Source organism: Pagrus major, chromosome 12, assembly GCF_040436345.1.
Source record: "Pagrus major chromosome 12, Pma_NU_1.0".
NCBI lineage: Eukaryota > Metazoa > Chordata > Actinopteri > Spariformes > Sparidae > Pagrus > Pagrus major.
The window spans coordinates 4,613,446-4,668,696 of record NC_133226.1 but is presented as its reverse complement, the minus strand read 5'-3'; the positions used below and the strand labels follow the sequence as shown (position 1 = coordinate 4,668,696).

At 37.1% G+C, this 55,251-nt stretch overlaps 2 protein-coding genes across 2 annotated transcripts; both read right to left on the bottom strand.

The window, feature by feature from the left end:
• Positions 1-20,991: 20,991 nt before the first annotated feature.
• Positions 20,992-41,630, bottom strand: st8sia3 (ST8 alpha-N-acetyl-neuraminide alpha-2,8-sialyltransferase 3). Its single transcript, XM_073478474.1, has 4 exons — positions 41,467-41,630; positions 28,641-28,760; positions 27,598-28,155; positions 20,992-21,274 (listed from the first exon to the last, which is right to left on the bottom strand). Exons 1-4 carry the CDS (start codon positions 41,628-41,630, stop codon positions 20,992-20,994), a joined length of 1,125 nt encoding a protein of 374 aa, XP_073334575.1.
• A 3,068-nt stretch (positions 41,631-44,698) lies between these two features.
• LOC141005549 (uncharacterized) lies at positions 44,699-50,201 on the bottom strand. Its single transcript, XM_073477413.1, has 3 exons — positions 50,087-50,201; positions 49,599-49,937; positions 44,699-47,672 (listed from the first exon to the last, which is right to left on the bottom strand). Exons 2-3 carry the CDS (start codon positions 49,900-49,902, stop codon positions 47,176-47,178), a joined length of 801 nt encoding a protein of 266 aa, XP_073333514.1. The 5' UTR covers positions 49,903-49,937; positions 50,087-50,201; the 3' UTR covers positions 44,699-47,175.
• Positions 50,202-55,251: the final 5,050 nt, after the last annotated feature.

Below are 55,251 nucleotides of genomic sequence, written 5' to 3'. Positions count from 1 at the left end.
TCATGACACAATGTGAAGGCTGCATAAACACATATAACATACTGTTATTTATCAAAAGAGACCATGCTGCTTAAAATGTAATGATTAAATTGATTAATTTATGGAATTTTTCCCATTTCACAGAGAATATATTGATGAGGTCAGAGGTGAACAAGGGGTTGAGAAGAGTACATCAATCTGATGTGATATGACAAGGTCACAGTGTGACTATAACATGACCTACACAACAGGATGTTAAACGACAAGAAAGAGCACAACTTCTGACCATCTCATAATCTATGTGAAGTGCAGTGGAATAACATGACAAGACATCAGGTGATGTGAAATTAAATGGCAAAAACATGATATGAGATGACAACAGAATACATGACATTTTATAACATGTGATGGAACAATCCAATAATGAGATGTGACATGGCACGAGACAACATACTATGACATGTCATGAGATTAGGTGAAACATCTAATAATGCTATGTGACATACTGTACCTGTAACATGACATTATATGATGTGATATGATATGACACAACACAGTATGATTTAGCATGATATCCTATGACAGCCTGAGGTTATCTGACATGAAACAACTTGTGACACTACATAAATAACATGACATGAAATACAATGTCATTGACCTAATATGATTATAGGTGAAACAAAATCTCATAATGTGATGTGACTTGATATGGTATAACATAAAACAGCATCATGTGACATGAAATTAAACATTTCATATGATATGAAACATGACATGACATTTTGTGAGATATAATACAATTTAAATAATTCTATTTGGCATGAAATAAAAGTAAAATAAAATAGTCTGAGCTGACATAACGTGATATGATATATGACATGACATAACATGCCACAGCATAAAATGACATAACATAACAAACCATGTCATAATACAACACAACACAATTTAAGATGACGACAACATGATATGACATTACATAACATGAAATATCACATGACATGACATATCAGATGAAACGACATAACATAACATGACATGACATAACATAATGACACATGACATATAACATAACATGAAATGACATATGGCATAAAATAACATGACAAATATAACATAACATGAAGGTATAACACATATGATATGACACGTAACATGGATGTCAAGATATGTTGTGTCATGGTGTCATGTAACATGCCACTACTCATGATATGACATGAAACGACACAGTATAAGGACATAACATGATGTAGCATAACGTCAGATAAGCAACAATACTATAAGTGAGAACAGTTTGGTGTGCAGTGTGGTGTTGGACAGATGTTTGCAGATGTGTGGCTCACAGTGTTGAGTGCAGACTGCTGCAGTGTAAATGATGTGTTGGTGTGTGTTGGGACATTATCGACAGTCTCTGGGTGGAGTGATGAGTGTGGGAGCTGCACTGAAAGAGCATTATGGCCTGTAGCCCGTTCACTTTACAATTCATTACACTTCCAAGGACAAATGACTGCTAAATAACTCTGTCTGCCTCTCTCTCCATCCCTCTCTCTTACTCTGGTCCATCATAATAACATAAAAAGAGTAAAGACAGAAACAAAAACAACAAGACTCTTGTTTTGTATTTAATTACTAATAATTCTACAGTGAAAGACCATTTTCCTCTTCCATATGACAATACAGCTAGATGCTGTTCAGCTGTTATTTAATCAATAATTACATTTTTTGTAATAAGCAGAATATGGTCTCGTTCGTCCATGTTGTATTTCGGTTTGGTCATTTTCTGGTTGCCTTTCTTTGTGGTTGGTGCCTATTTTTTCTAGTCTGAAAATCAGACATAACTGTGAATTTGTTTCATTAAGTCTGACATTGTGTTCATGTTGCCTGATTTCTAATTGGGAGCAGGGATTAGTTTGTATTGATTTGCCCCAGCCAATCAGAAGCAAGTGAAGTATCTGTCCTGCTGAGTTGAAAGAGAAACCTGGGATGGAGGTTGCTAGTAACGGTTAGCTTAACAATGTTCAAGACAATTGAAAAAAATAAATAAAGTTGTTTAAAGTTATTTCTGTGAGTTGACTTACAACGACCTGCACAGCTGCATATATCTCATCCACATCTGGCCATTTTTTTGTTGCAGTCTTTGGTGGATATAGCTAGGTAGCTAGCAAGCCAAGTAGGTAGATAATGTCCCAGCTGTTTGTCCCAGCTGTTGATCCCGCCTACAAGAGTCTAATTGGTCGATTGTTTTACCAACTGAGGAACCAGTCAGAATCAGAATCAGAATCAGAAATACTTTATTGATCCCTGAGGGGAAATTGCTTGCCTTACAGCTGCTCCCATTCAAAAGTCTTAGAAAATATGCGGAAAAATAAAAACTATATATAAGGAAGAATAATAAAAATCGAATAAAAATATAAGAAATGTATATTCTACTAGAAATATATCTATATATACAGTGTAATAAACAATACTACAGTTGAAATATGGGTTATTGCACGTTATTTGTACATTATTATTGTCATCAATAAGCAAAACACTGGAACTACTTAAATCACTAAAAGAAACTAGAGAGGCTTAAATGAAAAACATAACATGACATAAAATAAAATAACATGACATAATATTACAAGACATGACAAGGTATGACTTTGAATCTAAAAAAGAAAATAGAGAGGCTAAAAAGCATTTTGCATGGAAGCAACAGTCTGTCAGAATAAAATGATAGGACCTACATTTTGAAGGAAAGAAAGTATCTCTGTTTTTGTCATCAGTGACCTTCATCAAAAATATACCCAGAATGTTGAAGTACAGAAGTCTCAATACTCCGTCTCAGTTTAGTGATTCTGTAAAAGAAAATAATTTTTTCTGCAAAACATCCTCAGCATGTTTCACTGTTAACATGTAACATTACTGAATGTAAAAAAAGAAATTAGTTATCTTCTCCGGAATTTGTGAGAACGATTGTAAGATGTTAATGGAAAGGCCCCTTTCCTTATATAGCAATAAAACAAAAGAAAAATTTAAAACCCTTCACAGCCATGCTTTATTTTACTAGTCATTAATTCAAAATAATTTTCCAAGAAGTTTCCAGAAAAGAACTATGTATAGACACTTAATTTAAACCCAAGTTAATATTCATTAGTTATATGATTCTTCCTGAAAACTTTATTCTCCCCATATATTAAATTGTCTGTTATCCCTACAACTAGTACCACATTTTATAGTCCTTTCAAGGAAATGTCCAAGTTTACTGAGCTGAGGTGATGAGAAGGAGGATGAGGGGTTGTAAAAAGAAGAAAAGAAGGTGGAGGAGATGAAAAAGGAAGAGAGGAGGAGGAGGAGCATGATGGGTAGTTGGGCAGATGTTGCTTTGTTTAAAGACTGTTGTGTAATTAAGGACAGAAGAACAGAAGCCTGACCCATTTTCTTCTTTTGATCAGCTGTCAGAGAGACTGGCAGGGGGTCTGCTGAGGGTCGACCTGTCTTTCTGTCTGTCTGTCTGTCAGTCAGTCTGACTGTCTGTCTGACTGCCTGTCTGTCTATTTCTTCTCAGAACTTTTAGCCATCTTCATGATTCATGAGGCGGCTGGCATTTTTTATGTGGCACCTCCATAATACAGAGAGAGGAGGTAGGAGGTAAGAGAGGAACAGAGTTATGCAGAGGCACTAATAAAAAAGAAAAGACATAGAGAGGAGGAATGGGAGAGTGAGGAGGAGGAGACGAAGAAGCTTGAGGAAGTCGAGGAGGACATGGAGAGAGGGAGGGAAATCGAAGCGATAAAGAAAGATGAGGAACAGGAGGGGAAGGAGCAGGTGAAAAAAAGAGTTGGGAGTCGGAGGAGATGCTGAAAAAAGGAAGAGGTGGAGGTGGAGGTAGAGGAAAGGAAGGATGAAGTAATGAGCTACATGGGGAGGGTGGAGGGAGAGGTTCATGGGGTGGAGGAGGGAGACTGTAAAGGAGCAGCTGCGGGGGGCGGAGGAGGAAGTAAAGTTTGAAGTCAACATGGCGGTGTAGTTAAAACACTGACAAGGCAAAAGCCCCACCCCCCTCACAGAAGGTTTATTTCATAATAAAAAAAAACTGAAACACGTTCCTGAGTTTTTATTATATATTTATAATTTAATGTGTTTACAAAAAAACTGACATTTTGTCATTTCAGCTGGGATAAAACCAAGTTCATTTTCATTAGCTTCCAATAACTGCAGCTCCCATGAGTCTTAGCCACAAGGCTTGCTATCAAGGCGTCAGAGTTTGCCAACACTTTTCCCCATAAAGTCACAGGCTGACTGTCCAACGGCTGCAAATACTGAGAGCCTGAGAGACTGACAGCATCTAAACAAATCATCACACACACACACACGCACACGCACACACACACCATAGGAATTGCTTGTGGAAATATGAGTTATTGTTTTTAATGCTTTATCATATTGTTACCAAATGTGAATTTATTAGAAGATCACAGATAGAAGACACAGCTAGTTATTAGTGGATGGTTGTAGTAAGGATAAGAGTTACTGTTTTTCTTAATGTCAACAAATCCCATGAAAAGACCAAAGCCAACAGTGTGTTAGATTGTCTCTAAAAAACCTCTCTGTGGCTGTTGTCATGTTGACTGTCTACTGAGATAATCATTCGCCTGTTCATCTGCGTACAGACACGAGACAAAAATGGTAATAAATCTATGTTTTTCATTTACATTTCTCGGCTACATTGACTGTAATTCTGATTGTTTTTTTAATTTAAATTGCATGTTTTAGATACATTTGGAATCTGCATTCTAATACAGCTGTCAGGAACACTATATAGTTCTTATATGTTTTAATTGCATTTACTTTAAGATGCACTATTTTTATATATGACATTATTTTCATGCATTATACATTTTTTTTACAACAAAGTTAAAAGACTTAAGCATAAATAAGGAAGCACATTAATTAAAAAAGTATTTTTATTGTATTTTAAAGCTGCTAAAGTATCTCGCTATTTAAGTATCAGAAAAATAAGAAGACAGTTTTCAATAGTTAAGTTTAGAAATGTATTTAATATTATATGAATTAAAACTGTACCGCAATAACCGGCACTGTGGTAGAACTAATTCAAATTTGACATAATTTCGAATAATTTGCATAAACATTCAAAATGCAAGTTCAAAATGTCACAATTGTTAAAAAACATTTTTTTTCCGTCACTCATTTACAGTAATGTAAATGTCACTGAAATGTTTCAGTCACTGTCTTCATCAAGTCAGCTGATACATTATAAATACATTAATAATTATCAATGTTTATCCATGCTCCAACTTGTGAAACAGTTTTTAAAGGAAAGAAAAGCGAAGCAAAGAAAAGAGACAAGAGTCGGTGACAGAGAGCAGGTTCCTCTGCTGTGTTTCCTGGTGCCTGAAAGTGAGTGGCAGGTTGTAAAATGTGAATAAAGCTGCAGGTTGATCAGGACGTTTCCTCCTCCTGCTTCCTCCTCTCAGTGCTGTCCTCTCCCTCTCTCTCTCTCCCTCTCCGTCTCTCTGTCTCTCTCTCTCTCTCTTGCTCTGTCCCGGGCCATCTGCTGTGTACAGAGCAGCAGTATTGATCTGCAGCTTTGTGCTGGAGACCACATGCTAATCTATAGCGTTAGTGACAAACACTGCTCCGCTTTGCCTCGCATCTGTCCCACTGACTCTCTCTCTCTCTCTCTCTCTCTCTCTCTCTCTCTCTCTCTCAATATAACCAGTGTCATCCTCCCTCCCTCTCCCCCTCTCCCTCCCTCTCCCTCTCTCTTTAAATGACCCAGCAGTTTTTGGACGAGGGTCCATCTGTCCGGCTGTAAACTCTTCCTCCTCCTCCTCCTGCAGTGGTTGGTTGATGGTGAGTCCTGCTCAGTGTGTTTCATGTTTCATGGCAGCCATGTTTTGTGTTAAATATAAATGACATGTTGATGAGCTGAAAGGAAGAGAGAAGCAGAAATAGAGAGAATAAAGACATGTGTAAGTGTTCATGTGAATGATTGTGAATACAGACTTTTATGTTGAGTTTTATAGAGCTATATGCTGATAATAAACACAATTATAGATCTAGATTTACATAAAAAAGTAAATATATATAGAGAGAGATTGCAGAGTTTGATGGAGATACATAAAGATAATATGACAAGCTATGAAGAGATATGGAGATTTATGGCGAGCTATCTGTGGTAATGTAGAGTTATAACAATGACAAACAACTTATTGAGAGATTCAGATAACGTAATTTGAGAGATCATATACAGATTTATAAATATTTTTACAGATTATATATATCAAGAGAGATATTTAACTATTAACTATTAATTTGTATTTATCTATATATGTTTTAAGTTATAAGTAGCAGTAATACTCATATTGAAATGAATATGGATAGACATAGAATACAGACTTTTTTATACACACCTCCAGAAGACTTATCATTTATAAAGACATATTTTGAAATAATGCAGAGATACATAGCAGGTTTATATATATATATATATATATATACACACACACACTCTCTCTCACACACACATATATATATCGAGAAAGAGAGATTCTGGAGTTTATACATAGAGTTATACTGTAAATAGACATATTGAGCTAACCTATAAAGTTAAATAATAATATTTATAGACAATTAATGAAATATGCAACATTATTTAAATATATGGAAATAAAATGTAATACAAATTCATAAACGATACACAACAGAGTTATTGAGATTGAGAGATACCTACAAAGACCCAGAAATATATATATATATATATATATATATATATATAGGTTACTACATTTAAATTTAAAAAAAGAAAATAAGTTACTGTATTTAAATATATCAAAATTAAGTAAGGCTTTAAATAAGCAAATGCATACAGATAACACACAGTTAAGAGTCAGACAAGATGTAGAGACAACTAGAAATTTCATTTAATCTAAAGCAATAACAGACATTTATAAGTATTACATCTTTGTGTTCAAAGTCCATTGGTATTCTTCATTATTGTCATATTGTCATTGTTTATAATATACATATGATAATATTGTGTAAATAATACATCACCTCATAAGTCATTTTGTTCTATTCTCACCTTAACACTCTCCACCTCCCTACAATCATATAGTGAGTGTAACTGATTTGCCAAAAAAGAGAAAAAACACACAAAAAACAAAGTTAGAGATGAGTTTCACCATCAACGCTATATTTTTGGTCACACTTTCTATAGTTCTCACAATAAAATTGTTATTGTGAATCATTTAGGCCACGATTATTGTATAGTGAAAATTAGCCCCAGTAGTGATAAAGATATAAATTAACATATGGGGGTGACATAAAGATTCATAAAGAGATATAGAGAAAGTCTTGACATTATGGATAGAGTTCATATAAAGATTTATGTACACAGAAAGAGATTAAATACAAGGAGACAATATGTAATGATGATTATTAATGATGATTAAAATAAATATGGAGATGCATCATGGTAATATATGTTTGCAGGTTATTCTGGGTTTGACTTTCTAAAGTGGAACACACACACACACACACACACACACACACACACACACACACACACACACACAAAATGTAAATGTAATAATATAATAATAACACCGTAGCATCTTACAGTCTATTTACTTGGGAGGAACCTGAGAAAAGTGAGGCACACTTCCTTCATCTTTCTTCTTTCTTTCAGTCTTCCATCTTCTCCCCCTTCTCTTCGTATTCTTCCCTCCTCCTCCTCCACCTCCTCTCTCTCTTCCTCCTTTATTCTGTTCAAGTCTTTTCAAACTTTTTGGACCTGCTGCCTCTTTTGTTGCGGTTCTGTTGCCCGTGAAATCGGCTTTTAATGGGAACACAATGGCCGCGTGAGGAGCCGACCCGCTGTATTCAAATGTGACCACACGCCATTATCCCTGTGTTTCCAACTCTAAATAAACACTCGTTTAACAGCCTTTCATCTCACACCTTTATGAATATGAATATTATTCCCTGTACATTCTTGAACTGCTGTTTACCAACTGCAGCAAAACAGACATTTGTTTTGTGAATGAAATTAAATTGTTTAATCACTTATATGACAACCAAAATACATCACAATTTGATAGTTAAATTATGATGTATAACATTTTAAGAGATTCATTATCACTTTCAGCTATTACAACAACAACAATAACAAAAAAGAGAATAAAAGAAACAAGAAATTAATTGAACTGTTTAACAAATGCTGACATGCTTTTAAAATTGAACGATGTTAAACTCATGAACTTGCAATAATTTCCTTTCATCAACTTGTTTATTTACAAGGACAATGCACATTAATCAGCATTCCTGTAAATGTGCCATTGTTAGCCAGAAGGCTAATCTTCAGCAGCCGTCCGTTGGCAAGTGACAAGTCAAAGAATAGAACATTAGAAAGAAAACAGCAAAAACAGCCAAAACAGCAAAAACGACAAAATCAAGATACACATTGCACAAATCAGAGTTACAGGAAGAAGTAAAAGATTGATTCAACAATACAATGACCACAACCATTGTTCAATACAAGCAGTCATGCAAAGCACTGTGAAGCAACTGAGCACAAATGAGCAACACTATTAATAAACACATTATGCACAAATTAGCCAAGCAGAGCAGTAAATAGTAAATGATACTAAAGTGGGTAACACTTTATATTACCCATCATTAACAAATGGTAAATTTATAGTAAATTAAACTTTAGTTTATAGCTTTTTCACTGTTAACAAACAATAAAATCTTTTATAAACCATACTGAGCACATGTAAATGGTACGTTGTTAAACTATAAACATCATTTGTTGCAAAACCTTTACAATTGCATCATAGAAATTCATAGAAATAGCTTAATAATTGGTAAAATTATAATATCACTCACTACAACATGCAAGTCTTTCAGAACGAGTCATTATGGGAATATCCATACCACATTGTTAGAATAGAACATAGAATACTAGTGAATATGTCCATACATTTCTATACTTTTTTCAGCTAATAATCTCAATTAAGATTGCAATTTAGCATAATCTGACACTATAAAATGTGTTAATGTAAATAATGTGTTTTTTAAAATATATGTTTTTTGATTCATTTGGTCTGTGCAAGATTTTATTAATACTGAGGTAATGAGTCCTCTGTGTCTCCCACCTCACCCATCCTCCTCTGAAGTCTAAATGTTTTAATCATTTGGACTTTTCATTTTTCATTTATAAAGTCAACTGTTAATTTCTATTTTCTGTAAATTCAACACAAAGACTTCATTCCTGGCAAATCATTTTGCTGGGTTTAGATTAGTCAAAATTAAGTGTATTGAGAATAAAAATACTGGAATCAGACTGTAAAATACCCACAATTTGTTAGTTATTATTGTTGAATATAAACCTGTAATGTAACCCCCCGAGCTTGCTAAAATCCCCAAATTTCCCTAAAAATACACAGAACAGAACCTCAATGTAGGGCATTCAAAATAATTAATTTGTAATTTACAGTTTCATTACCTGAATAGGATAGCTTTAATCTAATGTTACATATTTAAATCTTACGGTGTTTGAAGTAAAATACATTTATATGAAAGTTAAAATAAACAGGGTTTACATTCATCAATGTTAAAAGAAAAATTGATAAATAAATGAATCCATCCAGATGAACAGCTTTTATTTTTGTAATGTCCAATGAAACTGGAAATCATGGAGATCAGAAGGCAAGAACATACAGTATATAGAGAAATAATGTTTTTAATCAGGATTTTTTTTTTTTTATAATTCACATCATTAACAGACTCCATAACCTTCCCTCATTAAACTCACTTCAGTCACACAGCTGCTGATAGTTTGAGTGCACACACACTCTATCTCGAACACACACACACACACACACACACACACACACACACACACACACACACACGTATATTTTTTAGCAAACATCAGAGAACATGGCCACAGGCAGAGGCAGCTCATGCTAATTCAGATCAATATTAGTGATGAATTTCCATGTGAGCTCAGTTTCCTCTCAGAGAAGCAGCTCAGTGATCTGAGGGCAGCTTTACTTCTTGTCTGTGCATATTAGTAAACACTACTGAACAGTGTGTGTGTGTGTGTGTGTGTGTGTGTGTACTGTATATATACAGTGTAATACAGTATATACGGACAGACAGCAGCTAAAAATGTACAATTTACCATTTGGTGAGCGCGGCGGAGACCAGAAGAGCTTACACTTCACCATTTAAAGATAAGATTTTTTGTTACACACAATTAAACAAACACATGGGAAAATATAAAACTGTATACAACTATATGTATACTGTATAAATGTGTATATATCACATATATAATATTATGTGTTCATATGTAAATTTTAATATGGTTTGTTCTTCTCTCAACATAAATGTACCAGGTTGTAAAGCTGACAGTGCACTGCCGGGCAGCTAGAAAATAAGCCATGAATATACTTTAAAGCTTTGTGCTCACAAAATTATAGGTTACATTAACAATTATCATCATTAATATTATTAATGATGGTTATCATAAAGTGTTGCTAAATTATATAAATCATCTATTAAACTGTTACTCTGAACATTGCTGTCATTTAGAAATCTGTAAATGTCACTTTTTTCCACCAGTGATCCACAATACATTATTTATATTATTAGCAGCTTTTATTTTTGATTGGGGATGTAGATACAGTTGAACTTTTTGGATGTTTTAAAGGCTGAACAAAAGTCAGCTGTCTTACGGTGAAATGACTTTTGCTCTTTACCCTTCTCCAGTCTGTGTGTGTTTGTGTGTCCCTGTGGTTTGCTAGTTTGATCAGGAAGCAAACACATTTTGACTTCTAAGAAACAATCATGGTTGAATGAAGACCTGAACTAATCTGAGCGCTTTATGCACTGCCAAAAACAACAACATTCAATCTAAAGCTATAGTAATTTATTGTTTATTCTATGTGTCTGTTCAACAACATCACTTCAACAATAGCACTAGAACATCAACGTCACCCAGGACTTTTATTATTTACAGCAAGTGTCACTGTTAGAGACTGAGCACATCGACACAAGGACAAAGTTTGAGATATTAAAAATGTCTTTTAATATCTAAAATAATAATCAAAATAATTTTAAAAAAGACATAGCAGTGAATTTGCAAGTGAATAGAAAATTCAACCTTAAAAGATACAAAATAAAGCGAACTGAACTGAAACTAAACTGAACTGACATAAGCAAACTGACCTCATTAAATGACAAACAGGGGTAAGCAAACAAAGAACAATGATTATCACCTCCTTGTTGACAGAGTAATTACCCAAATCACAGCACAGAGTCATCATTTATTAACTACAGGACTAAAACAGGGGGCTCCCCCCCACCATGATTATTTAATGTCCTCTGGCATGTTACTCTTTTAATCATAACTTTTGATTTATTGATTTGTTCTCCTCCCGAAGACAGCACCTACAATCAGGGTGACGGTTGCAGACTGAGGCTTTCTGAGTTTTCCCACTCCTGATTAAAGAGAAGAGGAAGGCGAGCTACATTAATATTTCACATATCCGCACAGTTGAATCGGAGACGACAGCAGATTAGCAGAGCTGTTTTATGTGTCGGACCAGATTCACAGACTAGTTAGAGATACGCCATGTTGATAATTTTCCAGTATATGATAAGAGTGATTATTTTTCATTTCATTTCATTTTCATATCACCGCAGATCATTTCATCTGACTCTGTGGGCTCATTCTGTGTATTTAGTCAGAGGACAATTGTAGCTGAGATTTATGACTTCTAATTTAGTTGGTTTTGATTTCATCTCCTCATCTCCTGAACGTGATACTGACCAGCATGTGTTCTTATTCTTTTTTTTATAGACATTTTTTTCTACCTATTCACATTTTTTCTTGCCCTGTGTGATATTGAAATTAACACAAACTGTTTTGCATTATTTCAAAAGAATCATTTTTTTCTGATAAGTTGTGCAACTTCTCACTTGGCCTTAAATATTGAATTGATGAATTAAACTTTTTCTCCATGCATATACATATATAAAAATACATATGTATGATCAAAAAATAGTGTAGCAATAAATTAAAGCCCATACCTTATATGTTAAGCTCAAATTAAAAAAAAGAAATTTGAATGTTACATTTATACGTCCTTCTATATTTTTTTTACTGTTTCTCTAGTTTGTTGTTGCATTTATTATACAGACATTGATATTTTCATTGATTTTATCATGTCAATTTTGTATCATGTAGATTTGCCCACTATCTAACCTATTTGCTTGCTTATATTTTTTCTAAATGTACTTACTATCTTATTTGATCATTGAATGTTTAAATTTTCCCTGTCTGCTCTTTGTGCTCTTCAATGTTGCATCGACCTCATTTCCTCCTGCAGAAATCAAAAATGTTTTTCTATTTATCTTCTTACTCAAAAAATCCCAACAATGTGATGCTGAAAATGTTCAATAAACATGCCATTTATTTGTTTTTATATTTGTTTTCAGTATTTTTTTCAGTCAAGCTTGTTGTTATTCTTCTTTACATTTACATACATCTTTTTAAATTCTCATATTTCAGCAGTGACTTTATGTCTCACACAGATCAGTAAAGTTTCATCCTTCCAAACATTATCCTGGCTGGTGGATCATAAAAAAATGTATTTCACATTGTTAATTAAAGGTTTGTAACTCAAATTATAAATTGGATTGCAAACGAGTAATTTTACAATGAGAAAAACAAAACTGTCTTTACTTTTCAGCATCATCTAATTATTTTTCCTGCTAACAAAATGTATATTGACATCTTCAAACATCAGACAGTAAAATATCAAATTTGTAAACGTTTTTGATTTCATTCAAATTCAAATTAATCCCAATATTTAAGATTACCCGGGCCTGTTTAAAATCCAGCTGTTGACTCCTGCAGGTTTTCCTTTGTTACCAGCTGCTGACATGAAGCGGTGGGGCTAAAAGGATCAGAGGTCAGAGGTCAGCCACCCCCGGCGCACGCCATCTGACCTCTCTCATTTACATACACGCTGACCTATATTCCTGTGACAGGTCTTTCTGTTTCCTAACCCTGTCCCGTCTAACAAAAATAAATATAAGATTTTATTTCAACATTGAATATTTCCTGCAATTTAACATAAAAATAAGATTAAAGCATAATAAAAGTATTTCTGTACATACTTGATTTATTTTATATTATATTAATTCAACAATTGCTTACCTTTTATATTGAACCTTATTTTGGTTTATTTATGGTTGATTATTTATTATAGGGTCTATTTTAGTTATTACACTGTAAGTGTTTTTTATTCTGTACACTGCCGGACCTGGATAACGGATTTCGTTCCATCATGTCTTTAACATGTTGAATGAAAATAAACTGAATCTAAATCTATGTTATATTATTATCGTCATTATTATTATTGATAAATTCAAATCTAGTGGTTAAGAAATAATGATATCATTCATCAGTAGGAGACAGTAGATTCATTATGCCTTTAGGGACAAGACACACACACACATTTTTATTAACAGAAGAAGAATATATTTTTTCAGTTTCAATTTAAAATGTGGTACTTGACTATGATTGCAGTGAATTGCTGTAGTGTTATATTACTGATTTGAGATATTTTTCTTTTCGAGTGCATTACCTTTAGTACAAATTATTGCAAACTTAGTACAAACTTTGTTTTTATTTTGTGAAAAAGCAAAAAAGAAGAAATTTGCACATGTAAAAATAAAAAAAAACTCTTTCACTGCAAACGATTTTTTTTGTTGACTGTGTGTTGCTGCAACTGCACGTTTGTTGCTGATGTTTTGACAACTTTTGAAGACAACAGTCAAAACTGTCCTTCACATTCACTGTAAAACTATAAACAATTCTAATAAAATACACAGTGTTTTCATCACTTCTGGTCAAATCCCCTTTGTCTCATCTTCCTCTCAGTGTCCTCCATGGTCCGAGGAGGTTCTCTGACCTCTGACCTCTGAGGTTGGTCAGTTCAACACACTCCCTAAAAACCAGCAGCACAGTATCGACCTGCAGGCTGCTGATGACTGACATCATCTCTGTTTGCATTTCAGAAGAGAGAGAGAGAGAGAGAGAGAGAGTGTGTGTGTGTGTGTGTGTGTGTGTGAGTGCATGTGCGCGTGCATGCTCTTGTTCTCTATCTTTGTGGGGACTTTAAGTTTTGAACCTGACGTAAAGTAAGGACATTTTAATAAAGTGAGAACATTTTAATAAAGTGAGAACATTTTGGTGAAATATCAACATTTTAGTGAAGTAAGGACATTTTGCAAAGTGAGGACAGGTTTTTTTTTCACTGATGACAATGTCTACCACTGACAATTGTATCTGTAATGTTGATGAAGAAAAAGAAAAAGACAGAGAGCTCTGTCTCTGCACACACACACACACACACACACACACACACACACACACACACTGGGTCCTCCAATAGCTGAATTGGCTTCTCAACAGACAAACAGAAGATGACATGTCCTTTAATAAAGTTTGTTGCCTATATCAGTGTGCTCCAGTACACTTTGGACGTCATTTTTTAAGTCTCTCCTGATAGAATATGGTCAAGGACATGGTTTGGCTGTTTGGTTTTGTTACATAACATAACATTTCAATAAACAATAAGATATTAATTAATCAATTAAATTTTTTTTAATAAAGATGAGGTTTTTAGAAGATTAATACAGAACAGATTAGACAATGATAGGTGACGTGAAATAAACAGATCAGTTGAAATCAAAAGACAAGAAGATTTGAGAATTTGTGAGATAAAGTGAAGATACACAAAGATGAGATGAACTAAATGATCAGAGATATGATGAGATAAAGTCAAGGAAAAATCAACAGAAATAGATTGAACTGAGACAAAATGAAGGCCAAGATCAATGGCTGTAGGACTTGAGCTACATCTGCCCTAATGGTGGGAAGAGGGACCAGGTCAGAAAGTGCAGCTTGAAATATAAGATACAGTTTCAATCAATCAATCAATCAATCAATCAATCTTTATTTGTATAGAGCCAATTCACAACAAAAGTCATCTCATGACACTTTCCAAATTTAGCAGGTCTAAACCATACTCATTGATTACTTATTTACAGAGACCCAACATTTCCCCCATGAGCAAGCAGTGTGAATGATTTCCTTTAGCTGACCTCACATTCTACTTTGTTCTATTCTATTTTCAACATGTTATGACACGTCTCCTCCTACACCCTCAAAGGTTAAAGGTCACATTGGGTCTGACCCTTGTGCAACGTGGACAAATCATTGTTTACTGTTGATAATATAAACACACACACACACACACACACACACACGCACACTCATTTTCTGATACAGGTTATCATGAGCACCCCTGTCATTAGCTTTAGGTGCCTTAACTTGGATACATTTGGTCCAGACCAGGGGAATAAATTCTACAATTTCACCTTTTAGGTCTGATGTAGTTCCTGTTAAAACTGAGTTAGTACAAGAAAACCAAGAGAAGTGAACAAGAAGTCAAATGGTCTGACAGGTAGCTTGTTGATTGTACAGTTTAGGTAATTCTATTAATATTAGTCAATACAACAATAAGCATTAACCAGTACTTAATTTATGTTAGTCAAGGCCTATTACTGCATTAACTAATGTTTATTAGTGTACCCTGTGTTACTAGACATATTTCATGTATATATATATATATATATATATATATATATATATATATATATATATATATATATATATATACACACATATATATACTTCAAAAGTGATATTGTGTTGAAAGGACACAGATGGACCAAGGGTCGTCCTTTTGGGCAACACACATTGGTGGTGTATGACACCGATAAAACATCTGTACACATTTCTATGTAAGCACTTACATTGGCGCTGTATTGACTCACATTACTTCCCCTGGATGTGCCACTGTCATATTTCCCAATGCTGGCCATTATCAACTCTCCGAAAAAGCCCCAATTTGATCACATTTGCCCTCAAGATCAACACATACACCTCCTGTACTTTGGCTACTTCTTCTGTTTGTATAATGAGTCCAGTGTGTGCTTCCACTTAAATCCAATAACTTACTAAGATACGATAAAACATGAGTCTTCACAAGAATGTACATACAGCATAAACACCATGAATCAGTCAACATCCACACAAAACAAGACAGGATTCACTTTGTCAAACTGATATTTTCATTCATTTTAATGACTTAATGATTAAATAAATACAGAGTAGATATATATTTTCTTTCAAGTATTCGATGGATAAAACATGTTGGTTAATCTAGAGCCTATTGTCTATATCTTAATGTGGTTTAAGTATATATTACTCTTCATAGAGTGATCTCTAAATATATATGGATATGACAGAGGCCAGTATCATTCGAAATGCAAAAAATACATTCTTGAAAAATGTAACCTGACACTTACGTTTTATGGTATTTATAAAACATAAATAAAAAGTGACAAAAGAACACCAAAATGATATAACGGTACATCCTATTGACCTTAAAAAGTTGTAATGTGCTCAAGTCAAAAAATAACATTATTACTACTATTTATTAAATAGTGATTTAACCTTCACGCCCACAATCTTTTTGTCAAAGTCCTGAAAATATCACATTTCAAGTCATAGATATATCATGTTGGAATGAAATTGTAGAAGACCAAAATATATATATTAAAAAAAAGGAGAATGCAAGACAGCTAAAATCCGCATACACATTACAAAAATAGTCCCAGTTTCATTGTCTCGTTAACATTTTGCAGCAAATATGAAAACACGTGAAAAAAAAAACACTCAAGAGTCACTCCCTTGCAAATAAATGCACATGCCAGATATACCACTTGACATTTGATATGCCTAAAAACCAGATGAAAATGACTTAATTTACCAAGTTACCACATGGTGTTCCACATGTAACAAATTCAAATTTTCATTTTTGGTGGCTTGATGGCCAAGGTGTTTGACTGACTATTCTTAACAGTTCCTCATTGAAGAGCTGTCTTTAACTACCACAACACTTGCCTCTGGTGAGTTTATTTATGCTTCTTTCAGGAGAATGCCCAAATGCAAATACCAAATTGCAATGACTGGAACAATCTGGACACTTCAGGACATGATAAAATTATGTAGCAACAAAAATACAACAGAGATCACAGAGCATTTCAAATTAGTAATACTAATTAACTACAAATGACACAAACTTGATGGACTTGAAAAACATTAACATACCACAAAACACACAAAAATGCCTCCATAAACACACAAACACAGACCGAAGAAGCCATAAATGTATTTTGTATAACTGTACCCATTCACGAAAACCTGAGTTGACAAAAGCACAGTATGCAATGCCAAGAGGGCCAAAATATTTGTCACCAAATCTACAAAAAACTCTTAACTCAACCCGGATGTATTTTGCCATTAATTATTAGTATTCAAGGAAAACCTGATCAAAACCATAACTTACTCTAGCCAAAATAATTTGATTCAATCTTAACTCCCTAAAAATGTTGATGGAAGCTACAGTACTGTTATGAACAGAAGGACTGAGGTAATGAACCAAACGATTTGTATTGTTTATGTATAATATGTAAATAATTCATGGCTACGAGAATATCTTGCTTGTTTTTTACTATCTAAGGTTTATCTAAGGTTGTCTCACATTGTCTCATGATGGACATATTAAACAAAGTGTGAAGTGGGACTCCAGTTCAAGGTCTTTCTTTTCTTAACAAATGAAACATCTGATAGTCACTTTAGAATGGTTATTATTATATTCTTTTCAACATGAAAGCAATGCTCTCCAGCATATGTCCCCTTATTTTTGTTCAAAGGTTAATATCTGTGATTAGAGTCATCTATATTCCCTTTCCAGCCCAGTTTATCTAAGAATTCTGTTCATATTCAATTTGCAAAGCATGGTTTACGGCCAATGCCAATCTACAGTTCCAATGCAGGAAGAAGTGTGCCCTTTGTGTAGCAAGGCAGAAAGTAAGGGTGAATAGGTCAGGGTGGATGGGGTATAGCAGGAGCCCAGAGTTGCCTCGTGTCACTGCCTCCTTTATATTCATAATCCTGCCACAACAATTGATAATGCAATCATATAGAGCAATTTATGGATTTACAATAAAGCAATTATAAAAGAAATAAGATTTTTTTTACTTAAACCAAACTAATTTTAAATTCAATTTACATGTCATAGAACAAAACATGAAAATCTTCATGAAAATCTTGAGCTTATGTTAACCACAGACCTTATGCGAGACATTAAAGATGTCTCAGGGATGCACAACTTGACTCGGTCTTATTTCTTTGCACATTATGGTTGTGCTAGTTGTTGCTGGAAAATAGTGTTAAACTGTATAAACCTCATTTCAAGCAAACAAGCTCTAATAAAGCCAATGCACACTACTTTCCCTGCACCAAATGGCAGACAGAATTAGCGACTTGCTGGTGAAGAAAGAAGAGAATTTAGCAGCTATCGAGCCAGGTATTGTTCTCAGGAGGTGATGGGGACCAAACTGGAGCTAAAAGAGAGTGAAAGTGACTTACATTCATCGGGTGGACACAAAAACAACTGAAATCATGACGATGTCACTCTCTGTCTGCTTCATGTCTAAATAGAGGGCTTGTTTACACATTAGCTGAAACAACTCTGTAAGCTGTTAATGTGTCAATGTTGCATCTTCAACTTGGACTGTGTCCAAAAATTCAGGGAATGGAGCTTTAAGAATAAATTTAGATCAATAGTTTATATAAACCAATGAGTTAATTACTATGCAAGTGACTAATCTACAGTTAATTTAAATTAATTTTGCACTCATTGTAAATTGTATAAGAGATTCTTCTGCATGCTTAAAATTAGATTGACTTGTTTAAGTCTATCACTGAGTGTATCAATGGTACTTTCTACTGCCCTGTTCTTAGCTGTTAAATAATCAATTGCTAACCAAAAGGTACTGATTGTTTAGTACTTAAGACTATTCATTTGGTAGGTCCAAATGTTTTTGCATTCAACAGTGAAGATGAAACCCAAGTCTCTTTCTTTTCCTGACTGAAGTGACTGACAAGATTTAGATTTACTCGTAAAACTGCTCTTTCTGTTCTTTCTGGGATCAGACTACATAAAATCGTCCCAATAATGTCCCAACCCAACAGACGTGGGAGGTGGGGAATAAAACTGACTGTAGGATATAACAGTTGCTAGTTTTATCCGTTGCAGTGTGAAAGACAATTGATGTAGCATCTGGGACATCTAAAAATGTCCTGACAAAAAGAACAGAACAATGTTTTCTGCTTTCTTTCATCTAGTGTTTGACAAGATGGGAAATTGGAGGGAGTGTATCATAGTGTTGCTATGATGCTTACAGGTGGAACAGTGAAGTTGATCCCTGGAACCGCCTGATGGATCACCTGTATGACATTTAAGATGCGAAAGACAACAAGATAGTTTATGACTAGCCTTATGTGACACAGTGACTATCTAGAAAGGTCCAATCCCAATACAACCATTGCCCCTCCCATTTATCTCTACCCTTCCATTTTGAGCATTCGAGCCTAGGGGTAGGTTGTCCTGATTCTTGCTGGGATAGAGAGGCAAAACAACAATCATATAAAACAATGGCTACTAGCTTGCTGATGTCTCAGTAGCTAATTAGCTAGCTTGCTAATGTTTTATTGTTGTTGATGATCTGTGCACGACAGTCGTTTTTGCATTTTCACGTATATCAATAATGCAGACTGGCAGGGTAGGAGCATGGGTTGCTAATGGTAGCTTATAAAGCACTGCTAGTGCCCAAGTAACGGAGTAATGTTCCTTTTTATTAGATGACTTGATTGATAGCGTAAAGTTGTGAACAAATTGTGAGTGTCCCTGCTTGTCTTTCCCTATCAGGATTTCCACAGTAAGAGAAATCACCACAGCGGAGCATTTTGGAAATGTCCAGTCATGTCTGTTTACATAAACGCCAATGATGACAACTGAGGACATATCAGGGTCTTGAAGGGTTGTCCCATTTCAAAGTGGGAAATTTCATCCACTACTCCTTGTAACTCTGTTGTGAGGGACAAGTGGGCCCTCGACAATGTGGGGTAAGGGTAAAAATTGGAAATGGGATTGAGCCTGTGTAGTCTGATCCCAGCATAAGAAATGTTTAGGTAACTCTGCCACTGTTGTCAAACTATGAATAACCACATTGCTGTCTTCCAAAGCGTTAAGACCAGAATCAGCACTGCGTTAAAAAAACGCAAGGGCCAATGTTGGTGGTCATGTCTTGCATCAGATACTAGTGACACAATGATATACAATCCAGGATAACCAGTTTGAGTAACAGATTCATTAAATGAAGGCTCATTCAACTCATTCAAATGATCAATGACAATCATTTTCTCTATAATTCAATTTACGAGAAATGTGCACACATTTTTTTGCCATGGCCCTCTGCATCAGGACCCAAGCTGCATCAAAACAGTAGTCTCATTGAAATGGAAAAGATGGGATCTGCCATCTTTAATGAAGTGCTGATATTGGCCTGAACACAGCCTTGTCTTTAAACAGTCAATCTGCTGATCTGTAGCTGTAGTGCCAAGAGTGATGAGAGATAAAAACACCATGAAGCAATTCAAGGTTGTGATATAATGCTGAAGAACAACGCTGCCTGTAAGTCCAGCTGCAGCCACCTTTTCCAAAAAATTAAATGCAGTCCTTCAAATTCTGGAAGAAATGAATAGAGTCCTTGTTTCTTGAGCTGTTGTGGTTTGCACAAATGGTTCATCTTAAGCTCAGGATTATGGGTTTTTGCTTGGGGATCTTAGACTAAAAACAGTTTAAGTACCCACTGAACCAACTCAGTAATAAAGCCAGGATTTTGCTTTTGGCAAAAGAACATGAATCCTTTCCTTGTCTGCCTCGTCATCTTGATATCTATGGCCTGTGGAAACGTTCGCAAAGTGCTGTACCTGCTGCACTTTAAGGCCTAAGCGCAGTGGGAGAGGCTGAGTTTCAGCAGTCCTTGCGTGTGCATCTTATAGAGGAGTTTGAACTCAGCAGGCAGCTGATGGGACTCCTGCCATTTGGTGGTGAACTTGGTGCCCTTCTTGTCGTAGTAGTGGTACGGCAACTCCTTACCCGTGTTTGGATCCCAGCCAAAGGGCCAGAAGCCGTACAGGTGGATCTGGTCGCACATGGAGGATGCCAGTGTGTACATCAGGATGCCAGTGCTCAGGCGCTTCGGCGACAGCTGCTTTGTTTTCCAGTAGCTATTGAGCACAAGTAAAAAAAACAATTATGTATTAAAAGAGTCTTACATTTTTCAAAATATGTGGAGTTTAAGTCACTCAAGGTAAAACACCTGAATGCAACCCTTTAATGTTGACTCTGCAGCTAGTTTGCTTAGTTTTCATTGATTAGGGGTTTACATGACTTAATTTCATTTCTTTTCTCAGGTCATGATTTTTGGAACTTGTGTTAGCTAGAAAAAGGCAATTTGTTAAATGCAGAGGGTTAGGGTTCTCTCTGCAGAGAGAACAACCCTTTATTTAAAACAAGCTTATATTAGAGACAGACCTTTATTTGTATTTTCCCAGTATTATTATATTTTAGTAAGAAGCATTTGTATTTTCTGATCTCTTTTTGTTTTCATTTTCTCCATGTTTACCTGTTATTTCATTTAATACATAACACAGCATTAATTCCATCAGTACAACAGTCATGTCATACTCGCCGCTCTGTCATGGTTTGGGGTTATTTGCATCCTGTTTTTAGTCAAAGAGTCTCTTCATACGTGTTATACTTTGTTTCACTTCCTTTCTGTGTCTCTTTCCCACCTTTGTGATTGCCCCGATTTGTTTCACCTGTCCCTGATTGTCAGTGTGTATTTACTTTCCCTCTTTCAGTTGTCAGTTCACCTGTGTTTGGTCTCCCTGTGTCATCTGCGCTTCTTAGTTTTTTGTTATTTTTTAAATATGAGTTTAGTTTATGTACTTCTGTATTTCCTTAGTTCTTGGATTTGCTTGCCTGTTTTCTTTGTTTTTGGATTCAGCTTATCATCATTAAAGCTCACTTTCTGTTTCTAGTGTCTGCCTGCCTGGAGTCTAACATTTGGTTCCTTTTTGCAAAAACCTGAAACACTCACATAGTTTCACTGCTCTAAAAGAAGTCCTCATTCCCTAATTAACTCAGATCGCTTCTACGCAGCCATTTTTGATCACTTTTGAGCTAATGCCAGTGAAACTCAACACTTTCTGTCTAGATGTTTAACAATAAAAGCCTTCCTGCAGCTCAGAGAGGATCATTTCTCAATTTTCTGGTAGGATTTTAAGTAGTAGTCATAGTAGTGCCACTCTCAAACCAACCCTCTACACCCTTTACCCAATTCCACTTGTTTGTGTGTCCACATCGAGTATCTGCAAGATTAGGTGCCATCACAAACCAAAAAGTGGGTTTTTTAAACGCTACAACAGAGTCGATATCAATGCTGACTTAAGGTACGTGTCCACTGGATCCCCATTCATTGTCTAAGTACAAAGACGTGCAATGATTTTTGGTAGTGGAGCATAGCTTTATGAGAGACGGGCGACGCATTTCCCACTCCTCATTTGCATTAAGTTGTATTCTGGCGGAGGGTGTAGCCTGTTTTGGACAGGTGTGCAAAGCTGGGAAACGTCACGTGCCCTCGCATCAAATGATGCCCCTGTGGACACGTACCTTTACTGATCATGTGCAACGTCATGGATGACCATAGGTGTAGTGCTGCCGGGCGCGCCAGAGCACCGCTCTGCCACTTTTTTTCTGTGAGGAAGTGAGGAAATAAAACGTTCACAGTTTGCATGATCCGGTTGAAAATCAAATACTATAATTTAAGCACTTGAAGATCCAATCATCACTCAAGTATCTGTCTTGAAAGAGTGCCAAAAAAATACTCAACAACAAAAAACAAACAGAATGGTCAAAGATGTCATATTGACATTCAAGGTGTGCTGACTGATTCACTCATGCTTTGAGTAACATGCAAGAAAATGTTCCACCTTAAAGGATGCTGGTGGTCTTTGTGAATTATTTCTTTCCCATGTATAACGAGCTAACAATAATTCTTAATGACGAAGAGGCAGCAAAACATCCTTTGATTTTTTGGAACAGCTAAAACGAGTTAGTTATAAAGTTATAATTTAACAAGTGTGAATGCAATCATTCAACGCTGTAGTTACACGGTTCGGCCACTACGAAAATTGGCTTCAAACCCCGACCCACTTCCTGGGGGCTTGGTTGAGTGAAGCTTTTATGCTGCTACTTCCTCACAGCGTCTTCAAACTCTCCTAAAAGTTCAGAGGTCAGCATGAGACTCTCGCGAGATGCGGCACAGAAACATTAGCGTAGCGTTTCCAAGGAAAAAAAAGCACCATGTCCGACAACGCTGACAAGATTTACAATGCACCGTCAAATCTAAAATCAAAAGCCTGGAAGAGATTTGGATTTGAAGGATTTGATGTAAAGTAGACAAAAACTACTTTGGCTCTGTAGAGCAGTGTTTAAGTACAGTGGTAGCACGTATCTTAGCGTTCACCTGGTGAGACGGAATGGCGAAACCTGTGCAGATGATGAGGATGCTAGTAAAGCTAGCACTAGCAAGAACACGAAAGACAGAGACAAACACTTTTTCTAGCCACAATTTAGCCACAACTGGGTGAGGTCTAAGGTAATCACGGCGTCTATAGCGCATTTTATTGCTAAGGACTTACGACCTGTCTGCTTTTGAACGTGTTGCTATCGTTAGCTGTATTCTGTGACTGCTGGTATAACTGCACATTATTAACTGTCATTGTCTACTGACATTATGTACTGAACTGAACCATACTGCACACTGTTTACTGTCTACTGACAGTTGCTGCACAGTGCACACTGTTAAGTTAATCTAACTTTTGAGTTTATTATCAGTAGTAAACATTTGTCTGCTTGTTTTTCATAGGTGTTATTTCATACACTGATTATTAGGAAGAAAAGAGGATACAGACAGTCAGGGACATCCAGTTCAGAGAGGCCCAATGCAGACAGATCCAGCTCAGAGAGACCCTACTCATGGAGATCCAGACAACAGGATAGTTTTTCCTCAGATCCAGGATGAAACAGGTGTGTTTTTATACACTGAGGTATAAGCAGATTAAGATAAAGATATACATAATAGTAAGACAATACATAGGATTCCCTGGTCTTCTGAAATATCTATTTGAAGATAAGCAATGCCACTTTTATAGAATTGGCTTATTCTCATTTATAATGAAAATGAATGTCTACATGAAGCAAAGAATTGTATCGGATTGTTTCTTATCGTAATCGAATCGTACCGAATCGGAATCGAATCATACCGAATCGGAATCTAGTCATATCGAATCATTCCATAATAAAAAGAATTGTCCCTGAATCATATCGTAGCTCATGTATCTAGATAAGTATCGAATCGTCTTATAAGGGAGCGATGCACACTCCTAATAAATGTAAACTTAGTGGTTACTTGACCTTCAAAATGAGCCATAATGTACTGTAACTGTGTGCATGCCCACATGCATCTTACATGTGCTCCGGTACTTAAACAAATAGCACTACACCCTTGTTGACAACGCTCCTTACAGACATAACCAGCTCAAACTAAGATAGACAATTAATATTGTCACAGAACTTAACAACTTAAGTTTCTTCCCTAGGTTTCCACTGGAGAGAGGGAAGTTTGTCTCAAAGCTTGCTGCTGCTCTACAGCTTAATGAAGGGTGCTTCACTCAGCTGTGAGTGTAACTACAAACAGAGTGCACTCCATGAGTGAGTGGGAGTGGGAATGGTTTGGTTTGAAAAACCAATGAAGATTGGTGAGTATGACATGTCTCTGTCGTTGCACTGATGGAATTAGTGCTGTGAAAATCTACATCCTGCTAAATTTGTGAGCTATTAAGCCACAAGTAGGGCTGAACAATTTATTAAAATAAATCGAAATCATGATGTGGCCTGGTGTAATATCCAAATTGTATGAGCTGCAAGATTTTGATAAAGGTATAATGTGTCACAACATAATATTATAAATAAGGTATTGGGGTGCAACAGAGATGCCTCAGCCTACAATTTATATTCTCCAGACATCAGGGAACATGCTTGTTTGGTATAGACCCAGCAGAAATCACATCGTCATCAATTTTAGATTCAGTCAGTCCTAACAATAGGCAACTCCATCTTGTTTTTATTCTTTTTTGCGAAACAATAAAAACAGTGCATGAATTAGATTAAGCCCAGGTACTGTATGTATTTGTTTGTTTGACAAATGAATGTACACATACTTAGATTTCATAAAAACTAACATTTCTATATGTAATTCTCAAAAAAACAGAATGAACTTTTTTTGATATCAGTGACTTCACATTATTAGATTTAAAAAAAAACCTAATCTGATCAGATAGTCTTGCTCTGCAGCATCACAGAGGGGGAACTCTCCACACTGGCTGCCACAAAAGCATTTCCAAGAGTCCTTGAGGTGCTGAAAGCTGTCTGAGCTGCTTAAACGTGGTAATTCTTCCAGAGCAGGTAGTTTTAATGGGATTGGTGAAGATTAGGGTACTGTACGAACAGCCTTTTCTGCTGCTACAACACTAAGCACCAGACCTAAATCCTTCTCCACACACACAGCTACAGCTCTGTGCCATACCTTTCACTAAATAGCTGTTTCCTTATAATCCGGCTTTGGAGCCTAAATCTCCTCTTTGCCATATAGAGCCAAGCTCAATACAATACAACCACACGTTAGTTTCCACAAACTACTACAAATAGGACAGAGATACACGTTGACATTTTAAACACAGAGACACATAAAGAAAAAGAGAAATAGATGGGCAGTCTGACAGGTCCTGACACATGGTACACCTGCTTTAGGAGACAGCACTAACCATCCTGACCTGGTGTAAATGGGGCCTGATTGTGTGTGAGTCCTGCTTGACAAGCAGAAAATCACTAAGAGGCACAGGAGTCTGAGAAAACAATCAACTGTCTGCCGACCACTTGTATGCAACCTACTGTACATACAAAACACTCTGCACTGGAAAATCTGTTGCCAGAAACATAATCTGATCAAAAATGATGTTCAAAAATGTATTCAGCACAAACCACAGAGGAGTAATGAAGCATAATGTTTAGGAAACAGGGTTGGGCATTAAAATCATCAATAAATGTCATGAAAGGTCAATACCCAACCATGGAGCCATAGAGCTCCATTATTGGTCAAAAACTATTAAAAACACATCAGTGAGCCACACTATTGACATGCTCCTTCATTAGCATGTACATTTTTTGCCCCACTCTCACAATCACAGTCCTGTAGCTGGAAACACTAGAACAACAAATATGTATCAATCCACCACTGAAAATAGTCCTCAACAAATGCAATATTACCTCCTGTTTGACTAATGTTAGCTAAAAAGTGCAGTGCCCAGCTGTTTTAGGAAACTACTGAGCCTCTTTTAGAAGTGAAACTAAATATTTTTAGCCCTAAACTATTCAGACCAATGCGTTTTTTAAGCTGGAGAAGACAAGCCTTTTTTAGTAAAAGGAACATTAAGGGCTGGAATATTCTCCCAAACGGACGCAAACACGGACATCTGCAGACACCACGGACATGTAGTAGTTCTGTTAATACTAGGGTTGTCACAATTCACCAAATCCATGATTTGATTGACTTTTGATTTTAAAAACACGATTCAATTCAACTGAAACTTTGTTCAGCACTGACTGCTATGACATTCTTAGACTATTGCATCTGGGTTTGTAGAGATCAACAGACAGACATTCACATTTTCAAATTCTTATAAAAGATATTTTACAGCAGTTTTACTTTATCCTGGTGGCTTTTTGCAGGTCAGGGTTTGAAGTTTAGTTTTTGAATAATATTCACTAAAAATAAAGATTCCAGAGTTCAAGTTTGGTTCCTCAAATCTGTCCAGAGTGAACCCTCTTTCCAAACAAATCAATAAAAGATCTCTGAAAAAGTAAATAAATCCAACACCTCTGACAACAACACAGTTTCCTCTGGTATGGTCCATTTTCCTCCAGCACAGTCAGTTGACTGTCTTAGTGCAAACAGGACAAGTGTGAAGTGATTTTTTTTCCCTTTGGACTTGCAAGTAAGCAGGGGTGGAACTTGTGACACCTTTAGTTTATACTACTTTTTGGAGTCCACTTTGAGGATGCATTCCACACATGCGCAGGCGTATTTCATAGCTTTCGGCAACGTAGTGGCCACATGGACACATCTATGCACTCATAACAGTTTGGCTGTATGCAGCTGTACGATCAGAGCTTACTCCTACTCTCTCTGATGATGAAATTCATGCCATGCGGACCAAGTGGACCCTCCTGCATACGACCCCAGACTTGGGACACACCTTATTAGTTCACAAGCCTGCTGGCTCCACTTACCTTATTCGTATATTGAGATCTGATCAGTGTTGGAATACATTTCAGATAACATATCCACCCACAGATCACAGGTTATTATCAGGTGGAGATGGGGTCTTTGTTTTTAAATGTACTGCAGTGTTTCAGTGTGTCTTACTTGTTGATATACTGCATGATGTTTCCAGGCCAGGCCAGCTGGACCTTCAGCTGACCTCGATGTTCCACAAAGAAATCGACCAGCGTCCTCGTCACTGTGGCTGACGTGTGGAAGAAAAATGCTGGGATCCACAGGATGGCACCGTCCAGCTTCTTCAAACTCAGGAAGAAGTTGTTCCTGTCCTGCACAGTCAGTAAATTGTTATAGTATTTCTCCAGGATACTGGGGTTAAAGGTTGTCATGTTGGTCCGTCGTCCAACGTCCTTCTTAAAGATCTCAGTTGGCGCGAAGTTGCAACGGAAGACAAAGTCAAACTTCTCGATCTGGGGGCCACAGCGCGAGCCGGTGAGGATGCCGCTGTTGCCGATCACGGCGCAGACATTGTAGTGCTTGTTGAGGATCGGCGAGACCTCAGGGAGGAGGGAGCGGAAGTTCTCGCCAATGGAGAAGACGTATTTGTGGCTGGAATAGTCATAGTGCATCAGCTGTCCGACTCGGACTGAGCCTCGTGTCAGTGAGAAGTTGTGGGGGATGTCGATGTACTGAGTAATCTCCTTTCTGCAAGGCAAAAAAGACATTTTTATTCATTACTGCTTCCTTACTGTAAGCATCCGCAAGTCAGAATGAATAATATCTGCACGTTGTTTTAGAATATTTTTCATAGTCTACCTTGTGACTGACAAGTCGCTACCACTGCATGTTTTCTGGTTCTCAGATCCAATTCAGATTCAGTAAAATGCTTTTGAACCCCATCTCTAAAGCCAACAACACCACAAGCCATCTGGTTTCAACATAACTTTTTCTGTAAAATGTTCCAGGCCTCATCTTTTGTTACTATGATGCTGAAGTGCTTTTTGCTCACGGAAAAGAAACGCAGGCATTTCACCGCTGGTGCTCACTGCTTAAACCACACTGAGCTTTCAGGACAAGTCCACAGAAAGAGAGAGAATGTGTGTGTGTGTGTGTGTGTGTGTGTGTGTGTGTGTGTGTGTGTGTGTGTGTGTGTGTGTGTGTGTGTGTGTACGCGTGTGTGTGTAACCTACTTCAGTTGTATAAAAGCGGTGCTGTTGTAGCTCCATCTCGAGGAGTTCTGCAGGTCCTCGCTGAGAGCGCTGGTCAGAGGAGAGAAAGCTGGATCCAGATACTTCATCGCCAGCTGGGAGCTACACAGACAAGGAGGAGGAGGACATGGAGACACAGGGGTTAGCTCAGGCTTTGGAGAAATTCGGCTTCATCCACTTGCACTTCAAGATGTTTTGAGGAGCATTTTAGCCCTTTTAAAAAAAGGTTTGTGGGTAGTGCAAAATATTATGCATTGAAAACAATTACAGGAGAATCTTTCTGACAGGCCAGTCAACGAAAGCAGTCAGGCAATCAGAGAAGTTGTAAACAAGCCAATTTATCTAGTCAAATTACAGAAACCAATTAGGTTTGCAAAATGCCAAAAATACACGAGCATGCACTTTGTAAAGGAAACCTCTATAACAAATCTGAGATAAAATGTCACACTATTTTGTTTTTCATGTTTCTTACAAAGAGAAAATGAAAGTATTGAGTTCATCCATTCATGTTTTCACTGCATGAAAAGATTTAATAACTACTTGCTTGGCTTTGTTTAGATATCTTACACCTAGGTGTGGAAATATCTTGAAACTTTGAGAGAGATCATCTGACTGCACGTGTTTCTTGATGTAGAAATGATTTCTATAAAAATTAGACCCAAAATGTAATAAATCAAAATTGTTCTCTAAAGAGCTTCGGCTAGGCTCTGCAGTAAATTATTACTTATATGTTGTCTTTATCTCTCTCAGGATCACTGTCTCCACAAAACTAAAATGCCCCCAAGAAAAGCTGATTGAAATGTGCAAGTGTTTGAGGAGCCAGTCACCAAATATAGAACATTTCATTCCATTAGGGAACCAGCTGCATTAATAAACAGATCCAGCCAGTTTCATTTACACTATCAGCTCAGTGTAAAAGCAGCCTTCAGCCTCTTTGAAATCAAGAATAAAACCATCCCAGTGTACTGATGAGCAGTAAGGCCAAACTGTTGCAGAAATTCTGTCCATCTTAGCAAGTTATTCATAGTAAATTTGAGACTTTGGATGTGAAGATTTGGTTGCATGTACTTATTATCCTTTCAGCTTGGTTTTGAAACAACTTTCCACAGTTTGAACTCATGCCTTGTTTCCTGCTTTTCAAGACATTTAAACTGTATGAGAAATCGAATGATGTCACCTGCTGGTAACATGAGGTCAATGTACTTGATAAGATGAACACTGTTTTTGCAGTGCAAGAAGCCTCAACTCTTTCAATATTAATACCAATAATAACCCAGAGATTTGCTATTTTACTTTGTAGGATATTCTAAATCCTGATTTTTGCATGGAAACCTTGACATTTTTAATGCATCTGAGCTTCTCTTGGTAGACTCTGCACACCAGAACAGTATTGAGTCCACATGTCCTGGAAAAGCAATGCTTTATCTCTCACCCAGAGTCATTTGAGAAAATAGTTGTCAGTGTCATCCTTGTGCATCCAGTACAGAAAAATGTCCAGGGAGTGTTGATCCTAGCTTAGCACAGCGAGTGGAAACAAAAGAAAACGGATAGCCTAACTCCATCAAATGATAAAAAACATAGCTTTCAATGACTCCAAAACTATGTGATTTACCTGTATCATGTCTATGGAGCAACTGTAGAAATAGCAATGTCAAATGACACATTGTGGTAGCAGTTAGCAGTGGAGCTATTTGCTAAACAACAACTGCTGGCTGTAGTGAAGGCACACAACATCTCAGAGGTTCTTTCCTCATAGCATTGATACAGGTCTGAACTGTGTCCTAACTCTACTGCTAAGAAAACCCAACTGACTACAGGATGGAGTTGCAACTCGCTTGTAAGCTAATACCTGTGACAGCAGAAAATCAAACATTAGCAAGTTGAAAGTGTAGCTAATGTTGGCTAGCTGGTGATGGAGCTAGTGTTCGGTCATATCACGCATGATGACCTCGATGGAACCTGGACATTTCACTGATTTGTTAATTGAAAAAACACTGACAGACTGATGTTGAAAATAAAAAAATGACTGGATGGTAAAAACTCTTAGTGTCTTTCAAGGTGGGAGAAAGAAAACATCAGATGTAGTCTGGGATTCGCAAATCCGTGTCAGTCTGGAACCTTTCAGATCATTTTAGATATCCTTTTCACAGCAGACATTTTGACTTGTCAAAGCAGCAAAAGCACAGGTGTGAGCAAAACTTTTAATGAGGGCTACATCCTATTAAGTGTCCCAATAAGCCATGACAGTAAGTACACATGCACAACACCAGAGCTCTGGAACTAGCTCACCTAAATAGGATGAAACCATCATTAATGTTAATAATTCCACCCATGGGCGTAGGTTTCTATATAGATGGTCGTGACATGTCACAACCAATGTTCGAGGATTGCAAAATAGTCACTACCAATATTTGTCTGCTGCTGAGCCAGTAGTAACGTTAGTGAGTGGTAGTAGTGAGCATCTTCCAAACTGTGTCCGCTACTTGAAATGGATAAGAGGAAGAAACAGCTGAGAAACAGCGATTAAAAAGTTGAAGTCTCTGGAGGTGGAGGCTGCTAAATGTGCGAAGTTGACGGAGCTTTTTGGTGCCGGGACCAGTGACACCGACCCGCCAGCAGCCACAGGTGCTGCTGCGCCGGGAGACGAGGGAGGAGGACCTGACGATGATGAGCGAGTGGAGGCAGACAGGGTCAGTAACGTCAGCCTGGGGCTGGCTCGGCTAAATGTTTGAGACATGTCCAAAACAAAGTAAAAAAACGTTTTTACATTGAATGTGATGCGACCTCACTAACTGCATACTGATGAACGCAGCTGCCGCTAATGCTAACGCAGCTGCCGCTAATGCTAACGTAGCTCCTCAGGGACTGAAGTCGTTATTTTCTAACTTTGACAATCTAACATGTGGCAGCACATCAGCCCAGAGTTAAAGGGCTGTGACTGTTGGTAGTTGTGGTTGATTTTGTTCAAATACGCCGAATTGTGATATTATGGGTTATTATTGTTCAGATGATTTAGCTAAGCTAGCTAACAGATGCTAACGTCAGCGGTCTCTTGTTGCCATAGCAACAGTAAACATTCACGTGGCCTGATGAGCTGTAAACAGAGATACAAAACACAAGTAAACCTGTAGCAAATAATAAATTTAATTTGCAATATTTACCATTGAATTTATTGTAATCTTTCAATTCATTTATTGTTTACTGAGGTGATAACTATCTAATAGGTATAATTTGTGTGTAAATGTGTTACTTTTACTGTAGTTTTCAAATGGCTGTGTATAGTGTTAGTGTATAGTCTTGAGCATTTTCAGGTCACAAAGATCTGGCTTTTTTGCATTGGGAAACACTAGTAAAGTGTCCTAATGAAAACACGACAAAGCCATTTGACTACCTTGTTCATAAATGATGGTGTCAGGACTTTTTTTTATGACACACACACTTTCATTGATAGGAATACTTGGTTTTGAGGAATGACCTCTATTTTGAGCATGTGACATGCTTTTGCAGGTTATCAACAAGGTTTTGCAGTTTGTACTAATTGTTTTGAGAAATGCACCAACTGTTGTGCAAATGTAAGTAATGATGTGAGAAAAACTCCACCCCGTCTCTGGTTTTGGGTTCTTCCCGTTAGTCTCGTCCCACCCCTGGTCATAACATAACTTCTGTTGTGATTTGACACTATAATGAACAAAGATTGATTGGTTGATTGCTATAGCTGTCAGTTTTAGTCCTTGAGTTCATAGCTACGTGCTTTATTTGTTAACTGCTATCAAGGAATATGACTCTCCTTTGTAGTATGTGTGAGAAAGGACGCCACGAGATTTGTGGACTTCTTCGTGGTGTCCGCTGATAATATAGTGGGCTGGTCTGGACAGAAAATGCCAGAGCTGAATTTTTGTCCCAGTCCACCCCTGGTAATGTCACTACCAAAGCTGAGACCAAACCTACGCCCTTGATTCCACCTGTGCTTTTCCTGCTTTGACAAGTCAAAATGTCTGCTGTGGTGTAAAGCATGAGCGTCTCTTTTTCCCCTCTTGGTGGATTTAAGCAGGCAGTTTTCATTTGCTTCAAGTCTTTCTGGTGAGCCAGGCAAAAGGCATTCTGGATCTCTCTTTGTACTGGACACATAGAGATGAAACCAGTGTTCCCATCTGACTCTGACAAGAAACAAGAATGACTTTCCACAATGTTGAAAAGATGGTTTAAAGAGAGAACTTGCAATACTGTTCTTCTGACTTTGACTAAACATCAAAATGTCAAGGTTTCAGGTCAAGACTCTGCTATGACAGACAAACTGGTCAAATAGTATTTGCATGTAAATTTAAGTTTGGTCCATCTTGCATGAAGAACAAGAAAGGTGGAGTTGACTCCATGAGGACAATTCAGAATTCTGATTCATTCAACCATTCTGTAAATTTTAAAGTCCTGCATGGCAAACTCCACCTCTGTAATACCTGGCCAGTCTAAAACACACCTTTAAAAGTATGTGTAAATACTGTTTGACCTGGATCTGATGCAGTCAGACCTCCAGAAGCTTTATTTTGTTGTTGCAGCATCTGTCATCTTTGTGGACAGCGAGGCTCAGCTGGAGAGGTGCAGTGCTGAATCAGGATCAGCATGAAATAGTGACTAATTACAAACTGTAGCTGGGAAAGGATCTTACTTTTTAGCAAAACTCCTCAACTGTTCATTTAGGTTTTTGTAGTAATGTTGGACAATATATTCCAGGTTTCTGAAATATTATTTACAGCCTTAATACGTGTGCAAGTTATTATCTTGTGTGCAGAGGAAATAACTAAGATTAAGATTAAAGAATCATGACAGATAACTTAAAACTTCTATATAACTGCTTATTTAAAGGGGGCAATGTGTAAGAAATGGCCAGAATTTGTAGCTCCAAAAACATACAGCAGGGGCAGCTCTGACTGAGCCGGGGCTAATTGGTTAGCATGCTAACTTCAGTCGATATCTCCGCAACACAACAGCCTACATACTATAGACGTCCTTAACATAAAATCAACACTATTGTTTCTTTCCCCTCTGTGGTGATGTCATTTTTTGAATGTTTGAAACTAAAATTCTGGCCATTACAAATTGCCCTCATAATAGAAATATATAGTGATTTGATAATGTATTAATGAGATCATGTGACACTCTATTTTGTTGTGACATAGGACATCTGAGACAAATGTCGGAATATAATAAGAAAATATTTTGTTTTACACTTTGGATTCATCTTAATTCTTTATTTCATGATGTTTCAAATCCAACACCACACCATCCAAAAGGCTTCAGAGAAGATTCAGGGTCCTGTGTCTTGTTCGTGACACAACCAGTTGGATGGCTGCAGGTTTCAACGCAGCCAATCACAGCTAAAGCAGAAGATGCTGATGGTTTAAAATAAAAATAAAAAATTGAAACCAGCAGGTTCTCTCAACAAATTCAAACAAAGTCGCTCACACTTGGTTTGTTGCTGAGAGTCAGGCGATAGATAGATAGATAGATAGATAGATAGATAGATAGATAGATAGATAGATAGATAGATAGATAGATAGATAGATAGATAGACTCCATTTGAAAAAATAAAAATATTAATATAAAGAAAAAGTATAGACGGAGCACATCCTTGTGTTTTTGATTCAAATGTCAGCACTCTGTATTCACCTCAGGTCGGGTTTGCGAGGCGGCCTCTCGCTGCAGGAGGAATGTAAAACAAAAACAAAAAAACAAACTCACTCTTACCTTAATCAGCATCAGTGACTTTAAGATGACATTTAACTGAAAGAAAGGATTACCTAAAGTAGACTCTTTAAAGGCCCGGCATGCATAAGTAAAATGCATTTTAAATACTTACTCTATATCATTATTTTTATAACAATAAAATACTTGAGAATTGTGAGTAATAGTGATCATTGTAGTTGCATCGCAGTGCTGACAAAGTAACACAAACATTTCAACAACTGGGCACAGTAAAAGACAAATAGTCTATCAGCACTGGATTACTGATTATACTTACGATAAAATGTGAAAAACAAACTAGCAAAACCAGAATTTTAGTCACCTTAACTTTATAAAACTTAAGTATTTATCATAGTAGCAAAGTATCGTTTTCTTGACCACTAGAGGGTTCATGTACACTACACAATTATATGAATAATAAAACATCTTCTAGAAGGTTTTGTAAAGGTCACAACCTACAGCTACTATTGGATGGATTGTCATACATTTGGTACAGACATTCATGGTCCTCAGTGGATGAATCCTAATGACTGTGGCGATATACTAACATTTAGTGCCAACCATTAAGTTGATGTTTTTGGTTTTGAGTGAAATATCTGACCAACTATTGGATGATCTGACATAAACTAAGATGGTGCGTAAGCCTGCAGCTGGAGTACAGATTCATACACCCCTTTTTCCACCAAGACAGTTCTAGGGTCAGAGCCAGTGCCTTTTCTCAAAACAGTACTTTGCATTTCGACAGCCAGAGAGCTGGCACTTGGCAAGGAAAACAAGTTCAAGAGTTTCACCAAAACTTTGCTGGTTGAGAACAAAAACATCACCATTAAACCATTGCTGTGACCAAGGACCAACTAAACCTTATGACCATCATTTTTAACAACCAGAGCTACTGTAGTGTGTAGTCAGAAGAATCAACAAAAGGTTTTGGCAATCCATTTTGAAAGTCTTTTGTTGATACTAGCACAGATGAAGCTAGATAGCTAGCTAAAGGCTAGGGCTTACAAAGGCTCACATTATCAGCTTACATTCAGGGTTCAAAAGAATCAAAATCTGGAAGGTAATTGCCTTTCTTTGTGAGCATAATTGCAGTCCATGACGCAATCACAACGAGCAGCACAAATCTGTTGGACCAGTCATGTTTGGATGCCAATGTAAGCGTGCAAAGCCAGGAGCAGCACAAAGTCGATATAGTCTGCCACCATGTTCCCCATGATGCTGGGAAATCAGCGCCGTATACAGTCACATAATGATGTGATTCTACGGAGGATAGCCCCTGGAAAAGCAAACTGGCGGTTCACAGGTTGAAATAACTACATATTTAATAGCACTTGGTTCACATTGGTGGAAAGGGAATAAAAGCGCCACTAGAGTGGCTGTAGGCTCTTTTTCTTTTAAACATGAAGAGACATCTAACTCTTGTTCATACAAGTCCTACAGTTTGTTACAAAAACAGATAACAGAAAGTCATTTGCACAGTGATGGCTATAGTAAAGACTTTTGGATGATCTTCCCTGCCAGTATACTGTAGGTAACAACATATAAGTGATCTTTACCTCTGAATAATTTTAACTGATAGCAAAACAAAATTCTTCCCTGTCTAGTACCATTAATATGTATCTCCTGGATCTGGACTTGCTTGATGAAGACTATAGTTTCAAAGAATAGCAGGTGCACAATGATGTGCAGCGCCGGCTTGTAAACCCAATGTATCCAAGGAAGCTTCACCCAGACGTGCTTCAGCTACTTGTACACTCTCACTATAATATGGCCAATATTTTTCAGATCACATCAGAGACCATCAGATTGTCTGACACCCTGTCTATCCACTGGCTGCACAGCAACAGCAAAAAACAAGTATTTCCCTCAACCACCATGTTCCTGATGATAAACTCTCACTCCACAACGGGACAGCAGGAAATTTAGATCTGTTCACCAGCAGAGTGTTTTTTCTTCAAAATGCCGGTCTCCTTCACATCTACTCTGAGCATAACCTTGGCCTGTGGTGACGGCGAGCAAAGAGGAAAATGATTACGGGCGGGAGAAAAATGAATTCAGCTCTCGTGCAATAAATCAGAGCCAAGGACGGCTCGCTGGCCTCCAGAACCTTCATCAGAATGACGCTGTTTTAGCATCACACTCCAAACCTGACCCAACATGTCAGACAACAGAGATTTACTGAATAATTTCCCCTGGAGTTGTATTGCAGTGACCCTACTGAAAACTGGACTGGAATCAGATGAAGTAAAATGCATTAAGCTCATGTGTAAACACAATTCACAAACACACACTGAGGATCTGACCAGCTCAACTAGTTCTGGAGGCACTCAGACACACAGTTAGTTGAGAGGCAGATAGATTTGTGAGATCACGTGATCTCAGGAGTCCATCTTGCCAACATATGCACTTCGGGCGGAACCACATTTGTTTGGACCAATCAGCGTCCTATGAGGAACTACTTGCAGCTACGGGTGTCATTCAGGTGTGATTATCAGCAAGATAAGTGACTGTTCATTTGAAAACAATGGTGGCTCCTCAAGAGGTTAGCATCGACGCTGCTAGCATCAGTTATATCAGAACTGGAGAGCATTTCTTCATTGAAAGAAGAGCAAACGACAGCACTGAAGGCTTTTCTCCTTGGAAAAACAGTTCTCAATCTTCTCTTGACAGACTCCTCCGGTGGTGGCACTCCCCTACTGCTGACGTGATTGGTTGAAGTTAGCCCGTGATAGAGGCAAAAGACAGTAAGTGCCTGCCCTCTCCCAAATAGTTTCCCGCGCCAGGTTAGACACACGGCCTTGTTAACAATAAACTACTGATTGAGAGCCGGAGCCCCATAAAGCTCGTACATCAGTTGGACAACAGCACTGTTACATCACACTCACCACTCTGCTGTTTTATCAACTTTAAAAATGTATTCCTGAAACCTTTTTCAAGCAAAATATTTAAATTGGTTGCAAACATGGCAGGCCATGGACTGAAGGAGACAGAAGAGCTGTGAGTTAATGAGCTGATCTAGTTCACAGCTGTGGGATTAAGTGACAGATGCCCTGTTTTCCTTCAGGCTGATACACACTCTCACTGGCATGTACTACATTTGGACCAGGTTACCAGGGAAAAGTTGTCCTTTTTTTTTAAATCAGTCAATTAGTGTCACCCTGTATATATTAATAACACCCTTGCTGTCTGTTAGAAAACCTGAACTGATTCTGATATTTTGATCAGATGTTTTTCTTTAATAATGGATACGTTTTGAAGAGGGAGTAGCAGTAACAGTAAGTACGTCTTTAATAAGGGTATCAGTGGCTTTTATCTTCTGTTTAAAATCATGTCTGTTAGAGGAAGTTGATGTCAATTTTAGGTTTATTAGTTTAGCACAGAAGTTGACTCTCTTCCATGTTAAATGACTCGTCTTCACCAGTCAGTCACTCTGAATTCAGGCAGCCGTTAATTACTTTAGCCTACATGTAAACTGACATATAGCTGCTAGTAATAGTAGTAGTAATACCAACAGTTATACCAGTAAAAATAACAATTAACACTTAATAGTTGTTGTTAGTTGTTAGTTAGTACAAGAGTAGTGGGATTAAGAATTCTAGTAGTAATAGAAGAGACAAAATACGTAAGTATACTAAGTGGGAAAATAGTAAAACAGTAGCAATATGTGGTAATGATAGTATACACTAGTAGTAGCTGTATGTAGTTGCAGCAGCAGTAATAGTAGGAATAGTGGTAGTGGTCATAGTAGGGATGACTAGTAGTACTGAAGGAGGAAGAGTAGGAGGAAAAGGAGTAAGAGAGTCTTTTTTGAGTTGAATTTTGGATTATTGCAGAAAATAATCTCTGTCAAACACAAGTTTATGATCCTTACACGTTTTGTTCATCAAGATAATCTTCACAGAGGAACACCACCTTTGTTAAATTTCTAAGCATAAATTAAATCTTCAGCAGTAAAAAGCTAATGTTAGGCTATAAACAGACTACATTAACCAATCTACAAGTCCTAAAGTAAGTGATTGAATAGTTTGCAACTGAAGTCTGCCTGTAAAGAAGGACAAATGAGTAGATGAGTCTCTGTGTTCAGCGTCTTTATGTTTAATGTCCCCGACAACTTCTATAGTTTCATGTAGCCACTTGCTAGCAACCGCCGTTTTTAAAGCATTGGAAGCGCTTTATAATTCAATTCGGGGACATTTACTTATGTATTTCACATTGCAGAACAAAATGTGTAAATATCTTAAGACTGTGGTAACCACAGACCTAATTTCAGGCTTTTAACTGAAAATGTATTCAAAAAACCCATTGACTTTGAGACGAGGGAACTGGAAGCGCAAACGTGCTAACTGATTTCAGGGTTTAAGACACATTACTGCAGCAACCTATGTGTAGCAGCAGCAGCAGTAATAGTAGGTGTAGTAGTGGTGTTGCTACTAGATGTAGGGGAAACAACTAGCCTGACTGTCCAAATTTCAAACATACAAGTACCAGTGCCAGTAATGCTTACTTTTAACAATGTTGCATCTCACTTGTTTAATTCCTCCAAAAACACAGCTGACAATTTGAGGTCTGGGCAGAGGTCACTAATAGGCCAGTTTGGACGGCGTCTCTGACAGGACTTTGTAAATTACAGATAATTATTTTAATAGGAGCGTTTCTATATTAACTGGTGCAGCTTTTACAGCCTTTACCATACTGGTTTCGCTCCTCCTGGAAACCCAGAGACCAACTGCATGCTTTTTAAATCATCTCACGTGATGCTACTTAGCCAATCAAATCAGTGCATTCTGACAAGTGGGGCGACTCGAGTGAGTGAAAAACTGCACACAGTCAGAGACATCTGTCAGAGGAAATGCTAGTCAAAGAAGAGGTAATTAACATGGGGTGCTCTGAAGAGACAAACGTGTATGGCAAACACGGAGCTTTTAATCGAGAATGGACTCTTACAAGATCATTGTTCACATGAGCAGTTCAAAACCAGTACGTCTCATATGTTCTGATACCATGGTGATTATTAAAAGCAGCAATGTGAAGCGCCACAGTGAGATGAAGCACAAGTCTTTTGAGCAAACATACCCACTCAAATCCAAATTTAGAGCACCAAAAACAAAGGCACCCACTATGTATGATACTATTCAAACAAAATATCGTTCCAGGCTCACAATGACCATCTACACATTTGTATGAGGAAAAGCCCTGACACCATTACAGCCCTCTGAAAGAAACTCAGAAGCTCACGTCTCTCACTGAACAAGAGAAAGTGGAGGAATGGGGCAAAAGTGGGAAAGAAAAACTTCAGATGTTAAGATATGTTGAGATGTTTTTACACAGTTGGTTGAGAGTGGTAAGATGTGAAATGATACAACTACTAGGCTACTTCTTTATATATATATATATATATAATATATATATATATATATAAATACATATATATATATATATATATATATATATATATATATATATATATATATATATATATATATATATATTATATGGCACTGAATTGTAATGAAAGTTAGGCATTATGAGGTTCCGGACTCTCTGAATTTTAAGTGAACACCCGTGTCTTAGAGGGAGTTATGTGTTGTCAATGTTTCTTGGCGAACAGCTGCTGGCTGCGGGGACTGGACTGTTGTCATCACTGTGAGGTTACCAGCAGAGACTCCAGGAAGTCACTGCTGCTCTCTCACCATGACATTGACTAAATCTAAATTTAGATTCAACATATTACATAAAAAGTGAGTTTTAGAGATGTTGGAGCCAAGTGTTGGTGTTCCCCTGGCTTCCAGTCTTTGAGCTAAGCTAGGCTAACCACATTGAGATAAGTGCATTTTCCAAAAAGTAAAACTATTCCTTTAATATTTACCACAAATTATTAAATGTTAGCTATGTTATTTTTGCCCTGAAGTATCATATGAGTTTAACATCAGCACAGATTATGTCTGTTGGAAGCCTCTGTCTAAAAACATCATGTTGGTTTCAGCCTACGTTCTCTTTTACAGGGAGGTCAGTGCCTGTTCTCATATTGTGCCCACCTCAAGCAGAGGGTTGAGGCATCTGTAACCAGAAGCTCGTAATCTCACAACTTGTTGATGGTAAACAAGAACAAAGCTACTGTAGCTAAAGCCAAAGTGGTACTTTTTTTTAATTAATGCTGCTACTGAGGTATAGAGTGAAGTATGCAGGTAACTCTATACTTGATATACAATACAGGCAAAAGTATGTGGACACGTCCAAACTTCTGGTTATCAGGCTTTTTATTCAGATTTTTTTTATATCTGGCTGCAGAGATTTATTTCATTAATTCATAATAGCATTAGAGATGTCCACCACAGATGTTGGGTGATAAGGTCTGGCTCACAGTCCATGTTCCACTTCATCCCAAATGTATTAGAAGGGCTTGAGGTCAGAGTGGAGTGTGGCCAAAGTGCAGTAAAACTGTGGAGGTGGATGTTGGATGGGTGTGTAGCACACACAACTTTTGTGCAGATACTGTACTGTTACAATCCACAATTTAAGGTTCACTTTTAAAAAAAAATCTTCCCCACACAATTAAGTATACCATACACAAATATTGTTGAAATAAGTCATTTTTAAAACTGACATTGAACGTTAAAAAACCTTATTAAACTGAGATTTGGCTGAGTGATCTATTATCAGCGATCAGTCCAGCAGCAGGTGGCACAAAGTTCTAATTATATGCTGTTGCTTTACAATTGTCTTTTATTGGAACAATGAGTCCATAGAAACACAACCCCAGATCAAAAGAATACTAAGCTAATTGAGGTGTCACCATGTTTTAGGCCCTGTACTGAATAAATTATGCTAATTGTGCTCAGTCTGTGAGCTGTCAGTCCTCAGACAGCAGATAGAGGCCTTCATCTGATCAGATCAAGGAGTAACATCATTTATGAGAATGTAACATTCATTCAAAACATCAACAATCAAGATTAGAAGACAACTATACATTAAACTGGTTCATGTAGGCCTACACATCTGCACCATTTAAAAATAAAATCCAAACACTCAGCTGATCAGTCTGCAGCTCTACAGCCTGGCCTGGACTCACCGAAACCCTGCGTGGAACATGGACAGCCTGGATCCTCCATTAGGTCCGTATCTGGGGGTGCTGAGCAGGAAGTCCTTCTTGATGGACACGTAGCTGATGAGCGACAGGATGAGCAGTGCCACGCTGAACATGACGAGCCCCAGCGCGCTGGCTATCCGCACCATCCTGCCTCTCTGCGGGCACCAGCCCCCCCGGACCAGAGGATCACTGACGGGCCACGAAGAGGAGACAGCGAATACCCACGCGCAGCGCATCCGCGGCAGAGCGAGGGCGTAGACGCGAAGACGACGCGCGCTTCACGCAGATTTCAGAGTCCATGTGGGGAGGAAGAGCAGATGCGATTACGCGGCAGCGGCAACGCATGGGCGGCGAACAGGCACCTAGAAATGCTAAAGGCCGGGCAGGCGAACGAGGACGCGCAAACGGCGGATTTATGGACGCTTTTAACAGAAGCCATGAAGACTAAAGAGTCCATGCGTGGAGCAGGAGTGAGGAGCCCAGGGCCGCGTTTTTACAGCCGATGTCATCACCTAAATATGAGGCAGCGACGCGTCTGCGGAAGAAAAGGCGCAGGAAGAACGAGCGTGACGCATTGACAGTCCATGAGTCGCAGAAGAGAAAGCAGAGGAGGGAGGAGGGGTGCTGGAGGTTTTTCTGCAGGCATGCGGGGTTAGATTACAGCCGGATTCATAACCTCAAGGTGGTGAAATGAAGCGACGACGTCCTGCAGGCTGAAGATGGAGGCGGCCGGCGGATGCTGCTCCCTCCCGTCATCTGCATCCTCGGCGTCTCTCTCCGGTAGTCTCATTAATTAAGACGGAGTGTCGCTTTAAGGAGACGCAGCTCTTGTATCGCGGTAATCAGATAAACAGCAGCAGCAGCATCCGAGGCGGAGCTCTGCGTCCTGATGGACACAGGGAGACGCAGCGGGAGAGGACACCCGCCGCCCAGACACACCGGAGGGAGAGAGGTGTCAGTCCGAACTCAGACATCCTGAGAAACATGAGGAGATGTGATTTCATATGATAATACATGTTTTCTGCTCATGTAAGATAATAATAATAATAATAATAATAATAATAATAATAATAATAATAATGTGTTAGTTTGATAGGCCTTTCTGTTTATCACATATATTAAAATCAAAAGTTTCTTTTGTAAATAGCTGGCCTATAGCCTGTCTATATGATGTGTAAGTACAATGTGCAAAAGCATATTCATATATTAAAAGTTAAAATGTATTTGACATGTGATTTTGATATATTTCATAAAGTGGTATGGTGTTAAAGTGAAAATTAGCCTCCGAGGCAGATGTAACTCACAGAGATAATGAAGCAATATTAATCTTCACGTTGTTTTGCAAAACATTTGAAAATTCATTTTTATCATTGTTTAAGATATGTTTAATTAAAACACAGATGTGTGAAGGAACAACTGTTTTGGGATGCTGTAGTATCAGAATCAACACTAATGGCTCTGTGTGTCTATGAGCTAAATGCTAACTTTAGCCAGCCATTCTCACAATGTAATGTTGATATGCTGATGTTTAGCAAGTGTGGGCCTACTGCTTACCGTCCTGACCCTCTTCAATGACGTCCCTTTAAAAAATGATAGAATTAATAATTTCAGTAAATGGACAAATTAAACTGACATGTTTACATTCAGGTGACGAAACCTTCTTGTGACCAAAGTAGTTATGATTCTTAGATGTTGTGACCACAGGAAGTAGTGTGAGGACGTGACAACAAACTTGAAGACAGGAAACTTCTGTTTGTTTCTCTTTTTCAACCAACAGTTAGCGCTGGCGTCCACGGCCTGGGTGAATACTGGAGTCTGACCTACAGCAGACAGTTTTACTGGAACTACTTAGTAGGTGTCCATTATCAGGAGTTACTGGACACCTACTAAGTAGTTCCAATGAAAGCCTGTATCTAAAATGAGTACGCAAATGTTAGCTTTCTAGCTAATAGCTGACTCAAAGAGTTCTTTGAGCTGAGTGGGCTAGTTTATCTCCTGTTACTGAGCTGTATCTGTGGTTCACCCTCCAGTATTTACTGGAGCAGTGAACAATGCATAAGAACCTCGTGGGATGGTAATGATAGTCCAGGTATTAGTCAAACCCTCAGGTGTTGCCAAAGAAATATGAAAATATGTATTAATTGTTGTATTTTCTTTCACTGGTGACTGAGTGACCATAGTGTAAACGAGATAATGCCTGACAAGTGGAGGCAACCATCCTCTGCTGCGTGTCACAAGGTTCTGACCTCTGCGTTGTCCAATTGGTCCTAATGGACACTTCCTCTGGTATTATCTCTTACATAACCAAGTGTCTGTTATTGTAACTGTGATGATGAAGACCCTTCAGTCTTAACAAAGTAGTCATTTTATCCCAAACCATGATCTTTACCCTACTCTTACCCCAAACCTTCAAGAGTAACTTAAGACCAGGATGAAAAGCAGTGTTTCATTGCCTTCTGGTCGAAAGTTTGGGGGTTGGGGACGGTCAAATGTGTACTCTTTTGTGTCTTTGACAACTGTGATGTCATGGTGTTCGGGCACACCCTGGAGTACACCTGTACATCACTGCAGCATGAGGTCAGAAGTTAGGCCAGTGGAGGTCAGCAAAAATAAGATATTAAGGGGATGTTAAGTTACTCTTTAACCATAGAGGTGTCAGATCAGAAAATGTTGTTCTGGAGACCACGGACAACAGCATATTTTGTCATTTAATTCAGAGGACTTATAGCAGCAAAAATTAGCCTCAAAGGGTTTTTACAATCTGTGCTCATGCTAATAGCAGGCAAGCATATGTACAGCTGATGATGATGAGAATGTCATTAGCTTGACAGGTATTTGATTATAAACTACATTAACACTGACCTGATTATGGCACCAGACGAAAAGTTAGATGAACACCGAAGACTAACAGAAGATCATGACTCAACAGCATTTACATTTCTCTTCTTAACACTCTTATATGATGTCATTTCCTTTCACTGATGTCACTCATAGGAACAGTACAGTATTTTGGTTCAGAAATACATTGGTGTCACAGAGTGAACATTGTGAAAACCCAAATAATATGACTTTTTTTTAATAAACATTTCCCATAAAACATACAAGTCTGACATTTATCAACATTATTGAGTGTTGCCTCAGATGAATGTCAGAAATGGTAAGAATGGAAATGAGAAAATACAATATTTCAGCAGAAAACAAATCAAAAAATATATAGACTGTTATTGCATTATTTTATTTATTTTACTTTGGGCTAATTAATAATTAGTTTGTCTCAACAGGATATAACTGATATCTTAATCACTGAATCAATGGTTTAGTTTCATTTAAGGTAAAGTACCCCAGCTTTATAGGACTGCAGATATAAGTAGGCTAATGGATTCAGCATGGCAAACTTAATGTTCCGTAATAAACATTTGACAAAGTTGTTCCAAATGTTTTCATCAAAACAGCAGACAGACAGTCGGTTAGACGCTCTTCAGACACGTACAGACATCAGACAGAGAGACAGGCTGCTGTGACTGCTGGCATTTCAGCACTGACCTTTCTACTGATCTTAAGGCCTGATGGAACCTACACACACAGACACACATGCACACGACAGAGGTTTTGTAAAGGCTGTCAGACACACAGATTAAGATCCTAAAGCCTCAAATCGAATGTCTCTCTTGCTACCACACACAAACACACACACACACACGCACGTTAACAGGGCCAACAGGGCACTAAAGTTCTCCACTATCTATGAGGGGACCTCTGTTTCTGGTCATTTTGAAGAAACAAAAATAGAATAGAAAAGCTTCTTTTAAGGTCTTTTACCATTATGTTACTTCAAATGCAATCTTTTAATTTTTTTAAAGAAATTGCCAAGAGGGGACTTGGATCCTTCAGCGACGTCTACCTATCAAAGAGGGGGCTTCCATATACTGCATTGGAGCAGTCTGCACCCATTCTTTCACCCAATGACAGTTTGTTTACGAAAGAGATTGTCTTTGTTTCTTTATGAAGTTGACAATTAACTTTGATGTCATCAATATTTCTCTGTAATACCGATATTACAAAAACAATCATAGCCACTTTAATGGAGAATAAGTTTTACCTGCAAATCAGAATTAATTTGGCTGCATGCACAAATATGAGTATAAGCAATTTAATTTACTTAGGGTTACATTTTAGAGATCAATTACACCAGGACACTAATTTTAAGGGCAATGCATATCCATCTACTAAATAATTCCATGAATATTCTTTAAACCTGATTTGTCATTCTGTTTTTATAACAAAATATAAAGGCTTAGCTCTAGTGGATGGCTTAGCCATTTACCAGATCGTCCCTGTATTAAAATGAGGAGCCAAGCAGAATGAAAGGAAGTAATAAGTACTTCCAATAAAGGAAAAAACAATCAGGATAAATTTAGGAGGGAAAAAGTAGGAAGCAGGAATATCGCTTCCTTTCATGTTTAATTTCATGTTTAATTAATTGCTTAGAATCCATGTATTATCAGACTTTTTTTTAGACCTTTAAAATTGTACAGTCCCTACAAACTCCCCTGACAAGTATTTACAAGCAAGATACATTTCACAGTGTACTTCTGTTCTCAGTCTTTGCTTACATGAATGTAATTTGTTTCAAGTCCCCTGTTAGTGTGAGTGTTACGACTCCCAGGGCCACCGTTATATAGGTTCATGAGCACAAACACACACACACACACACACACACACACACACACACATCAATTGTACAGAGGAATGAAGTATATTATTACATTACAATATTTTTTTTTTTAAAAAGAAGACATGCAAAATACAACATAACAAAACATTTAAATGAAAGAACAAAGACACTTAAATCCAAATAATACCTTACAAACGAAAATGTCACATGCAGTCAATTGTTAAATGACTTGATATAAGTATAATTTTATGTAAGGAATAGCAACAAACTACCCAACAGCACAACACCCAGCAGTCAGCATCACATATGATGATGACAAGTAAACTAGCATCTAGGTTGTTTTTTGTTACAACACAGTCTGAAAACATGGTCTTGTCAGTTCTAGACACAGTAATGACATTAATGATGAACTAAATGTAAAAAAGAAAGATTAATTACATGTGAGAGAGATTTATTAAGAATGAACAAATACTGAATGTCATTAGCATAGAGTGATACCTGATGCCTTAATTTAAAAACTATATTGTGTTACGGATTCAATTGACATTGAAAAGCATGAAGGGAAAACAACTCTCTAACTCTCTGGGATGGCGGCCACTCTGTCCAACAACTCAAAGCGTCATTATTTGACGAGTTGGGAATGACACTTAAAAATCTTTTTATTTTTACCAATAGCTACTTTAAGTCCAAGTACAGTTTTTACTCATTTGGACTCAATCAACATGTTTATTTTCTGCAAGTAGGACCATTTTTATTTACAGCTTGCAAAATATTTATAACCATCTCTAATAAATGCTACATTTATAGTTAATCAAACCATAGTAAATAGGTAATTTCTAACATACCATGAAATGCTTTATAAGCCATTTATTAATTAATTGAAAAGGTTTATATATCAGTTGCAGCTTACACAGTATTTATGTATTTATTATGTATTTATTTATATATAATCATTATTGATGGTTTAACTGACTCTCTGTTTATAACTCAATAATTCTAGAAACTGAACTTTCTGACTACTCTCTGTGAAGGTGAGCGTTTCCATCTTCACTGTCAACCTCTTCCAGGGACAAGTTGATCACTTCCATTTGATTCTCTACTGTCCTCTTCATTTCTGTCATTTTTGCCATCATACCCTCTGTTTTCAGCAGCAGCTTCTCCATGTTCAGCTGCTGCTTCTCTACTTCTTCCTTTCTTTTCTCCAGTTTCCACTGCGCATCTAATAGGCTTTGCTTTTCTCTCAGGTAGCCCTCTGTTTTGTCAGTTGCCTTTTCTTTCTCACTCGCTGCTATTTCCTTCTCCACTAATTTTACCTTCCTCTTGTTTTCCTCTCTTTGTTTCTCTATTTCTTCTAGCTGCAGTCTGAGTTCCTCACTCTGGTTCCCCACTCTAGTGCTCAGTTCCATTGACGGAGACAAAACTGCCACCCATGCATTGAATTCTTCTTGTGTTTTCATGGATTGTCTCCGGAGCTGATCCTTTTTGTTCTTTTTTGATGAGGAAATGTATGACACTGAAAAAGACACAGATGAAAGGTCATGGTAGAAGGAAATATTATACAAGTAATACAAACTGAAAGATTTACCAGCTCATGAATGTAGCCTGAATATATGATTTACTCTCAAAAGGAGAGACCAACAGTATTGGAAAAGAATATTAACATTTCTGAAGATTTACATGTTATTTTTATTAGCATATGGTGGAAAAAAATATATTAAAATGTTTTTATCTTTCCAGGCAACCACGATAAATAAAACTCCATTAGCTATGCCACTAAGCACACCAACAATGATATAGTAAGGACAACAACATGGAGATGTGGTGGAGAAGTCACCAGCTGAAATGATAAAAACACCTCCTCCTCATGCTGGTCACCAGCTGGGTCACACACTGCTGTGGGATGGCATCTCATTCTTCAACCAGCATTTGTCGCAAGTCAGCCAACGTCTTTGTGTTGGTCACTCTGGCAAGAACAGCACGCCCAAGCTGATCCCACAAGTGTTCAATGGGATTGAGGTCAGGACTGCTGGCAGGCCATTCCATCCTCTCCACTCCCAATGCTACTGAGGCTCCTGTTTGTTAAATGAATAAATTGTTGAATTGCCATATACATATATACATATATATATATATATATATATATATATATATATATATATATATATATATATATATATATATACATATATACATACATATATACACATACATATACATATATACATATATATACATATATACATATATATACATATATATACATATACATAAATATATATACATATACATATATATACATATATATACATATACATATATATATATACATATATATATATATACATATACATATACATATATATACATATATATACATATACATATACATATATATACATATACATATATATACATATACATATATATACATATACATATACATATATATATACATATACATATATATACACATATATATATATATACATATACATATATATATACATATACATATACATATATATATATACATATACATATATATATATATATATATATACATATACATACATATACATATATATATACATATATACATATATATATATATACATATACATATATATATATACATATATATACATACATATATATATATACATATACTGTATATATATACATATATATATATATATACATACATATATATATATACATACATATATATATATACATACATATATATATACATATATATATATATATATACATACATATATATATACACATACATATATATATACATACATATATATATAATTCTATTTTTTTTTTAAAGAAATTGTTATCATAATTAGAAATTAGAAATGTAATGTAAATTAGAAAGTAATGGTAATGTTAAAATTTCTATGTCATTATTATTTCACTGACTCACGTTGCTCCTCTGCATTGTCACTTGACTTTAAGGGTCTCAAGGAACCTGAAGAAAGATGTGACACACATCCAAGGAAACATTCACTTTGAAATTAATTTATTTAGTGTTATCTGTCCACTGTGTGTTTTATTATTTGGTTGTGTTTTGTCACAGCAGCATTTAAAAAAGATTGATTAATTAATTAATTAAATTAATCTATTCATTTAGGTATTTGCCTTTGTTTTGTCTATTTGTATCATGTTTCTATCTGACTAAAGTGTGTTAGGAAATTAAATACATTTCTTAATTTTGTATTTAAATGAATATAATAAATGAAGAAAAGAAGTAATGTCATTCTGCTATAGTAAGACATCAGGAGATTTTCCACCTGTATTTTTGGCGACTAAATCGGATATTTTTAACGAGACGTCAGGACATTATCCAGTCATGTTTGGGGTGATAAAAGCAAAAAAGTAATGTGGGAGCAATTTACAAAATATGCACGAAGAACACATGCCCACTCACCAACAAGTTCAACATAAAATGTTTTGTCTTGTGAGGGAAAGTAGCATCGGTACACTCCATTATCAGAGAGTTTCACTGCAGACAGATGCAGTGAAAAGTCTCCCTGCTTCAGATTGTCGATGGACAATGATGTTCTTCCTTTGTAAGATGGATTTTGGTTCACCAGGTGGTTTTGACCTTCATGCCATACATGGACAAATCTGGGCTCCAGGTCAGGTCTCCCCCACGCCACTCTCTTTGAAACAGCATCCAGGGGAGGTACTAGGCAACACGGCAAAATGACGTCTTCACCAACTAATGTCATGATTCTTGGAAATGATTGAGCCACCTGAGACTGGCCTGGAACGACACAGGTTCTTAAATCTTGCAATCAGAACTTCTGCACAAAATTATTGTTGGCTTTCATAAGTGGCTTATAAATAAGTTTGTTTTGTTTTCCCCTTTTTTATACAGGCTCATCATGGTGCTGATGTTTTAGTGTAAACTACCTCTGTAAGAGCCTGCCAGTAGGAGGAGGATCACAGTGTGTTGGAAAATCAAAGCTCTGAAGGAACTGAGCTTAGGTTTAAGGAACAATCCATCATTTAGGCCAAGTATCCTGGAGTTCTGGGGAAATAAAAAGTTTTGAAATGTTAATTTATAGAAAAAAAAAAAAAAAAAGGACTAAAATTCTGTTGGCTGTTTGGCTGACAAATCATCAAATCAGCCTATAGCCTAGTTAGCCATGAAATGAGTCAAAGCTAAAAAAAAAAAAAACGAACACATATGCTAAACACACTGTAGGAAATAGTCGGCCACACTGCTGCAGATACAGAAGCTGCTCTTAACAAAATAAAAAAAAAACATATCTTTAAATGAAAAAGTAGTGAAAGCACCATTAAGATTTAAATAAAAATGTTTACTCGACAAAAGGCTCTTACTTGTTGTATCTCTGAGTCCGTTCTCGCCTGAGACTAAGAAGCCAAATGGCCAAAGTCTTTCATTAAAAAAAAAAAAAAAAAAAAAAGTGTACTTTGACCCAACTGATAAGGTGTGTGTCACAGGTATGGTGAGGACCCAAAAGCAGCACAGGCAGACGGGATATCAGTCGGTAATGACCTTTATTTATCACTGCAGTCTTTAACAGTTTATACAGTGACAGGGTAAAAAAAGTCTTGGCTCACAGTGATCTTCTGCGAGATCTGAGAAGGAGTGAGCCTGGTGTCGCTGACTGAAGGCAAAGCCAACAATAGGTGGATTACCTAGCTGGCAGACAGGTCCAGTGGTGAGCTGTGTAGCCACAGAGCCGAGCAGGTGTGTAACCAGGAGGGAATAGGCGAAACTCGTGGTCGAAGACAGAAGGCTGAGGTAATATCCAGGGTAGAGACGAGGTCGGCAACAGGTGATCAGTCCGGGGAAAAACGCTGGAAAGTCAGGCATAACACAAGAATAATCTGGCACTGAAGCAGAAACAGGAGCAGGCTTAAATGCAGCCAGGGCTGTCACAGGTGTGGAGAGTTGGCCTGATGAGGAGGCGTGGCTAACAGGTAGAGTGGAGCAGAGACAGGTGTAGGGAGTTGGTCTGATGAGGAGGCGTGGCTAACAGGCAGAGTGGAGCAGAGACAGGTGAGTGGAATGATACCAGCAGACAGGAGATGAGCAGACTGTGACAGTGTGTACTGTACTGTGTTCATGTCTAGACTTCAGTAAAATAAGTTACTGCATATATGCAAGTTACTGCATATATATATATATATATATACATATATATATGTGTGTGTGTGTGTGTGTATATATATATATATATATATGTATATATATATATATCAAAGATCAGCAAATAAAAGTCAATTAAATAAAACAAAAAAAACAACTTAAAAACTAAGGCTGTAAGATGACTTCAGATTGAAAGCATCTAAAAAACAAAGGTCTTTAATTTCCTTTTAGAATACCATAAGGGATTACCATTCTAATAGCAGGAGGCAGTGAGTGGCTGCATCCTGTGTAATGAACATCATAATGTATACACACATGAAAACATGGTCCAAGGCACATTTATTTAAGTCCCTTTATTTAGATTTCAATAACGAGGACAAACACATTTATAATTCTAGACATTAAATAGTTACACACTCATTTTACAAAGGCTCAACTGCACCTGTGTAATTTTAGGTAAAATTTACTATTGTTTGTTGTATTAATACAATGTAAAAATATTGACATCAGTGTGATTTGCTGCTTTTATTCTGATGGAAAAATGATTTAGGACAGACATTATAATCAAGACATGTAGTTACAGTTGTAGTTTATATATTTTTAATGCCTGGCACGGGTAAGATTGAGATTTATTGTGGAGCGCTGAGGAGCAAAGCAGCTGCTCTGTAGTCTCGTGGTACGGCACTAAAACAAAGGTTACTTTGTTTCACCATTGCTGTCTTTTGCCCACGGGGCAGTCCCTGTGCCAGAATCAGCCAAAAATAAAAGTTCCTTTTAGCAGCTTTAATTATGCTCAAAACAGTTGATTTGCAGGCTAAAGAATAAATAACAAAAACATGTTTTTGCGTTGAATTTTTGGTTGTGTTGACATTTTGTTGTACAAAGGAAATGGTTGCAGTTTGATTGATGTCTGGCAGTGTAGTTTATGATCTCCTGTCAGTGAGAGTTGTGTTGATTTCTTGCACACTCACTGCACATATTAGTATTTAGTACACACTGAACAATCTGGATGCAGCAGTGATGACCATATGGTCACTATAGCCTTTCATTCAATGAAATGTTACAATAGAAAAAGCACAGGTGTGAATAATTGGTTTACTGTCACACTGTCATGACTTACTGGGACAGCTGAATACAACAGAGCCATCATTAGTGTAACGTGAGGGTTCAGTGGGTGTGACTGGACTGCTCTTTATAGAAAGAGACAGCAGGATGGAGACGGATAACTCTTTGAGCAGTGCTTTTAATATTCTCCATGAGCAGCTTCACAACAAAGACCACACATGTAAGAGAATCAGAGAGACACATTTAACAGGTTATTGTAACTGCATGTAAATAAACAAATAGTGTAATTGTGTAAACATAAATCTACAAATACCCAGCTGTGTACACATTATAAATATATTTTAGCATTAACTCAAACCTATGCATTAACTTCTGAAATACATGAATTTACTTTACAGTACTTCTGAACCTTACACTAGTATCAACTGTGCTTTTCCTGCTATGATCCAAGTGTAAGAAAGGCCCATTGCTCAGCAGCCAGCCCTGAACAGGGATGTGATGTCACAGGTCCAGTGTTGATCATAGTTACCTTTTAAGCAGATCAATCACGAGGTGTAAACAGAGTGTGAGAGCGATGCTGCACTGTGTACACTTTTATAATTAACATGATACTGTACAAAACAAGGTAATGGCACACCGTTAGAATAATGACTTCTGCAATTTCAAACAGATTCAAAGCTTTTATTTGTCACATGCGCATTAAATATGTGAAGTTAAATGCAGGGTGACATACTCTTAAGGCTAACTGAGCTAACGGCAGCTAAAGTTAGCAGCTGCAGTTAGTTACAGTTACTCTTGCGATATGCTGCACCTAGTTTTGAGTGTGAATTCGATAGATGGTCAATTTTAACATATTGCACTTTTAAAGAACAATAATCAGAATGAGAGTTAAAACAAAGAATAAAACATCTGATGGGTAAAAAGATTTAAAAGATAAAAATGATAAATATATGTTAAAATAAAGGTATTCAAATTCTGAAGTGTGCATTGGCCCGGTGTGTAGGTGGGCTGGCTGTGCTATTCACTAAATAAGGATGTAAAATGTATATGTTGTTGACATACAATATAAGGCAGGCAGACTAGGTGTCCTCCTCAAATTTCTTGTATGTATGTTTTTTTTACTTTTTTATCTTCTTTTCCTGCATGCAGCATTATTTTGAGCGTGTGAGTCCACACAGTTAAAGTTGAATAAAGAAATCCACCAGGAGTCCACAAGAAGATGTACCAAAATTGGAAGTACGTGCTTGATTTAGTCAGTCGTGATGGTTTTTATCGAAGTGAATGGAATATGGAGCAGATGGGTTACATGACTGTATGATACAGTGCTGCTGTGGGACAGGAGGCCGAAGGAAACAGAAACTGCCTAAACATTCTTGAGTTTCCTCACTGCTCTGCATTTAGCTTTACTTACCTTTTCTTCATTTTATTTACTTTAATGTAGAGTAACTTCACTTCATTTCACTTGATGAAATGTGCAATTTCATCAAGAAATTGTGTTGTGTTGAAAATGTGTGAGTACAACTCACAGATGAAATGAACAATAATAATAATAATAATAATAATAATAATAATAATAATAATAACAGGTTACACACAATGACTAAACTAAGCTAACTAAAAATACTGTTTTTTTTTAAAAAAAAAAAGCAGAGCAGAGAAAAGAGAAACAAGAGAGAGAAAGTAAGAGGAGAGCATTTGGGAATCCGTTAAATTACATGAACAAGATGAGGGAAGAGAAGGAGTCGGGGTGGGAGATGTGAGTGTAACAGATAGACGAGAAGTAAACTGACACTGAGAGGAGTGAGGGAGGAGATGAGGACAGATCCAGGATGAAGATATTGGCGTTTCAGCTTACAATAGATAAAACAGGCCATTGGGAGAGTTTTTCCTTCAGAGAGCAGCTGACTCTGTAATGATGCTGCTTCATCTCTCTGACCCCTGAGGAGTCACCAGCTGTCACTATTCTACACTCTGTAAACAGGAAGTGATGTAAACAAATCGACCACAAGTCTGCCTGTTATTACTGTCATATTATAGCAGGTAATACTGTAGTTAGATGGTTTAAATTAAACCTGCCACAGATTTGAAATGTTTACCACTGAAGCTTTTGCCTCCATTCGATTCACTAGAGATTAATCAAATTTTGTTCGAGCCACGTACATCTAAGACAAAACTCAGCTGTGACGTGTCCGTCCAAAAAGTGTCCCTGTTATTTTGTTGCATCCTCACACCTGACTTATGCTTCAGAAGAAAGTGCAGCCTTATATTTAGTGTCTTTGGAAACCTTCAGAACTTCACTATGAATTAAAACCAATTCACTCAGGAACACTCGTCATTTATTAAAACCATTTATTGCAACAAATGGTATACAGTTAGGCTTGGCGCTGAAGGCTCCGCTCCAAAAGCTCCCTGGATTTGACAAGCAGCATGCTAAGTCACTACAGGGAGCACAATGAATATGAATATGAATATGCAATGAAAATGTCCCGTTTGTGACCAAGAGTCAAGAGTGATTCATTTTTTAAGTCATGTTACGTAAATAAGTTAATGAAGGTAAAATGCGTAACTTACGGTATGTGAGTACTTATGTCAGTAATGTTACATAGATTACATCACATGATTTCCAAGTTACGAGACTGAATGTAGCTTTATTTTGTGTTGTTGTTTTTGTAATTCACTTTGTTTTGCTTTTTGAGAAACAATAACATAAAGTGAATGTAGTTATTTTAACTCAAAGCATGTAGTTTTGGTGCCTAAACCTAACCAGACAGCGACCGTTAATAAAGGTCCAAAAGTCATACTATGTCATAATGTGTGAAGTGTTTGTCAGCAAGCTTTATTTTGAAAGTCAAACCAAATGTTGCATATTATTATTGCTGATTTGACAGCGGAG

What these genes read in the sequence shown, in the direction of transcription:
- LOC141005549 (XM_073477413.1), bottom strand. Translation starts at nt 49,902, where the DNA reads ATGACATTAGTTGGTGAAGACGTCATTTTGCCGTGTTGCCTAGTACCT. An exon ending in ATTTTATGTTGAACTTGTTG is followed by an intron (nt 47,673 to 49,598) that starts GTGAGTGGGCAT and finishes TGTCTTTTTCAG; the next exon opens with TGTCATACATTTCCTCATCA.
- st8sia3 (XM_073478474.1), bottom strand. Translation starts at nt 41,630, where the DNA reads ATGGTGCGGATAGCCAGCGCGCTGGGGCTCGTCATGTTCAGCGTGGCA. An exon ending in ACCGCTTTTATACAACTGAA is followed by an intron (nt 28,156 to 28,640) that starts GTAGGTTACACA and finishes TTTGCCTTGCAG; the next exon opens with AAAGGAGATTACTCAGTACA. An exon ending in ATCATGCAGTATATCAACAA is followed by an intron (nt 21,275 to 27,597) that starts GTAAGACACACT and finishes TGTGCTCAATAG; the next exon opens with CTACTGGAAAACAAAGCAGC.